General features: G+C 36.4%; 2 protein-coding genes, 1 long non-coding RNA gene, 2 other non-coding genes and 1 pseudogene across 5 annotated transcripts; 4 read left to right on the top strand and 2 right to left on the bottom strand.

The window, feature by feature from the left end:
• Positions 1 to 574: 574 nt before the first annotated feature.
• Positions 575 to 1,863, bottom strand: LOC113288407. Its single transcript, XR_003330611.1, has 3 exons — positions 1,565 to 1,863; positions 1,328 to 1,462; positions 575 to 1,202 (listed from the first exon to the last, which is right to left on the bottom strand). It is a non-coding gene; the product is annotated as an uncharacterized LOC113288407 (long non-coding RNA).
• Positions 1,864 to 21,714: 19,851 nt separating this feature from the next.
• LOC113288405 lies at positions 21,715 to 25,192 on the top strand (annotated as a pseudogene).
• Positions 25,193 to 26,498: 1,306 nt separating this feature from the next.
• On the top strand, positions 26,499 to 26,570 carry TRNAT-UGU. The gene has a single exon. It is a non-coding gene; the product is annotated as a tRNA-Thr (tRNA).
• Positions 26,571 to 27,738: 1,168 nt separating this feature from the next.
• On the top strand, positions 27,739 to 27,811 carry TRNAK-CUU. Its single transcript has one exon. It is a non-coding gene; the product is annotated as a tRNA-Lys (tRNA).
• Positions 27,812 to 31,443: 3,632 nt separating this feature from the next.
• LOC113291075 (extensin-like) lies at positions 31,444 to 32,496 on the top strand. The gene has a single exon (XM_026540650.1). The coding sequence runs from the start codon at positions 31,444 to 31,446 to the stop codon at positions 32,494 to 32,496; it is 1,053 nt and encodes a 350-aa protein (XP_026396435.1).
• A 743-nt stretch (positions 32,497 to 33,239) lies between these two features.
• LOC113288404 (deoxyhypusine hydroxylase-B-like) lies at positions 33,240 to 36,922 on the bottom strand. Its single transcript, XM_026537431.1, has 7 exons — positions 36,659 to 36,922; positions 35,204 to 35,337; positions 34,864 to 35,099; positions 34,637 to 34,775; positions 34,148 to 34,274; positions 33,803 to 33,921; positions 33,240 to 33,701 (listed from the first exon to the last, which is right to left on the bottom strand). Exons 1-7 carry the CDS (start codon positions 36,801 to 36,803, stop codon positions 33,663 to 33,665), a joined length of 939 nt encoding a protein of 312 aa, XP_026393216.1. The 5' UTR covers positions 36,804 to 36,922; the 3' UTR covers positions 33,240 to 33,662.
• Positions 36,923 to 72,089: the final 35,167 nt, after the last annotated feature.

The raw sequence follows: 72,089 nt of genomic DNA, 5'->3' as shown, positions 1-72,089 counted from the left end.
AAAAGCCATAATAAATATAAAATCGAGCACTAATAATATATACAATTGAGATTATATAAGACACAAAAATGTGCCTATCAACTCATCACATACACATATTTTTCCCAGTCACAAAGATATGGAAAAATTAGCATCATGTGCAGGAATTCATCACTTAATATCATTTAAAAATTATTAGCATATGAAAGTCAATTGTCAACATAAGGAAGTCAAATGTACGCATACACATAACAACTTAAATATGTGCAGGAATTCGTCACACAATATCATGTGCAGGAATTCATCACATATTTATCCCAGTCACAAAGATATGGAAAAAATTATTAGCATCATCTGCAGGAATTCATCACTCAGGAAACTCATTGCATATACATATTTTATCCCAGTCATAAAGATATGGACAAATTTATTAGCATCATGTGCAGGAATTCATCACTCAATATCATGTGCAGGAATTCATCACTCAAGGAATTCAGCACATATTTATCTCAGTCAAAAAGATAAAACCCAACACTGATAAACAAGATCTTAAACATAGTATTAGTAGTACTGAGTAATAATAAGTGATGAATAAACTAACTCTATCTTACTGATAAATAATATCTTAAACATGATCTTAGTAGTACAAGTAGGTTTTGAAGGGGAAAAAAAATACGAAAATTATTCTAAATCGTTTGCTTTTTTCCAACTTTCTTCAGGGCTAGTCGCAGTGAGTAGCTGGAAATCAATTTTTGCCCGTTTCTTGTTCAACTTTTCTCTCAAAATTGTTTGACCTTCCATGCTGCTCTGAATCCCATCACAGTATTTATTCTGCCATTGTTTCTTCATAAAATAGTATACATACATTAAACAGTCATTAGACTGTCCTTGTTGCGGTGCTGAGCTTCATACACCATAGCTTCTGAAACCTTTTTGAAGCCTTGTTTTTCCATGAAATTGTTGGTTGGTCACAAGCATTCATCTGCCATAATTTTTGCATTTGCACAACATTGGTTTCTTGACTGGTCAGACCACGAGTTGTAGTGGAAGAAACATTTTTGGTAGACATAGTAGACTAGTAATGTCCAATGTTCTGCATTATTCACTTCTTCGTGGCACAGTGGTATCATGATCTTCTTCACGCTGGATTTCGTGCTTGTTATTGGTAATATAACATTACGTTTCAATGACGCTTGCATGGTATCTTTGTGTTTGACAAAAAACTGAAAAGGAAACCTTAAATAAGATAAAATGTAATAAATTATGCAATCAATTTCTTGTGTGCAAAATTTAATTGTATAGTACTTCCATATATATTGTATATGTATTGAAATCAATTATTACGTACCCAAGAATTTGCATCCAGGTATAGTACTTTCATGTACTTATTGATTGTATCTTTCTCGAAAGCTTTTTTCCTAATATGCTGACAAGATATTCATCTTCGTCTTTGAATTTTGCAGTTACTTTAAAAACAATTGACCTGCAAGTTCATAATAGATAACAGTTTTTTACTTCCCATTTTTTTTTTGATACCCTTATGTTTGTATACTTGAAAAATAAAAAGCTTTAAACCAGATCTTACATTGTTGTTGTTTTTTTGAAGAACCTGACTATAACATCTTGGCGTTGCTGCTCCATCTCCAAAAACAGTGATGTTTTGCTTACATTTTTCTTCGATTGCCGAACAGTTGAACTCATCTTAAATGATTGGTGCTTGGGTGAACAGATAACAGTTTATTTCATCTAATTAATTTTGTCCTTCTCAGCCAACCTAATTGAAACACAAGAGCCAACAAGATTTGGTTTCTCCTTTTTGAGTTTATTTTTGTTCTCTTGGTCTTCATTTTTTCGTTTCAAAGACAGTTTTTTAACCTGCATTTATTTTCATGACAAATATAAGCAAGCAACACAAAAATATAACGGGGGAAATTATTTCTAGCCCATTTTACTTTTTTTTATAGTATATGATAAATCCACCATTAATGAAAGATACATAGAACCCATAATTAGTTACAGTATTATTAAACTTACATAAATAACCTTTATCTAAAAATGGAAATAATACCGAATTTAGAAAAAAATAGATAATTGCGGTTTTGAAAAGTTAAAAAATCTTAAGGAAATCCCTAAATTAACGTTCATTTCCTAAATTTGAAAACTAATTCAAATTAATATATTTATTTCAAAAACAGTTACTATTATTTAATGTGATTAAGGATAATCCCTAAAATATCTCCTCATAATCCCTAAAAATATAATTTTCCTCTTTTCTCATTTTTCGTTTTCTGTTATAAATAACCACCCTTAAAGACATCTTCTTAATTTTCTTAGCGAAAAAAAAAAACCTATTCTTAATTATTTCCTTAAAAAAACTCAAATTATCATCGGTATATATAGAAATAAAAACTCCAATTATCACCCATAAAATAACTCCAATTATCCCCTATGAAACTGGTTACATTTTTCACAAATTGGTAAAAAAGAAATAACTTAATTATCAAAATTGGTTAGGATTCCAGGTTAGAATTCCAACGATGAAAACTCAAGTTTTCTCCCCGTGAGATTGGTGAAATTCCAAAATTTTCATAAGTTAAATTAGGGTGAAAAGTGACATTTTCATTCAAAGCCTTAGTGAAAAAAGGTGACAATTAAATTTTTCACCTTAAAGTACACATGGAAAATACGAATTTTCACAATTTCTTTTATAAGATCCTTAATGTATTGTGAAAAACAAATTTGTTGTTCGCAAGCCTCGATGAAAATTAAACTTTAAGAGCAAGTCTTATGGTGGAATTCATCCATCTTCCATCTTCCACGTCACCTCAGCATTTGAAACTGTGGATGGAAGCGCAAGTATAATGGTGGAATAGTAGAAACGCTATTCTTAATGTAGCTAAAAAAAGCAATTAAGAATGGAGTTAAAAAAACGCAATTAAGAATTGAGCTTTTTTTTCAGCCGTTCAATTTCAATAACTCATTTTAAATCTACGGATAAAAAAAAACGCTATCCTTAATGGAGCTAAAAAACGCAATTAAGAATGGAGCTTTTTTTCAGCCGTTAGATTTCAACAACTCATTTTAAATCTACGGATAAAAAAAACACAATTAAGAATAGAGCTAAAAAAACGCAATTAAGAATGAAGCTTTTCTTCAGCCGTTAGATTTGAACAACTCATTTTAAATCTACGGATAAAAAAAACGCAATTAAGAATTGCATTTTTTCAGCTCCATTCTTAATTGCATTTAACGCTATTCTTATTGGCGTTCAGATGAATTCCACGAAATCATGGAACCTTGCTTGGATTTTCTGTGGAAGATCCCAACTTGGAAGCCAATAGACTTGACATTCCGTGGTTTTTCCACACTTAGAATAGTTTGGATTCCACCATAAAACTTGGTCTAAAAATGTGCTTATCTGAGAACTTTACAAACTAAAGGCTAAACAGAATCAAGATAAAGCTTCTTCTTAGCACGTTCCAGTGCCTCACGCCTTCGTTGTTTACAAGCCTAATGATATGTAATTAACAAGCTAAGCCTTCTTCACTGCACGTTCCATTTTCTTTGTATACTACTCGACCATACTCCACCTCTTGGAATGGTATAGTTATCGCTACTGATGGTCAAAGTTTGTAACTTTCATTAACAAATTAAGCCTTGTTTCCCATAGGCGTCCACCATCTTGCTTCAAATTGATTAAGGCTTCAAATGTTTGATTTGGGACAAAAAAAATCTAAATCTGATAATGAAGAATAATACAGAAAAATTATTTTCAGAGAGAAACGTGGAAAAGCTTTAAAGAGGCCGAGTAAAATGAGGAATTTTTAGTTATTGACTTCCTAAGTAATGTAAATATCTTTTCACCTGTTACCGAAAATTATGGTAACAAATTAAATGGACGGTAAATATATTCTAATTACGTTAATAAATAGAGAGGATAAAGGTTAACTTAGTCTAGCAAAAAATCTGAAATTTTTGAATGTAATCTACAACTGTTAATCTCAACCGTACATTTTGTATTTTGGGATACATATATATACTATCTTATTGATGGGTTTTTAAAAGAGACAGGAACCAAACGTGGGTTCCTCGTAAATTTCTTTCACCTAATTTATAAATAAACATTATTTTCCAATTCATGACAAATACGATCTTCGCTTCAGTGGATTCTTTTGGGTTTGTGCGTCGAACAATAACAGCAGTAACAAGCCTATTACTCAGCGGCATATGGTCTAATAAATCATCAAGAGAATTTTCTGGGCTTTCAACATCAATTGGTTTCTTCATCTTCTTCAATATATCAACAAAACGAGAAAAAAAAATTATTTTAATTTTCTTTAATATAAGCAACAAAATGCACCTATTATTACCTACTCAGGGAATTGTTTGAGAGCAAAAAATGATTCTGCTGTTTTTGGTAATTTAGGGCGTCTTGATGAGAAACGAATTCAAACCCTAAACAAATGCACTGCACGGTAATGCTTTTAGGTTCGAGAAATCAATCTGTAAGATTCTGGCCTAAACCAAAAAATCGTCGTTCCAGATTCAATTCGGTCACAAGGTGAAGGAGAAGGGTTGATCTTAGGGAGGGAAACGGAGAAGGTGTTTGAGATCAGAGTGTTGAATTATGAAGGTGTGGCTGTTTATGACTTGTATCAGAATGTAGAACTGGCTTGCAGAATGTAAGCTATCAGTTCTTGGTGTTTTCTGGATACTTGTGTTGATAACACTTGTGCCTGCTGTCGAAATAGGTTGAAAACCTATTTATACAAGTCATTTGAGCGCAACCCTGATCTCGTAGGAAGTGGAGGAGGTTAAGTAATGGATTAATGGAGTCGTGTAAGTGGTGGTGATCATTGCGTCGTCACACCTTCACCCACTACTCCATCATTGTTAACCGTCCGTCCTTTCCTGACACGTTCTCGTAATGGGCACGCTGTAAACCGCCAGACCAGTACCCCAGTAAGTATCCCCTAGTTTGTGACATGTTTGATGTCTCGAGTAGGTGGGCCAAGTCGTGGGACTTTCCGCAAAGAATAACATACTGTGCTATTAGGTGAAACAACTAAGTTGTTTATGGAGTCGATATTCATAAAATATCGCATGTGTTCGACGCATGTAATGCATCGCTTTTAAGCAAGAAGCTCAAGACAATCGATATGCATGAAGCATCGTTGTTTTTGAGAATGATCGAATCAGTCACGGATTGAGTAGCACGGCCGACCGTCTTTGGGTGATCGTTTAAGGACCCTATGAATGTGCTATGACTTGGTCGATCACCCTTGTGTAGGATTAGTGGCTGGTGATCTCAATGCTGCTTTGTTGGAGTTTGAAAAATAAATCTATGTCATCCAACTAGGCTGGCGAAGTTGGATGGCTGTGATCAATCTGCGACAGTTGTCCACTGTCATTGACGCAATTTTTAGGGTTTTAGGGGCCGCGTGGCTAACCCCCTGTTGGGCGAGCGAATCGAGGTGCTTGTGTTAGTTCGAGCAGGTCGATCGACCTTGTGCAAAGGTGGGTTACAGGTGAGCGTGCTGGTATCTCCCGGGCTACCCAAAATTAGATCTAAGCCACTCGATTTGGCTGGCGAAGATGGATGGCCGTGATCGATTTGCGGCGATAACATATTCCCACAAACACCAATTAGGTTTTAAAACGGCCGCGTCTTCCCTAGTTCGATCGAACGACTTGATGCGTTAAGGGCTTGTCGCGAGTAGGTCGATCGACCAAGGAAGTAGTTGGGCCACCAATGAATACTTTGGTGCTTCTTCGATCGTTCGAGATGCGATCTACTCCGTCCAATTAGGCTAGCCAAGTTGTACGGACACGATCGATTTGCGACAGTTGTATACTGCCGCGACCCAGTTTAGGGTTTTGAATGTGGCGTGCTTGCTAGAGTTTGGGAAAACGGTTAAATGCCTTATAGGCTTGCCACAGGCATGTCGATTGACAAAGGGGAGAATTGGGCCGCCAATGAACATGCTGACACTTCCTTAATCGTTTGTAGAAAGATATAAGCCGTCCAACTAGGCTGGCAAAGTTGGACGGTTGTGATGCGTTTTGAGACTCTTTTTAACGGTTTCAGCTCGTTCGAGATATTTTTATACAGCGCGATCACCCATGTTTGGAGTCGGTGTTCGAAGCACTTGTGGCTCAGGGAATGAGACTCGATCTACTAGGGATCTAGTGGACCCGCCGGTGGTCACTACGGTGATTTCCTAGTTCTGTTAGGAGTAATCCACGCTTGTTAAATCGTGCGGCCCAGTTGTGTGGCCGTGATCGTTTCTGAGACTGATATTAATAGTCTAGATTTTCTTTATGAATAAATACGCGTTCGATCACGCTAACTTTAAAATGTGTGTGAACGCGTTGATCTCTTTGTCAGAGAGAGATGTAGCATGTATGAGTATTTTTGTGCAGATCTCAATACTGGCACTTCGGGAGATTCATGCTACTCTGCTGAGAGTGAACACTTCATCGTCATGTCATGTCAATCATGAGAGTTCGGTTGAGAACATAGCATGGAAAATACTAGGAAAATCATGCATTAATTAACAATACTGGTATAGAATAGAAATCACATTTGGGATTGCTACTATGCGCACCATTCTGAGTGAATTTTATATACATTGAATTGCTCAATGAGCGAGGAGGTTATTTGCACTCGTCACTTTTCAAATGGCTTTATCCCTTGCAGGGTGACAACACATTAAATACTGGTTTTACAATTTTAGCCTTGAACTAAAAACCACCATCAACATTAAGTCCCCTGCTTAGCACGTAATAGTTACACTATTGCGGGGTAAGCACTAGATGGTGACAAATAAAGATAAAACTTATGAGACATAGTTAGATGTTACCAGGAGAGATGGGTCGTCCTGTCTTTGGAACATGTCACGTTCAAGGGGCGTCCAGGTGAGCGTTCCCCTAGCATGATGTCAGTTGGACCCAGGTAGATTAGGCATATGGTTGGTTGGGATCTCAAATTATTCATGACGGTGTCGTAATCCCCGACTCTGATGTGGACGAGCCCTATCATGAGGAATATCCTTAAAAGGATGCTGAAGCAATTTCTGAAAGAGATGTTGAAGCAGCTCCCAAAGAGAACGTTGATGCATCTTTCCGAGAAGGGTGTCGAAGCGGCTTCCGGAGAGGATGTTAAAGCAACTCCTGGAGAGGACTCTAGTGAAGGCACCATTGGCCCTGGCGTTGACGACGCTTCTTTGATGTCTAGTAGTCTTTGTTTCATGCGGCTGGAGCCAGGGCTTGATCGAATAATAATACCTCATTCATACTGTAACTGTTAGAGCATTGCTCGGTCGAACTCGCATGCGTTTTTATCTCAAGCATGTTTGTCAATGTTAGTGATCAAAACTATAAGTCTTGATTTCTAGTCTACTATATCTAAGGTCTCGGACTAGGATAGAAAGTGTAGTTGAACTCAAGAACTCCATGGCAATCATCATACAAGACGAAGAACTACTCAAGGAACTGGTGGATCTCCATCGACTAAAAGGTATGTGGAGACTTGAACTTATCTATCACTCAAAAGTCTATTTATCTCCTATCTTGAGACAAAAGTCGTTTTGCTATATAGACTTAGATTATATACATTTGGTATTTCGAGCCGAGTTTACCTCGCCTATCTATTTCACGAAATATGTGTTGGTAAAGCTTTCGCTTTAGCCAAGTTCATCTTTACCTAGTGACGAAATTCATATTATGTTTCAATAACTTTGAAAATTGCTCTGACGAAAAATGATTTGTGAATAACAACTATATAACGTTCTCTGAGAATGTTTCAATGATTGAAATGAGAGTATAGACTATATAACCATTTGGAGGATATAAGCATTGTTGTGGACACACATATATGTATAAGTCCTTATTTCTTGAACCGAAGTTTGCGAACTTTGTTGATCAAGTGAACCGGAAAAGTGTGTGTGCTAAGTCCGCGAACTGACGAAGTTCTCAAACCCGAGAATTTCTACTGGAGTTTGTGAACTCCATCCGGGAACTTAAGTCCGCGAACCCAGTCCGCCAACTTGAGTAGGTTATGTCTAAAAACGATGTTTAGTGAACTTACCTTTATAAACTAAGGAATGCAATTGCAAACCGTGGCTATAGAGTTCATGAACCGATTCATGTCAATTGTGTATTGTGTAGTACATAAGATTTCCTTGCAATTGAACAACTCTCTAACTAGTTTATTTGAGTCATTTGAACTACTTATGGTGAAGAAGAATATGGTTGATATGACAGTGATCATATGGCTAACCATTTGGTTAACTATTGTTGAACCAAATAATGTACAAGTTTGGGTACGGTTACACAAGCCCGGGAACGTGCATTCATTTTTGTATAACAAGCTATGTTTTCGATCTAACGGTTGATAAATATTAGCTTGAATCTAAATCAGGTTTTCATCTAACGGTGAATATTGAATGCTTTGTTACAAATCTAACACTGATTGCAAACCATGATTTGAAAGACTGTATAAGGGAGAACTCTAGGAACTGGGAAACCTAATCCCCACACATTTTGTGTGATACTAGTTGTGCTAAGCTAGAGTCGATTCTCCTTTAACCTTTGGTTTCTTCTAAACCAGGTTAACGACTTAAAGACTTCATTGGGATTGTGAAGCCAGACCGATACTACTTTTCTTGTAGTTGTGTGATCTGATCTTGTTGTTTCTATCGTACGAGTACAATTGTAATAATTGGCTTGAGATTTATATCTCCGATAGGCAAGATAAAAAGTAATCAAAAACATCTTTGTCTCATCGTTTTTTATTCCACAATATCTTTTATCGCTGCGTCGATTAAGACTATTGTGAGGGGATTGATAATACTAGGTTGTTCTTCGGGAATATAAGTCCGGATTATCAATTGGTTCCTGTTCACCTTGATTTATCAAAATACGGAACAAAACTCGTAGGTATATTCGTGGGAGACGTATTTATCTATTACCATAGACTTTTATGTGTGGTACAGATTTGTTTATTAAAGTCTTCGACTCTGGTCATAGCAACTCTTAGTTGTGGGTAAGATCAGCTAAAGGAATCAAGTACGTAGCATCCTACTAGTATCAGAGACGTAGGAGCATAACTCTACTTTGGATCAGTGTGAGATTGGTTGGGGTTCAACTACAGTCCACACCGAAGTTAGTTAGGAGTAGGCAAGTGTCTGTAGCGGCTTAATACAGTGTGTGTTCAATCTAGACTAGGTATCGGGGTTTTTCTGCATTTGCTGTTTCCTCGTTAACAAAATTCTGGTGTCTGTGTTATTTCTTTTCCTCATTATATTTTGTTAGATAATTGAAATAATACAGGTTGTGCGTTGTTCAATAAATTAGAATATCCGATGTTTTGGTTATTGATTTAAATTGATTGACACTTGGATATTGGTCTTTGGTACCATCCAAGTTTATCTCTCTTGTATTTAAATTTGGAATCGCAGTTTGCTTGAGTAAGATTTAAATCGAGAGATAGAGATTTAAACTTTTTGATGTACTTTTATCCAAATTGAATCTGACTGTCTAGTTGATTCTCTAGAAAGTATATTGGAGTTTGTCCATACAGATTGCTAAGCGAAATATTGGGTGTGGTTGTTAGACCCCCGGTTTTTCAGTAACTTACATTTGTTATATCACGTTTATTGTGATTGGACACGTCTGAAGAAGTAATTGCAATCTGGGAGTACCGCGTGCACTAGCTCGCTGCTTCCTGATTCCGTGAAGGGATTTTCCAATATATAAAAATTACAGATGACGAAAATTCCTTCAGGGATCTAGGAAAAATGAGATGGTGATTGAGAGGTTGTTTTGTCGTTGAAGCAGCTGCACTTCGGGGTACAAATGACGCTTGCCCTAAGAAGCATGTACTGGTTGCTTGATGATTTCTTTCAGTCATCTTGCTTCTTCTTATTGCGATGATGATATATTGGGGATGCGTGTATGGGCACAATCCTCCAGAGCCTTTGAGTGAAGTAGACAAGCTGAGAGGTGTTCTGTTGTCGACGTGCCTCTATCAAGTCTTAAAGGACTTCGTTTCAAGCAACATCATTTGAACCTTCTTCTGAATCTTGGATGGTTGTATGGAATGAGATGCGATGAGCAGTCCCAGTTACACTTCATAATCGATAGTGTGGCTGGACACGTGAAAACATCTCTGATTTGTACTTTGGAGTCTTTGATGCACATGTACGTCTTCGTGTTGAGAATTTTCTGTGGCTCGTAAAGCTTCAACAGTGATGATTGCTGATATTAGAAATAAAATGGTTGAGGGACGTGAAGGCATCCTGTGCTGGCAGTCCCCAGGTGTAATTATCCCAAGCTTATTTTATATTGAAAGTCGTACTTCCATTGCATTTGCTGGTAAGGTGTTGAAGCGGATTCAGCCTTTGAAGAAACCGCTGAAGTGGCTTCGGGAAAGAGTGATGATGCGGCTTCGGGAGAGAAAGCGTTGAAATGGCTTCTTATGGAGAGAGCATTGAAGCGGCTTCAGGAGAGAGTGTGCGTTGAAGCGGCTTCTGGAGAGAGTGTGCGTTGAAGCGGCTTATGGAGTGTGCGTTGAAGCGGCTTCTGGAGCATGCGTTGAAACGGCTTCTAGAGCGTGCGTTGAAGCGGCTTCTGGAGAGAACTCTAGTGAGGGCGCCCTTAACTCTTGATTTCGAAAAATGAGTTCTTCCCGTTCTTCTGAGGAGATACGATATGGCAGATGGGAAAATGACACACAAATAGTGCTAGCCGGCAAGTCGTGTTTTCTCCTCATGGGAAAGAATATCGTTTCCATTGTAACATCTACACGCACGCAACGTTCTCTTCCAGTAATTAGAAATATGGTAGATAACAATAATGGTCAAGGATTCGACCAACCTTCAGTTTGACTTTCCTTTGCAAATTACATGCTTCTTGATTGACCGTATCTCTTCTGTTGAAGAAGTCCTTGAAAGTGAATGGATTCTGTGTCGAGCCTCAGTCCCCAAGCATGAGTTACTTGGATCTCTGTTCGTAGTGGTTGTTTCTATGGTGAATCTCTAGCTAGCAACAACGATTCTTGGCAACAGCTGTGATCAGAAGAGACCGGCAAGGAGAGGCGTGCTATCTACTTGCACGAACTTGGCGGTTTTAATATAATGGTAGAGATCGTCTCGTTATTAGAAGGAGAAGCTGATGTGGAATAGATAGCTTCCTTGATGTTTACTCATGGAATGGAGAAGAGGGAGACAGTCCCCTGCCTACGAGTATCTATTGAGCTTTCAACTGGATAGATGCGCTGGGTTTCTGAAGAAATAATTTGGAAGAGAGTTGGAGTTGAGCCCAATGCTGATGAAGATCGTGAGTTGCTGATCATGAGACCATATTTTCCTTTACGTTGTGTTTCATAGATGTCCAGGCATATCGCTGGTCTTTGACAATACGTCTGCTCTCTTGAGTATGTCGTCATTTTTGGACATCTTGGAATCATAATGATAGATTGCTTGTATATTTGAGATGCGTAGTGTTGAGCAGTCCCCAACCACACTCCTTTGCTTTTATCATCTTTGGATCGTGTCTTTGAGGAGTTGGGAAGTTCCCTCATGCGGATGATTTAACTAACATGTTGTGCAAATATGAAGAAGCTCTTGACATGGAGAGTTCGTATGTACCTCTTAAGTCCCGGGTGCGACCTCCTTCGGTAATGCAACTACTTCTTCTACGGGAGACGAAATTTTGAAAGCGTCTCTCACCAACTTTGTTGTTATCAAGTCAGATATGGTATATCTCGGACGTTGTTTTATCATTGTGATAGTCGTGCATGTGGTACTGAGGTTGGGGTTGGCGGTTTTGGACGGCAGGATGTTGTATGTTGGTGGTTTTCCTCTTGCTGCTTTAGTGAAGCTGCTTACAGAAGGTTGAAGGTTGTATTTCCTGTTGGTGAGATGTATGCTTCCACGAATATCATGAGGCTCTTCATTCCTGGCAGGCCTGGTTCTTTCTAGCAGGGCAAGTGTTGTTGTATCCGAGCATTTAACAGCTTCACGAAGTTCAGAGGATGTATGAAATTGAAAATTCTCCAGCATAACACGATAGATGGGTATCATCCTATTAATGCATAATTCCACCAATCGTTTTTCAATCATATTTGGATCGTGACAATCCAGTTCCTGGATTTTGAACCTCTTGACATAATCACTTGGATGCTCATTGTTTCGTTGGAACATCCTCCCCAAATCTGAAAAGGTGATTTTCTCGGATACAAAGAAACATTTCTTGTAGAAAGCGGTTACCATCTCACACAAGTTGGATACGTTGTTTGGTGCAATGTCGTTGTACCAGGTGACTTTGAGAACTCTTTCAAGCGGAGGATATGACTGTATTCATGCTCTCCTAATGACTTCAGAAAATGAGAGATGTGTTCACGAGCATTGCCAATTCCGTCATAAAGGAAAAATTGAGGAGAGTAGTATCCTCTCGGAAGAGAAACTCTTTGCACATCAGGAGGATAAGGAAGATGATGTTGGTGCAGGTCTACCGGGTTTTCCTTGTCTGGATGCTGGAGAAGTCGTTCTAGATCCTCATGCGTGATGAAATTGGATGGATGTTTCCTTTCCCTTGAGTGCTCAGGAGCAACACGAATCTCTTCATCTATGAATGCACGCCCTGTTGAAGTGCTTGTGCCAAAAGTGTTGAAAGTACTCCTCATTGGTTCTATGGGCTGACATGGATCTTGTGGTAGTCGCTCCATTAGAGTATTGAGGAAAGTGAGTACCTCTTTCATCATCCTCTAGCTCTTCCGGTCTCTCGTCCTAATGGGTAAGTGGCAGTAGCTCTAGTAACGACCGGGGCGTTGACATAATAGACGGACCCTTTATGATGATTTGAAGATTGGTCAGGCCTCCTTTGTTGTTGTAGATGTACGAATTCTCGGAATTACGCCATGTTATGGATATACACGTTTTGTTGATGAAGTGGTAGCGGATATTCCTGATTTTAAACTGGTAGCAGTGGTGGAATAGAGATAGACATTTTCTTTTGTGATCTCTACAGGTGTCTCCTTAGGACTCCGATAGTGTTGAGATTTGTTGTCGACTATCTACATACTGGAACAACAGCTACACGAATCTTCACTTTGTCTTTCTGGGTGTGGACCCTTTGAGGCATTTCTGTCTTGCTCCATACAACACTTCTGGTGTTTGCAGAAAAGGCGGTTGCTTCATCCGGATATCCAGAGAAGTTGTTGCGTTCTTTTAAGCAGTAGTCACGTCTTCTTGTGTCTCCACGCGGCTCTCTGGTCCTTTCATCTGGGAGATTTATTGGTGCTCAGCTATCCAAGGCATTTCCAATAGCATTGCTTGAAAAAGAATTTTTATGAAGCTTCTTAGCGAATGAAACACCAGAATTAAAATTGGTTGTTGAACCTAAATTGAATTTAACGATTGAATTGGATCTAAGATCCACCCTTTTGAAATTCAGAAAACTGGAATCAATATTGAAATATTGATTTTGCAACCGAGAGATCAATATCCTATTGTGGTAGCCAATTGTTTGAGGGAAAAAACTGATTCTGTTGTTTTTGGTAATTTGAGGTGTGTTGATGAGAAACGAATTCAAACCCTAAACAAATGCACTGCACGGGAATGCTTTTAGGTTCGAGAAATCAATCTGTTAGAATCTGGCCTAAACCAAGAAATGGTCATTCCAGATTCAATCGGTCACAAGGTGAAGGAGAAGGGTTGATATTAGGGAGGGAAGCAGAGAAGGTGTTTGAGATAAGAGTGTTGAATTATGAAGGTGTGGCTGTTTATGACTTGTATCAGAATGTGGAACTGGCTTGCAGAATGTAAGCTATTAGTTCTTGGTGTTTTCTGGATACTTGTGTTGATAACACTTGTGCCTGCTGTCGAAATAGGTTGAAACCCTATTTATACAAGTCATTTGAGCGCAACCCTGATCTCGTAAGAAGTGGAGGAGGTTAAGTAATGAAGTAATGGAGTCGTGTAAGTGGTGGTGATCATTGCGTCGTCACACCTTCACCCACTACTCCATCATTATTAACCGTCCGTCCTTTCCTGACACGTTCTCATAATGGGCGCGTCGCACGCCGCACGCTGTAAACCGCCATACCAGTACCCCAGTAAGTATCCCCAAGTTTGTGGCATGTTTGATGTCTCGAGTAGGTGGGCCAAGTCGTGGGACTTGCCGCAAAGAATAGCATACAGTGCTATTAGGTGAAACAACTAAGTTGTTTATGGAGTCGATATTCAAAAAATATCACATGTGTTCGATGCATGTAATGCATTGCTTTTAAGCAAGCAGCTCAAGACAATCGATATTCATGAAGCATCGTTGTTTTTGAGCACGATCGAATCAGTCACGGATTGAGTAGCACGACCGGCCATCTTTGGGTGATCGTTTGAGGACCCTATGGATGTGATATGACTTGGTCGATAACCCATGTGGAGAATGAATGGCCGGTGATCTCAATGCTGCTTTCTTAGCGTTTGAAAAATAAATCTATGCCATCCAACTAGGCTGGTGAAGTTGGATGGACGTGATCAATCTGCGACAGTTTTCCACTGTCATTGACGCAATTTTTTAGGGTTTTAGGGACCGCGTGGCTAACCCCTTTTTGGGAGAGCGAATCGAGGTGTCCCGTGTTAGTTCGAGCAGGTCGATCGACCTTGTGTAAAGGGGGGTTGCCGGTGAGCGTGCTGGTATCTCCTGGGCCACCTAAAATTGGATCTAAGCCACTCGATTTGGCTGGCGAAGATGGATGGTCGTGATCGATTTGCGGCGGTAACATATTGCTGTAAACACCAATAAGGTATTAAAACGGTCGCGTCTTCCCTAGTTCAATCGAACGACTTTATGCGTTAAGGGCTTGTCGCGAGTAGGTCGATCGACCAAGGAAGGAGTTGGGCCGCCAATGAATACTTTGGTGGTTCTTCGATCGTTCGAGATGCGATCTACTCCGTACAATTAGGTTATCCAAGTTGGATGGATACGATCGATTTGCGACAGTTGTATACTGCCGCGACCCAATTTAGGGTTTTGAATACGGCGTGCTTGCTCGAGTTTGGGAAAACGGTTGAGCGCTTTATAGGCTTGCCGCAGGCATGTCGATTGAAAATGGGATAATTAGGCCACCAATGAACATGCTGACACTTACTTAATCGTTTGTAGGAAGATCTAAGCCGTCCAACTAGGCTGGCAAAGTTGGACGGTTGTTATGCTTTTTGAGACTCTTTTTGACGGTTTCAGCTCGTTCGAGCTATTTTTATACAACGCGATCACCCATGTTTGGGGTCGGCGTTCGAAGCACTTGTGGATGAGGGAATGGAACTCAATCGACTAAGGCACTAGTGGGCCCGCCGGTGGTCACTACGGTGATTTCCTAGTTCTGTTAGGAGTAAGCTACGCTTGTTAAATCGTGCGGCCCAGTTGTATGGCCGTGATCTTTCTGAGACCGATAACTATCTATATTTTCTTTAAGAATAAATATTCGTTCGATCACGCTAAATTTAAAAAAATGTGTGAACGCGTTGATCTCTTTATCATAGAGAGATGTAGCCTGTACGAGTATTTTTGTGCAGATCTCAATACTGGCACTTCGGGAGAATCACGATACTCTGCTGAGAGTTAACACTTAATCATCATGTCATTTCAATGATGAGAGTTCGGCTGAGATCATAGCATGGAAAATACTAGGCAAATCATCATTAATTAACAATGTTGGTATAGAATAGAAATCACAGAATATTTGGGATTGCTACTACGCGCACCATTTTGCGTGAATTTCATACACATTGAATTGATCAATGAGAGAGGAGATTTTTTGCACTCGTCACTTTTCAAATGGCTTTACTCCTTGCAGGGTGACAGCGCATTAAATACTGGTTTTACAATTTTAGCCTTGAATTAAAAACCACCATCAACAGGAATATACATATGATAGAAATGATAAACCTACGTATATATTTTTATATACCTTTTGTATTTTATAAACTACTTCTTTTGTGAGAGCGCCCCCTATTGGTTGAAATTCTGGTACTATAGCCTTCATTTGATCAGGTTGTTTACTTAGCTCTTCACCATGCTTTAATGTGTGACCCTGAATTTCAGACACGACTTTTAAACTATGTGTATCTTTATATGGTCTCGTAATACCAGCAAGAATTATAATGCTTTTAATCTACGTTTATCTTTATACCTTTTCTATTTGAGCAACTAATTGTTTTGTGAGAGCGCCCCCTGGAGGTTGAAATTCTGGTATTATCGACTTCATTTGATCAGCATGTTTACTTAGCGCTTCACCATGATTTGATATTTGACTTTCTGAAATTTCTTTTCTTGCTTTATCATACCTATGTTTCATCTCCCCATTTTAATTCGTATCCTGAATTTTCAACACATGCTCAGCCATGACTTAAGATCCATTTTCAACACATAATATATTGTAATCCTAGTTAGAGTTGTAGTGCTTTTAAACTACACATATATAAATGTTTTTGGTGTTTATCTATTATACCTTTTCTACTTCAGCAATTACTTCCTTCTTTATATACTTTCTTGGTTGTAATTCTTGCTCTATATATAGTCTTTCTTTTGAATAACATTCTATAAAGTTGCTTACTCAGCTGTCCATCATCAATTGAAGTTTGACTACCTGCATTTACTTCTTCATCCATTGACGTTTGAATAAGTTCATCCTGATTTTTTTTCAAAAATACAACCATTCATGTTTTAGTAATGACAACATAACAAAGTTTAGATTGGAATCAGTATGTGCAGAACTTATCTACACATACATTCTGTGCAGCTGTTACCTACACAATATATTCTGCATACAATATATGTATTGACTAATGAAAAAAAATACATGTTGCACCAATGTTGCATTTTTTCTTATTTTTTTAGTGAACCTAAGTCCTAGCGAAAAGGTGGGGCTATCTTGTTTTGGACTTTCTAAAATTATGTCATGTAAATTTTTAGGAATGAAACAACCTTCGTGTAGTTGGCTCAATGTCAGCGATCGTTCAATTTTTATTGGCTTGTTTGCTTCAATCTCAATAGGATCTTGCTGAACTCATTCTTTCTCAAATACTTGTCTTTCTATTGCGTGTACATCATTTGCAGCAGCATCCACAAAAGTATTATCTACGAGGGCCATGACTGCTCTCCAAGCGGACTCTTTTAGCTCTGAAAACTGTGCTTGCAATATACAAAATAGTTTTTATTAGCAAAACAAACTGAGCATATGCAAAATATTTATAATGCAAAAGGGTTTACATGTTCATTGTTATCATCACTTAAAAAGGTTTTATATTCAGAAGCATAAAATTTGGCGCCTTAAAAGAACTCTTATAGCATCATTTCATTTGTGCTCGTTTCAATTTCATTGAGTTTCTTCAATTCAGAGACCACGAAAGGAACAAACTTCAACTCTTTAAGAACTCTTCTGATAAGAATACCCTACATAAAAATTACAAAAAGTCAAGGTTTTCTAACAATACAAAATATAGAATAATCAATATAAATAATGATAGTTTCACAAACCTTTTTTTTTTGTAAAAAACCCATAGTGTCATTCAGGACACCAATTATCGCTCTTGCAGCATCTTGCTTTAGCTCAGAATATTGTGGCTGTAATTTTGTTATGATAAGTTCTAAGTAGTGATTTATATTAATTCTTAATAAACAGTGTAATGGGAGATATATGTTGGTTCGATGGATAGATAATAAATAGTATGCTATAATAAGTTCTAACTACTGTAATATTATATTAATTCTTATCAGTGTTGGATTTTTTATCCTCCTTTCTTTCTGAAGCATCTCAATCTCTTTTTCTAGATCATCCTCGGCAAATTTCTTTCGTTCGGCAACATTAATTCTTTCAAAATCATTATCTAAATCAACAATTTCATTTCCTCCTATATCCAAGTAAACCTTATCTTCTACCATGTAAGTTTCTTGAAATGCTTCGAAGTATATTTCCTCAATTATCTAATCCATTTTCAAATTAATAGGTTCATTATAAAACTTCATTTTTTGCATCATCTCCCATTTTTTCTTGATCGTTCTTCTTAATTTTTCATACTTGTGGTCTGTACTTTCTTGGATGGGCGCTGTTGTAGGTTTTTGGGGCTCGTATGAGAAACATTTTTCATCCTCTTAATTTTAAAATTCTTTTTTCTGTTGCCTTAGTATTTCATTTCAATAGAACTATTTGAATCAAGGTCTTCTGGTTTTTCTTTGATTTTTTGTTTCAATAAATCATTTTCAAGGATAGTAATTGGATCCAAAAAGAAGGGTGATACTGCAACAACATTAAAAAATAATCAATTATACATGATAAGTTTTAACATATTGTGCACAAATGAACATGAAAACTAACCTGATCTGATGATTCATTCATCCATGTCTTTTTTTTAGAAAAATGATCTGTAAATTTCTTTGATGTTCTATTTATCTGCTTGTAACCGTTTAGGTGGCACTAAAATCTATCACAAAACATAAAATGGATTATTTCAATTGTTGAAACAAAATTTAATTAAATTGAAAATACAAAGTTTATATCTCTCCAAAAGACATAAAATGGATTATTTCAACCACTAACGACCTCTGTGCAGAAACAGTGCATAAAAAGTAATTACTTGAACAAAAGAAAGAGGTAGTTAGATCCTGCAACGAATATAGGCTGCAAATTAGAGATTTTAATCTCAACTACACTACAGACAACAACCTATTAAATTAGAGATTTTAATTTTAGTACCTTTTATATGTTTATGCAGATCTTAATTTTCCCCTTTAATCTCGTAATTCTCATTTTAATTTCTTTATAATCGTTAAAACTAGAAGTTAATAGTGACAACAAATCATTTAACAGTAAGTGACAGCATGCAATTTTTATTTTTAGAAGATGATCGAGAATAGTTATCAAGTGGATTTTGAATGAAGGATTTGAATCTTTTTCTGAATTAAGATTACTGTAAAAATGATGCAGAATTGTTTTGATTTGGTGAAGATGATGGAAATATAGGTGGTTTCACTGGTTTGAGATGAGACAGCTGGTACAACCCCTCTTTTATGGAATGTTAACTTTTTGAGGATAATATGGTCTTTTTCTTTTTATGTGCAGGTTTTGTACACTTGTTTTTTTATGTGTAGGTTTTATACACATGATTTTTATAAGAAAATATGAACTAATTTGTTATACAATGTTTAGCACTTCTTTCTTTGTTATGCATAAGAAAAATCGACAGGGTTCTTTCATGCAGAAGAAAAATCCAAAAGGGAAAATCGACATGTTTCTTTTGTACATTAATATTGTCTTTTTCTTTTTATGCGCAGGTTTAATACACTTGTTTTTCTATGTGTAGGTTTTATACACAGGATTTTTTTAAGCAAATATGAACTAATTTGTTATACAAGGTTATCACTTCTTTCTTTGTTATGCATAAGAAAAATCGACAGGGTTCTTTTATGCAGAAGAAAAATCCAAAAAGGAAAATGGACAGGTTTCTTTTGTACATTATTAGATAATAAGTAGTTCATAATTTCAATGAGTTTGTGAGTTAAAGCTAAAGTTAAGTAGAAACGAGATTACATACATAAAATGAGTTTATGATAATAAAACTAAAGTAACAAGTATTTCATAATGCCAATGAGTTTGAGAGTTAAATCTAAAGTTAAGTACAAACTAGAGATACTAAAGTAACAAGTAATTCTTCATTTTTCTTGTTCATCCGATTCCTTCGACCTTGTTTCTGGAGCTACTGCTGTCAATAACTTGTACACTAAACTTACTCTTTTGTGTTTCATCTTGTTTAGAAGCTCCTCTTCACTTTTAAAATTGACTTCTTTTGAATTTTTGAAGTCGTATCTTGATCTTTTCTTCATGAAATGTCTGACATATAACAAACAGTTCTTTGTAGGTCCCTGCTGAGGTATTTGAACTTCATTAACCTGAATTTTATCTATTATTGTCTTGTTGTTCGCCTGCAAGAAACTGTTTATATGTTCTAAACAGAATTCGGCCATTACATTAGTATTATGTAGACATTTATCTTTTGATACATCCCACGAGTTGTAATGCTCAAAAATTTGATAACTTAAATTCATAAGTTTTAATCTACTTAATTAATTCATTTAAACTCAATGAATTAACCTAATCAGAATTTTTGGTGTTCATTAAATAAAGATATATTAGCCATTTGGTGTTAATTAAATAAAGATAGTGGTAATTAAACATTACCACTGTCACCACCACCAGTACAATCACCACCACCACCACCACCACCAGTACAATCACCACCACTACCACCACCACCACCAGTACAATCACCACCACTATCACCACCACCACTAGTGCAATCACCACCGCTACCACCACCAGTACAATCACTACCGCTACCACCACCACCACCTCCTCCCGTATCCCATCCACCTTGTTATTGCCCACTACCACCACCACCACCACCACCTTGTTATTACCCCCCACCACCATCAGCTCCTCCTCCATTTATCCCACCTGGGTCACCATCCAATTATACATTAGCCATTGCATGTGTTTCACTAGGTGGAGTTTTCTTATTAGCACTCGCTGCCCTTGGTGGTTTCTGTTTTTACAAGAAAACACACGAAGAGGAGTCAGAAACAACCGTTGTTGGTAGATACAATGCTCGCCATGTTGGTGATGTAGTAGCTGCTGGTGGTGGATATGGAGCTCCCCATGCTAGTGATCGTGCAGTAGCTGCTGCTGCTAGATATGTAGCTGCCCATGGTGATGATGATGTAGTAGCTGCTGGTGGTGAATATGGAGCTCGCAATGTTGGTGATCGTGTAGTAGCTGATGGTGGTGGATATGTAGCTCCCCGTGGTGGTGATGTAGTAGCTGCTGCTGCTGGATATGTAGCTGCCCATGGTGATGATGATGTAGTAGCTGCTGGTGGTGAATATGGAGCTCGCCATGTTGGTGATCGTGTAGTAGTTGTTGGTGGTGGATATGTAGCTCCCCGTGGTGGTGATCGTGTAGTAGCTGCTCGTGGTGGATATAAAGCTCCCCGTGCTGCCGATCATGCAGTAGCTTCTGCTGCTGGATATGTAGCTCCCCATGGTGATGCAGCAACTGCTGCTGATCTTTTTGGATATGGAGCTGACTAATAATTTAAGTGATGATTGCTCTCCGTAGCGTGTTGGGTTTTCTGTTACTAAAAATTCTTGTGAAGTTCATGTCTAGATTTTGCTCGAGTGATACGTTCGTTCCCTTTCTGTTTGTTTAATATGTATACTTTGGCGTGATAATAATAAAAAATGTACCTAATTCTTTCATTGATTTTCATGTCACAAATTTATAATAAATGATTTGAGATGCCAAAAGCAGGGATAGAGTCTCCCCTACAGACATTGTCAAAAACTCTGAAAATGCTTCGGATCAATGTAGTCAATATCGGATTTCGTTGAATATCGGTCGAGTACCGAGACACGATATTTTTGTGAATACCAGTGAAATATCGGTCAATATTGAAGAAATATCGGTAACATCAGCATCTCGGTGAACACCGAAATCGATAGTATCGGCGGTATCTCGGCCGAGATTAACTACATTCCTTCAAATACACCAAAATTTCTACTACGTACCAATGGGGTAAAAGAAGTACCAACAAAAAACAGTGTAAGAAGAGTGTAATTAACCGAGACAAATGACCCTGAAAAGACGAACAATAACACGGGACAAAATTATCGCCCCAAATTCCCTCCCCTCCTCCATTTCTCGCTTTCTGTCTGAGCTTGTGACGATTTGGGGCTGGAAGTATCTCTCCAAGATTCAATCTGAAGCCATCACCCAGGTACAGTTTGGGATTAATATCGACAATTTTGTTTATGTTTTTGTCTATTACGATATTAGGGTTTTGTTTCTTTGTTTGGTTGGTGAATTCAATTTGCTCAGTTGATGTATGCTACCTTGTGACAGGATAGCTATCTTGTATCATTCTGAGAGAGATGTCTGGAAACACGGCGATGGACATGTCAGGCAACTGCTTTTGCATATGCAATTCTTGGTTTAAGGGCCATTGCCATTACTTGTCAAATTGAGCCAGGTAAACTTTTTTGTTTCTTCTCATACTCTTTACCATCAAATGTGTACTTCATGACAAAGTTTAACTGCAATTATATGTGAAAATATCAAAATGAAGTCCTAGTTTTGCTATCAATTTGATGGATTTGTTTCAGTCATTATTCATTTTGAATAACAGTTATTTTATTCTCTTCTTGGTGCAACATACACCAATGGAGTTGTCTGGTAATTTTGGCGCTCTTCGAATTAATATTGTGCACCAAGAACTCTAACGATAGGAATCGTGAGGGTTGCTAGTGCTGTCTTCTTTATCTGGCTAATGAACATCCCCATAACATATATTCCCGGAATGTTTCTTAGTTGTGTGTTTCTTTGTTGGTTCCCCAGATTTAAAGAATCTGAATACTTTATAGAGTGTTTGGTAGTTCCTTAAATTTCAGCAGGTGCTGAGATTTTATCTGCGAAAAGTAGAGTCTAATAGGCTGTAGGGGTGTTACTTAATAAATGACAAGAATAGAGTCAAGTGACACTTGGGAAGTTAGAGTAAAATCTTGGTAGTGTAATGAAATTAGCTTGATGTTTCAAGTTTTTCACTTTTTTCTTCTTCTGGGGTGATACAGGTGATCCCATCACAATGGAATTATAGTGACAGATAGTTGTTTCTTTCCTTCACCAGAAAAATAGTTCGTAAAAATAACCTTATTTGTGGTCAATGTTTATGTGTGTATTCATTTTTTGTTTCTTGTTTTCTTACATTCCTATGATCTTGTTGCCTAGCCATTAGTTTCTGCTAAAAAGTTTCCTGCATATTGTTTTGTTTCGTGAAGGAATGAGCATAGATTTTGTGCAGTAAATACATGATAATCACAATGTGGCTTGACTTTTTGCTCATGGTTAAACCTAACAAACTCATCAAGGTTGAGGGGGATTCTAGTTGAACTACTAATTGGATCTCTGGAGTTGCTTCCTTTATTTTGAGCTTGTGTGGTAACATAATGCTATCTGCATTTTGACCTTTATTTTACTTTAGTATTTCTTAATGTAAGGTTGTCTCTGTGTTTGTGTCCTGTCAAATTCCTGAAACTTGAGTTATACTCATTAGTAATCTAATACTTTTGATTCCAGATATTCTTAGTCAGGAAGTTACGTCTTATCGTGGAGAAGAGAAATCGATGTTGCTTCTCCATAATGGCGATGCCTAATCTTATTATCATCCTCATCACCATTTTCATCATCTTTATTCTTCGTATATTGTCCGTCATCCATCAAAGCAAAATACCTCTTCATAACTCACCTCCCAAAGCCGTCAGCTCCCTAATCATTCTAGGTTCAGGTAAATTCATGAATCTACCATCATCTTTTTTGTTTTGTATTAGCTGGAAAGTTACTTTCTTCTGTTTTCCTCATCTCTTATTATCATCCTGAATATATTCACTTTGGGGGTGTGATCATACTGTAGGTGGTCACAGCACGGCTGAGATAATTAATCTTATCCCTGTGCTTCAAAGGGACAGGTTTACACTGCGAGTCTATGTAGTAGCGTCAACTGATAATATGAGTCTTCAGAAAGCTCAAGTATCGGAAGCCTCTATGGTTGATCAGGTTAGTGATTTTTCTTCCTTTTCTGTTTTCCGCTTTCCTCATATTTTATTAGTTGAAAATTGATGGTGTTCATAGTCCACATAATACTTGAGTTCTATCTTGTTCCAAAGCTCGTTTGTATATATTTGTTTTCTTGAAGCGTTTTTGACTTGCAGGACTAGCTAAAGGAAACAGCTCAGGTTATGCAAATTTACCGAAGCCGAGAAGTAGGCCAATCATATTTAACATCAATAGGGACAACATTCATTGTTTTGGTCCATGCTACACATTGTTAATGATAAAAATCAGTCCTCAAGTGGTTTGATCTCAACTTTACAACCAAAATGTTTTTAATTATTTCAACAGCAAGAGAAGTTATGTTACAGTTTTCAGATTTATGCAACTTAGTGAGGCTATACTTGCAGATCCTGTGCAACGGCCCCGGGACTTTTTTCCTCTCTGCGTAATTGTGTTCCTATTTAAGGTCAGCCTGATCAACTTTATTTTCCATGAAGCTTTATATTCTGATCTGTAAAGATGAATATTATTTTAATGAGAGCAGGAAAATGATAAAGTACTTTCATGGACTTTTTCTATCATCATTTTTCAATTTGTGGTTGCTTGTCTTAGAGAATCTTAGGAGAAAATACACAATTTCACTTTAATGTGAGAGTTCCCCGATACTGACCTTGTTTGGGTTTTGGGTGCAGGTTCTTGGGATTAGATGGTCATCCATATTTAATGTTGAGAGTATCGCAAGGGTTAAGAGGTTATCTTTAAGCGGACTTCTTCTTTACAAGCTGCATATTCGCTAATCTCATTTTTGTGCAATGGCCTCACCTACACAAGAAATATCCCCAAACTCTCTACGTTGGTTGTCTTAAGTAACAGTTGAGTGATGCCATTTCAGAAACCGCTGTGTGTCAGTTTTCATATGAAATCTGTTAGGTATATGTGTGACAAGTCTAATAATTATAATCCCCAAAATCATCTCCCTCCATCTCTCGCACTCTCTGAGCTTGTGAGAAATTGGGGCTGGAAGTATCGGTCCAAAATTCAATCTGTAGCCATCACCCATGCTCATGAAGGTACATTTTGGGATTAATTAATATCGAAAATTTTGTTTATGTTTTTCTATTGTGAAACTAGGGTTTTGTTTCTTTGTTTGGTGAAACCAATTTGCTCAGCTGAGAAATTCCAATTTGTGACAGGATTGCTATCTTTTATCTATTCCGAGAGAGATGTCTACAAACATGGAGATGGACATGTGAGGCAACTGCTTTGCGTATGCAATTCTTGGTTTAAGGGGCATCACCATTGCTTGTCATTGATCCAGGTAATCTTTTTGTTTCTTCTCATACCCTTACCATCAAATGTGTACTTCGTGACCAAGTTTAACTGCAATTATTTGTGAAAGTATCAAAATGAAGTCCTTATTCTGCCATCAATCTGATGGATTTGTTCTTAACATTAATCATTTAGAAAAACATTTTATCACTCTTCGAATTGATATTGTGCTCCAAGAACTCTAACGCTAGGAATCGTGAGTGAGAGAACTCATTGTTGTTAGTACTCTCTTCTTTATCTAGCTACAGTTGTACATGTGTTGACTGATGAACATCCCCATAACATATATTTTCAGAACCTTTCTTAGTTGTGTGCTTAAAGATGAATATTTTGTAGAGTGTTTGCTAGTTCCTAAAATTTCAGCAGGAGCTGAGATTTTGTCTTAAGGGTCCAGTGAGCTCTGGGTGTTCTTGCCTAATAAATGATGAAGATAAAGTCAAGTGAACACTTGGGAGGTTAAAACTAAAATCTAGGTAGTGGAATGTAATTAGCTTGATTTTGTAGTTAATAAGTTTTTTTCTTGGGGGTGATACAGCTGACCCCTTAACAATGGAATTATAATGATAAATAATTGTTTCTTTCCTTCATCAGAAAGATAGTTCTTAAAATTACCTTATTCATTTGGCATTTCTTGTTTTCTTACTTTCCTGTGATCTTGTTGCCTGGCCGTCTATTTCTGCTAAAAAGTTTCCTCCATATTATTTTGTTTCTTTACCTGGGTGAAGGATTGAGCATCTGAGTTTGTGAAACAGATGCATGACTACCACAATAAATGGCCTGACTATTTGCTCATGGTTAATTTTTTTTTTTTTTTTTTTTTTTGAGGTAAAAGGTTAAAAAAAATTTGCTCATGGTTAATCCTAATTACCTAGCAAAGGAACAAACTCATCCAGTTTGGAAGGGATTCTAAGCAGAACTACTAATATAATCTCTGGAGTTGCTTCCTTTATTTTGAGCTCATATGGCACATCTGCATTTGAAATTATATTCTACTTGCTTTTGTCAATGTGGTTGTCTCCGAGTTAGTCGGCTGCCAAACCACTTTCATACATATATTTTCAGAACCTTTATGAACTTCCTCTCTATACCCCTAACCAGAAAAAAAATCCTTGTCGGGTCTTTGAGACATAGGCTCTTGAGTTGTGATGCTGTTGAAACCTAACCCTACGTAGCATTTAACAAACCATGTCTACCTATTTAACTTACAAAATGCATGCAAGGTAGCCCATATAACCGCATTTGGTTTTGTCTTACCTAAATCTTTTATTTCCCTACTCGACTACAGAGATCCATCATCCATCCATAATGCCCATTTCGAAGAACAATGTTGATTCTGTTTCAAGTAACAGTTGTTATTTCTGTTATTTAGATATAAAGCCCACAGCTTTCCAACTTAGGTGAAATACTGAAATGTATAAAAGCAGTGTTCCTAACATTTGGGTAACAACAGGGCATTTGGTCTAGTGGTATGATTCTCTCTTAGGGTGCGAGAGCTCCCTAGTTCAATTCTCGGAATGCCCCATTGCTTGCCCTTATAGCTCAGTGGTAGAGCGTCAGTCTTGTAAACTGAAGGTCCGCAGTTCAATCCTGCGTGAGGGCATCTTTTTGGAAAAGAGTTAAGTGTAAGATTTCATGTGCTCAACTCGTTGGGTTTTGTTGTTTGAACGATTGCAGCAGGAGCCAAATGTGTGTGCATTGAACATAATGGAAAAAAAATTCTGGTCTGCTCTGCAAGACAATAATTTTGCTTGTTGTTACTGTTTGAGTGTTCTTTTGCTTGTTTGTTATCCTCGAGTGTTCTTTCTTGAAGGGAGTTGGTCGAGGAACCTTGTAGTTAGGAAGCACATGTCGTTTCAGTCTTTATTTTGAACGAATGAACTCGTTGATGTATTTATTAATTGTGTGGAGACGTTTGTTTAAAACAGTAAGCAATCTGAATGGAGATCTTGTTACTCAAACTTGGGGTACAGAGAGAAATCCGTTAATGATTGCTACAAGTGGGTTGGGACAAAAGGTATATGCACTGTTCTAGTGTTGTGTTTCATTGTTTAATTTAAGATTGCTTTGTTGATTTTTTGGTTTTGCTGTATTCATCGTAATATCTCTCCGTGTTCACAGAAAAAAAAATCAGACCTCTATCATATATGAAAGTGGTTTGAGACATAAGGAATCTGTTAAGTGTGTTTAAGTGAATAGCATGTGCATTTGTATTTTTGTGGAATACAAAGAATCATAAAGCAAAATGTTTCAATTGAATGGAGTTACTAGGGTCTTCATAATAGAACTTTGTCATTACCAGAATGCCATAATTGATTGTGTAGTTAATATTATCTAAAGCTGTTGTCTTTCCACGGATTTCTGCAGCAAAAAAAGATCATATCTTCCTAACTAACTAACTAACTAACTAACTGAGGTGCTTGATTTTGTTTCCTGTCTTCAGCTCCTTAATTTATGATTACTCTTTCAGTCATATAAGCATCTAGTATCTGTTTTGTGATTCATCTTTAGCAGTAAAATTTTCGGCATTTTATATTGTGTGAATTTTTGCTAGCTATTTGCGAACTACATCAAAGTTTCAGTTAAAGCTTTTAACTTATTTTTGTTGTGCAGCTTGATTTAGAATAAGCAAAGAAAACGAGTACTCTTAACCCTCCTCATAAATCTGCTCCATGGGTGACTGTCAATGAAGTGCCTCTCACTCCTATCAAGTTCTGAACTATCTAGTTCAGAATCAGCGAGTTTGTATTAGAAAAATGTTATGGCAATGTGCCCGTCTAGCTCAGTTGGTAGAGCGCAAGGCTCTTAACCTTGTGGTCGTGGGTTCGAGCCCCACGGTGGGCGTTGTTTCTCTATTTTTTTTTTCTCTACATATTGCACTTGCCATGCATGCAGGACATTTTTAGGGCAACCACCAGATCAACCTGTAGGATCTCTTCTTCTATTTGATCATCAGCTGGTTAATCTTCCGCCAACATGGGTAAACCCAGCAAAAGATCAGGAGAAGGATGCTAACAAGAGGGATGCTGAGGAAAAAGAAATCTCGCAAAAGAAAACAGAGTTTGTTCCCTAAAAGCGTTTCATGATATCTCTTACGATGAGTATGTTTATAACACAAACATGGATTGGTGAAGATGCTTCAGCCTAGCCAGTGAAAAGAACAACCGCAGCATCAAAAACACTTATTGCCAGCAACCTACCAGTTTCCATTGATAAATCTCATGTGATTCACTTCTTTAAACAGGTTGGGGATGATATTCTTGATGTCCGTTTCTATTTTTATAAAGGTAAGGATGGAAAGCTCAGGATTAGCTTTTCCCTTGTTAACTGGTCGGCGCTACTGGAGCAGCATCCAAAACACGACTTGTCATGAAGGGCCTACCATATTACACAGAAAAATCTGATGTGATCAAGTTCTTTAAACAGGCCGGAGAAATTGTTGATGTGCATTTATCTTATAATGGGGATGGGAAGTTCAGCGGATCAGGCCATATTGAGTTTGTAACTGAAGAAACTGCAAAGAAGGCAGTAAGGATGAATGGGGTAGAGTTATTGGGCAGTCCTATTGATCTTTGGCGTGAAGCGGAAGGCACTGGAGCATCAAGATTCAAGAACACTTTGTCTCAAGAACGTACCGCGTTCCATTAGTAAATCTCATGTGATGGACTTCTTTGAAAATGTTGGGGATATTGCTGACGTGCGTTTCTCGTATGACGAGTATGGAACTTTCGGGAGAACTGTACATGTTGAGTTTGCAACTGGAGAAGCTGCAAAGCAGGCAGTTAAGCGGAATGGCAGAGACTTAGAGGGCTGGCCTGTTGAACTTGGCATTGTTCGTGAAACCCTTTGTGTCCAAGGTTTTGATACTTCCTGTGGGGTTGACCAGATCCAAATCCTCTTAAAAAAGCATTTCCGGACTTGCAAATCCATCGTTCAGATGGACATTCCAGAGGATCATATTCCCTTGGGGACTGCTTTAATTGAGTTTTCTCTTGATTTGAATGGACAAGAAGTCGACGGTATTTCATTGAGAATTAAGGATTCAGTGCCAGTGTACCTTGATCTTGGAAGAACGGGTACTCGACAAAGTTCTAAAAATTCTTGCTTCAGAGGTTATGGCGGTGCTAGCCTAGGAAAAGGTGGAAGCTACTGCTATCCTCCCGCAGGAAATAAAATAATATTTGACGATATATAAGCTGAATGGGCATGTGCAACAACAGAGTCTTGAGTTTTTTGGCTTGATAACAGTTCTTGCAGTTCTGTAACTGGTATTATTCATCTCTTACAATCAAATTAGACTTCCATTTAAGCAGTAGTACGCCATTGCAGATTTGGTTCTCAAATTCCATTAAAGTCAAATCCCACGTTGGAATACTTTTTTCGCTTCTGTAGGCTGAATCAAGATCTGAAAATGAGTCAGAACATGTCTGATTCGCTAACTCGTTTGACTCACTGGATTTGTGAGTCAAATCAACTGAGTGGCTGCAAGTGTTCATTCGTATATATTAGTATCTTGAACAAGTTTAGTATATCGATTTAACAACCCGGTATTTATTAAAGTAGAGGCTGTAAAGCCAAGGCTAGGCCGACAGGACAAAATTGTTAATGTTTATAGGAAGGTGGTAAAATGAAAAACAAAGGAGCGTGACACAATTACCTTACGCAATATGTGCATAGGTTAGCAGCCAGCTTTATTTATGTCATACCTGCTACTCATGACTTGAGTATTATTATTAGTCCTCCAGAAATATTATGGCAACGAAATTACGGCCAGGGCAATAAAATATATACTGAAGTTTCGTCTTTGCATGATTAATTTATAGACACGTAATTATCAAATGAATTTATCTTAACATCTATGAAGTATCGATAATGAACTCCATGGAACAGAATAAATCCATATCTCCCACAAATCATAGAAGCTCCCCTCCTCCATGGACCACAAGAAAAGGTGCATGTTTTCCTTCCAAAGTGGAAGAGAAGTTAGGAGGAAAAGGAAAACAACCAAGAATTTTTTGAGTGGTGGTGGTGACAAAGTTATCTACACTTGGAAACCGAACATGTTTATCTATACTTACTCCAATGAATGTACAACAGCCAGCCAGCCCCCAGCCAGCCCCCAGCCAGTCTTTTCGAGATTGATTTCAATAATGTACCAACTCCATAAACACACGTAACCTTACACACATATATATATATATATATATATATATATAAGCCTAAAAGTGCTATTGCTTTTTCTGTCCTGAGACTAGAACGGAATATATATTGTTGCCTTGCCAACAAGCAAACATCAATATCATCCCCTGTTGAACCTAGGAAACAAAGCACTAGTAACCATATTCACTATTAGTTTTTGTTTTAAATTTAAGTTGATTTCTTACCATTTCATTAGATATCTCAAATCATGCTACTATAAAAAGAAGAAGGAAATAACCGAGAAATTAACCTATGTATCCCAAAACAGTACGCATTTCCAACATGTGACACCAAAAGGCTAAAGTCAAAGTCCATCTTATATAATGTCAATAAAGGTGGAATCAAATCCCAAAGACTAAAAACCAAAGTGTTTAAATTTATAATCGTATACCATATCCCAAAAGAATATGCATAACAGCCAGACCAGGGAGACCCCTGGATAATGATCATGCATACATCTCCATTAACACGTAACGTCCACTTCATCAGGTTAATAATGTCAAAGTCTTTGAACAACTTTACCTCAAAAGTCCCCCACATGTTAACAATGTTAACCAGGTGTAAGAATAAAGAGTAAGCACATGCTAGAGTGAAATGGTTGAGTGCTCGAGACGTTTTTTCGCGTAAAAACTATCCAAGACGTGGTTTTAAAATGACTGTGAAAATTATTTATCGTTTAGTTTTGGCACAGTTACTCTAGAATTACTGTAGTGTCGAAGTCTTCCGGTGCAACAGTGTTAAATAGGTTTAACAATAATTAAAGAACATTTGAGAAGCACATGCAAGATTAAAGAAAATCATTGAATCCAAAGAATGACCAGCTAGAAATGAATCAAGACAAAGGTACTATTACCTCATAGTAGATAATGGCTGCCTATGAAAAAACACTAAAGAAGTGATGCATAATTACAAAATAGGAAGTCTAGTCCGCTTTTTCGAGTTGTCAATCCTTTAAGTTGAGCCACAGCCATCAGCGACATGTGGGATTTATAACAACTCCTATGAACAAGAGTACACATTTTGCTTGCTCAAGTCTGTTTTTAGGTCCTACAGAGATTAACTCACCATACCTAATCTTGATTTATATATTTGCAAGATTCGATTAAATTATGTTACAGGTTTTGAGGTCTCTCCTTCTTAATTAGTGATTATTTTCTACTTACTACTACTACAAATACTCATTAAACACCTTCATTGTTTTTCACAAATCAATCTCTAGCTTCCTTTTCAACTTCTTCTCTTCATTCATAATTTGGAAGAATTTTCTTACACTAAATATGACTAGAGCTAGGGAGTTGACTGGATACCCATATTTTTCACCACCACCGCCATCACCACCTCCACCATGCCCACCACCACCTCCTCCACCAACACATGGCTACGTATATGCTTCACCACCACCACCTCCTCCACCAACACATGGTTATGTGTATGCTTCACCACCACCACCACCACCACCACACCAAGTACACCCACCAACTTATACTCCTAAGCCTCCTACTCCCGTAGCGAAGCCACCATCATACACTCCAGTACCTCCTACTCCCATCGCAAAACCACCGGGGTACACTCCTAAGCCTCCTACTCCTGTTGCTAAGCCGCCATCATATACTCCAGTACCCCCCACTCCAGTTGCTAAGCCACCATCATACACTCCAGTACCACCAACTCCAGTTGCTAAGCCACCATCATACACTCCTGTAGCTCCAACTCCCGTTGCTGAACCACCAAAGCACACACCTGTACCTCCTACTCCCGTTGCTAAGCCTCCTAGTCCCGTCGCTAAGCCACCTTCATACACTCCTGTACCTCCGACTCCTGTTGCGAAACCACCTGGTGGGTATGTTAAGCCACCGTATCCATCAGTAAAACCACCAACTCCATCTTCAAAACCACCAGGTGGGTACGTTAAGCCACCAACTCCATCTTCAAAACCACCAGGTGGGTACGTTAAGCCACCATATCCATCAGTTAAACCACCAGGTGGGTCATACACACCGGGCGCATCACCACCTGGTTATTACTCCACACCACCAGTAGTTTATGGTGTCCCAGCTCCATCACCTGGTTTCAATGTAATTACAGGTCCTCCTCCAGTTATCACACCTTCACCACCAGGGAAAAATCACACAACAGTTATTGCAGTATGTGCTGCATTAGGTGGAGCTTTCTTGCTATTCCTTGCCCTTGGTGCTTTCTGTTTTGTCAAGAAGAAGAGACTTGCAGCAGCACACCACGAGGGAGGAGCAGCAGCAGCCGGTGGCGGATACGGTGCTGCCCATGGCGGAGCTGCAGCTGGTGGTACCGGTGGTGGATATGGAGCTCATTGATAATTCATCACTTGAATTAGCATGTTGGGTTTTTATGTATGATTCTACCAAATTCTTGTGAAGTTCATTTGTAGTTTTTGTTTCATTCAGTTTGTTTTTTAAGTTTGGGAGTGTTATTTTATTGATTGGAAAGGAATAAGGAAAATTAGTACAACCAAAGCGGAAAATAAAAATATATGTATGTTTTTAATTGGACATTCCAAATTGTAATGCGGTGGGAATAAAAATGTTTTGCCATCTACTGATGATCACTGTTATCTTCTTATGTAAAAGTTTTTCTCAAATTATTACTACATGTCAAAAATTCATGACCCAAAAAATTCAAAATAGACTTCATGTCAAAAACTCATGCACAAAAATTTCAAGATAGCAAAAGCAGAGATAAAATTCAGTGACGGAGGATCAAGTCCCAGCGCTGAAATTATATTAAGATAGAACCCTAGCTGTGAATCGTAACTCTTTGTTTTCGTAGCAGTCTCTAATTCCAAAGACAAGGAGAAGGAAAGATGCATTTGTGAATGGTTAGGATAGCATGAAACGGAACTATTTCTTCCCCTTGAGACAGTGACAGACAGCTTCTAAAAGAACAACCACCATGTGTAAGGGCTGCTGAATTTATATCTACAGTGAGCTACAAACATGCACAAGCCAAGGTGCTAGCCTGTGAATAAGCGTTGCCCTCCCTAATGGAGTTGTTGATACAGATGTAACAGAAAATCAGAAGCATGCTTTTGCTTCCAGCGAGAAAAAAGACATGATACTCTATCGGTTTCTAATTCCATGAAATTCAAAAGGACAATTTCAGTTTCATTTTCACTCTTCCTATTATATTGGGCCTCCATGGAAAAAACAAAGTTATCAGCAAAAGATGGAAAGTTTTAAACTTTTTACAATATATGTTCTGATCCCAACAATATAGCTGCCAACAAATTCTGTGAACAAAGTTCAGGCAGAAATCGAGCCATCAAGTGTCTGTGATGATGAAGATGATAATAGACCTTGAATTTCAATTGGAATCCAGTATCAATTGGAGACTACTCGGTTAACTTATGTTCTCTATTGGTATTCGTTGGGGATGATTTTTATACCAAAGACTGTGTTTTGTCTCCTTCCCCTCGGAGTAGCTCTGAAGATAATAAAGCAATAGCTTAACTTTAGTTTTGACACTACACAGCGTCCACCTGAGGTACCTTCATGAAGAGATACTGCATTGGGGAAAAATTATGTGTTAGTCCTATCTTTCTTAGGAGCGGGTAAAAATAGTCCGAGAAACATTTTTATTCAATTTTGAATTTAGCACAAATACCTCAAAAGACTTTCCAGATCTTTCAAACTCCAGCATGCTGAGCGCAACTTCACAGCTTTGAGAAACAAGAGGTTCAGGATCCTTCACAAACTTTTCCAGAAGCTCTACACTTCGATCATCTAAAAGTGGATGTGCGAAACAACAAACGGGAAAATGAAATGACAATAAATGAGAATCAGAGATTTAGCCCATAAGAACATATCAGCGGTACAACCAACAGATAAAGTATCTACAAACGGCAAGAAAAGTAGAGACCCATGTAAAAAAGAAAATGTATATACCACATACAACAAGCCTCGAATTAATATCCTCTTAGTAAATTTTATTAAGCTTTTCAGATTTTACCTGCAATGGAACCAAGTGCTTCAGCAGCTTCATGTCTGACCATCGGATGCTCATTAACATCCTTAAGTATTACGGCAAGAGCATCACAAGCAGCTTTATTTTGAAGTTGACCTAATACATATGCAACCTGTAATTGGTATGCATGTTAATTTTTCAGAGTGACTAAAAACTTGGAAATAAATATCACGCCAGTGACCTTAAGGTGCCAATTACATTCCCAACAACTACAGTTCACTTGTCTAGAGTATGTTATAGTAGGAGCAAAATGCATCACTCAAAATTATCTTAAGGTGTACCATCTCACCATTTTTTGGTTTTCTACTTTTCTGCATATTTCTATTTTTCTGCATATTTCTAATGTTATAGGGAAGCTTACGTTATAATTTTATATAAGGACAAAAACAAATCTGGTTAGAATCTGAGGGAAAGTAAATAAATAAATAAAACAGACACATGGTTTAAACCATGTAGTACTGTAGAGAACAATACCTCATGCCGCAGGAGAGCACTCCCAGCCCCCAAAGAATCAATAATAGCAGTTACAGCTCCTTCTCCTCCATGGTTCCGAAGTGCAAAAAGAGCTGCATATCGCTCATACATACTTTTCTCTTCATTAAGAAGAACTTCCCTTAAATAAAAAACACACACCATTTTAATGAATTAATACAAAAATATACAGAAAGAAAAATAGATGTCTGTGAATTAGTTGTATAAACCTTAGTTGATCTACAGATGAGCTAGATGAAGCCGGTGCCGCAGGATCAACTGAAAGAAAAGGTGATGCTGGTTCATCGGATGTTTTGTCATTCAGATTAGTACGCTTCTGTTCTTCAATTCGGCTAAGAGCCAATTCACATGTTTCTCGCACTTCTGGAGCAGGATCTGACCTCAAACTCTTTTCTAAAAGCGGTATATTAGCCTCTATGCCAATTGCTCCAAGTGCTTCTGCCGCCTAGTAAAAAGGGGGGGAAACATTACAGACATACACAATGAGCAATAACCCAAATAGCTCACATAACCAACCTACAAAATCAAAAAGTCAGAAGAAAAAAATACCTCGTGACGAACAATAGGATCCAAAGAAAAATCCTCAAGAACCTCCTTCAAAGCAGGAACTGCTTCTGCATCTTGAATTTGACCTAGTGCAAATGCTGCTTCATGAGCAAGCAAATTTGAAGAATCTCTCGTTGCTGCAAGACCATAAAAAAATTCCAATCAAAACATCATGCTACATCTAGCCTCTAACAAATTTCTCAGACGCGCATTCTGAAACTAGCATTCCAGCAAATACTAACAATCCACACCCAATTTACTTTAAACTGAATAAAATCATAATGCTTAAGTTATCCCAGCATACAACATCCTATTTATACTTCTAAAATATAAACAATATGCGTAAGTTTTAGAGGTCCATCAATAAGCAGTAAAGCATAGTTGACGTAAATTACCAAAAAAATTCTCTTCGTATTAGGATCATTAAAGATGAAATACAAGAATCAGGGTCCGAAGGGTTCAAGGTAAACCATAAAGGAACTAGTATATCTCATCTTTTGTTCCCGGATGATACTTGTTCTTTTCAACTGAGCAACTAGTCATGTACAGCACATAAGAGCCCTACTTATTTTGATGTATACTTTATCTCATTATAAACTATGGCATCAACTGTTATTAAACAACTTAATAGACTGATATGAGACTTTTTGTGGAGAAATAAACATCAGAGAGAGTATATATGAACCTTTAGCATGGAGTAAAATGTGTCGAGCTAAGGATCAATGGAGTTTGAGCATAAAGAATTTTAACAAAATGAAATGTAAATGGTTTGGAGGTATTCAATGGACCAAGAATCAGTGTGGAGTAGAATAATTCGCGTGATATATCTAGGAGATTCAAACTGGCGGGACACTAAGGTCGAAAATTATTTCAAGAGGAGTTACAAATCGAATGGAAATATGACAGAAAGAGGTTTGAAGTATGACATTGGTGGAGGTGATAAGACAGGTTTTGGACTGCCCAGGGGATAGAAAATGACAAATTTACAGACAGTGTTCCTAACTCAAATAAATATCTCAAGAAAACAGTCACTAACCACAGACAAGTTTACTCAGGTGGAATTTAGATCTTAGTGGAACTTGTGCAATGATGAATGATTATCCTTAAAATCTTCTTCTAACCACATTACAGGGGCAAGAAGACATAAACTTTGTTTGCATACTACAGGGTTATGAGTAACTAATGGGTACATCACACAGAAGTCAAAAGCTTCTGTCACTAATCAAAATACAAGTGAGTTCTGGGTGATGGGGACTGGAAAATGGACTATCCGGAAGGAGGGATTCTTGAATTACAAAGAAAAAGAAATTCATATGAATACATGGGCAAAACCAACTCAGGATATCACTAGGTAAGCTTTCAATTCTTTCGTATTAAAAATTAAATTACGGTTTTGTTAATTCAAGTAATAATAAACAAATACATGAATCAGAAGTTAAGATTTGAAGAACTTTTTACCTAGAACAAGTGCTTGACGAGGTCCAGGGCCACGGAGATTGCGAAGAGAGAAGAGAGCTCTAAAACGCTCAGAAATTGGTTGGTTTTGATCTAGTAATCGTTCGCACAGAAAATTCTCTGTTTCCTGAGATGATTCAAACGCCATGAATTTTCTTTTTGAAATCTCCCGAATTTTTTCTCGCTGCTAAAGGAATCCAAAGGGAGAAAGATAAACCCTAGAAAGCAAAAGGGGAAATAAAAAAGGGTTGGCGCGAATATATTCTAAGGCAGTGTTTGGGAACTGGGTTTAAGAACGCTGCCACAATTTTTTTTAAGGAAAGTTACCATCACATAATTACCACTCTGGCCCGTAAGGCAATTTGCCGATTTGAGTCCTCCCCGGACTTGCCAAACCAGCAAATTTAGTGGTTTGGGAACGGCTACAAAGAGTCAACCAAGTATGTCGCCTATTAGAATCTACTAGTTTTTCACTCGTGCGATCCACGAGCCTATTTTTCGCTTAGGAATGTTAAGTGCTTCTTATAAAAATGGGTAGTAAATCAGTAACTATAATACATTTCTTACAAACAAAATAAGCTAATACTTTAGTTGGTGCGGCTACGATCTGGTCCGACCACATTGTAGCCACACCGGTGCGCAAGAAAATAAAATGAACATAAAATGGCTAAAGCAAATATAAGTCCCAAGGAAGACAACGAAATGAAAAAGAAATTGTTAGAATTTTTCCACATCCTCTTTATCTTGGTTATTAGTATTTTCTGATAAGAAACGATCGTTTTCTTGGATGTAGAGCAAGTTCCATTTTCTGTTTGTCTTGGTAAATTGCAACTCATATTATTTTTCTAAACGTATACGTACAATGGTTTGGTTGACGGCCCCGAACATTTGCATCCAACACAATATGATCATCCATGCGTACGATTTTCCCGTTATATTTGCATCAGTTCATGTAATACCAATCCTTTCCTTCAACCAACCTAAGTAATTTACAGTGTTTTTCCTGGATTGTTAATAGAACTCGATACAAACTTAACGATTCAAAAATGCGTAAGATACAAAAATAGATTACCTTGTTATTGGTTATATCAAGTTGGAAACAATTGACAATAGCTTGGTATTCTTAAAAATAAGCGAGACATATACCCGAAATTCTTTAAAAATAGCTTGGTATTCTTACGTTTAAGTACATCCAATGAGACGTAGAATCCGAACTAAAAACAGTATTTTCAGCACTCGCTTAGTTAAGTTTTACCAGCAACCAATACAATCCAAAAACACTTTGTCACTTATTATATGCTTATTAATTGAGTTTATCGATTTTCTTTTCAACAAAAGTAAAAAGGCATATTATAACTCTCTCATAAGAGCATCTCCCATAGAGTTTGGATCTCTAAATAAGCTGGTGCCACATAAGATTTTAGATACTCAAATATATAAAATCCTCTCCAATGGTTGTTGGATGGTCAAAAATTAATATGAGTTGGCAGTTTGAGTTTGGATGAGAATATCTAAATTTAGATACTCCCATCCACACCCACGTCATAAATTTTTTCTATTTAAAATTATTTTGGCTCACATTTTAAATTAAGTAACCTATAACTAAATGACAATTGTATTAAAATAGATATAGATACAACTACCACTGGAGATGCTTATCAAAACAGAATTTTGAATATACAAAATATCAACTAAATACCTAATTTTTAGGTTTCCACGTAGGATATATACCCATACACCATTGGAGATGCTCTAAGACAACCAATCTTACAGTAGTAAGTGCTCCCGCTCCAGTCCAGACTCATCATGTAATCGTAAGTCCATCTTGTACCAACCTATATAAGTACCTCATCCTATCCATGCAAATTAGCTTCACGATACGATATGTACAGTAATATCGTTGCCTTGCAGCACAGGGTTTTTGACCTTCCAATCACATGAGGAACACCATTAATCTCCATTTAAATTTCTATCAGTATCATTTCACTTCGTACATGCAAACAATTTTTTCCTAGCATGTAGAAGCCATTCTCAATCTTTTCAGAAGACATTAGCAACTGATGAGACGATTACTTAATTATACCCATATTTTCAGAAATGCAGGAGAGCCTTTTAGCAAATTAAGGAAGTTGAACAACAAAAAATAATATTTAGATTCGACAGATTGCTGCTCCATAATTAGGAAATGTGTCACACAGAAATCCAAGATCACATTTCTTAATATTCAACTCTGCTCAAACAACAAAAAGATATATAAGATATATAACATGCTTAAATACAATTGCATATATAAAAACACAAAAAAGTAAATCACAGACTCCTAATTATCTATGCTCAAAAAAAAAACAAAAAAAAGAGGATACATACCAAGCTTAAATGCAATTGAAACACATAAAGAAGGAAAAAATAACCTCCTACCTTTGCTCGATTATTTTAAGTTCCACGTCCCATCAAACTCCGAAATTCCCTTGAATTCCAAATCAATGTACGATCTCTTTCAGAATCTCCTCCTTGTCCTATAATGAACTTAATTTTTCAACAAATCCATCAGAATCAAATAACAAATATATACAATTCAGCAATTGTGTATACAAATATCAACTTATAAATTGTACATACCATTCAGCAATGCTAAAAACTCAACTTATACTTGAATCAAGGCTTTTGTATCTCCTTGCCATGAATGTATTCCTGCGTAGTCCACGACTTACCTTTGTTTTTTTTTGGATCCACTCTTGGTTGTCTAGGAACTTCTTCTAGCTGTAATCTTCCTACATCTTCCTACATGCAATCAACAAAAGATAAAACCAAAATCCCGCGGCAGTCTTTATTTTTTGTAAACTAATACACGGAGATCGACGTTTGTTGAATCTTGAATGATTTTTTGACCAAAACATGTTATTAAAAATATAAAAGATTTTTTCATTGAGATCTAGTCACGATGGTTGATTGATTGCTTGCAAGGTTAAAAGGGTCTTAGAAACAGAGTGATCATGAGATAAAAAAAATAAGAAAAGAGAAAAGCATGTTTATGTTACCTTATGCGAAGGTCACCGGCAACCTACAAAACAAATTCAACGAAAACTTCGAAGAATACTCAAAAAGCATGCAATTGATTTCACGGTCAAGGTGAAACGAATAAATGAGGTATATCAGTATATGTGTGGATTTAGAATTAATACCCTAAAAAAATAACTAATGTTATCCTCATATTTCACCTCATCTTAGTACTCAAGCTTCCGTTGCCACAACAATTAGAGCCAAAGCCAATTGATTAGACGGTACATGCTTAACAAAAAACCAAAATAGATCATACAACAAATATTAACCTAGAAAATAATTTTAAATCGCAAGAAATAGAAGGAAACAAAAAGAAAAACCAATAAAACCCTCAAGAGAAAAACTTTTTCTTGTAGAACTATATAAAAAGTCATCAAACCCGGGAGTTCTGTATAAACGGAAATAGTACCAATGAAATATTAAAATTTTCCGTAATATTCACAATTTTGGATAGTCTTTGTGCATTTGGATGGTCGCACATTTTTTTGGTTTTCTCATCCAAATATATACATTATGCACATCCTCAATCGTTTAGGAATAGAATTATTTCACTTTATTTTATAAAATTTTCTTTTACTAAAAAAAACTATTTACTGAAAAAAAATCTCCTCGTTTAGAGTTTTCAAAAATAAAACCTCCATTATTATATATTAAAAAAATTAGTGTTTTATTTTTGGGATTTTTTGTGTGAAAATATCTATAATTTTATTTATTTCCGGTCAGTATTTTTTTATGAATCAGTAGTATTAAGAAAAATAACATGAAATTCATTCATATTTTTCTATAGCACTTTTGTATTAATATTTTCTTGCTTCTGTTCAAACACTCCAGGATTTCGTATTAAAGATTTTTTTTTCTTTTTACTATTAGAACAGGTGTAACCACGAATATGCACTATGTATGCAAAACCATATCACACTACCTGCACATATATACGAAGTTGGTACAAAAGAGAATATGTATGGAAAGTCATATTCCAGAGCCATAGCAACTGTGATTTTGGTATATATTCCTGAGTGAAAAAGTTATATGGTCAGCGCGAACTTCTTTACAACAACACTTTCACAATCATAAATATGAATACACTAAGATTTGAAAAGAGACAAAGAGCTTTACCAATTTCTCTATGACACGATAATCATTAGGAATCGCATTGGGAAAACATTTGCAGCTACTTTCCGTACCCGACAACAAAATCCAAAAAAAAACAAAAAAGAAAATCATAAGAAGACAGAGAAAGAGTAGCCATGCCAAAACAACGGAGTTTCAGCTTTCTTCCATAAATTAAGAAGGATCTTTCGGAAATAATGTCTATGGATTCGTAAAGTTTCAATCATGGTTAGCTACTATATTTTTGGATAATCATATTAACTCGTTTTAGTATTTTTTTCCAGAAAATACTGAATCCTCTCTTTTTTCATTTTTATGGAATAAATTTTTTTTTCGATAGCTACCGTTCGCTTGTGAAAATTTTTTTCCAAAAAATACTATTTTTATACTTTTTTTTTCATGGGAAAAAACAAAAAATAATTATGGAATTAAAATAACTTTTTTATTTATGGAATTAAACAATATTAAGCGATATTTTGATTTTTTTTTTCTCATTTAGGTGAAGATTCTTTTTTTCTTTTTGTTATTTTCATGTCTTTCGATATCGTATTCCATTTTTTTTTATTTTCCTTTCTGCAAATGTGAAATCATATTGATCAAAAACAATTGTACAACCTTTGAAACCGTGAAATCACGTACATGGCCATGTGGGTTGTTCTAAATATATTTAAGCGATATAATATATTTAAGTACTTATTCATTCACATAATATTATTGGTTCACCGCCCCGTGTTGAACATTTTTTTCATAATACATACGGTGAACATCGCCGCATCCCTGCAAACAAACTTATGGATAAATGTCGAACTCTGTGCGCTGCCATCTTGTATTCCTTTTATAACATGCAAGTATTTGCAATTTCCAGCAATTATCTTGAAAGGGGGTGAGTTCCTATCTTGTACTCAGTTCATAAACTCAAATCTTAGGATTCTGTTATGTAACAAATTGGCCAGGTGGATAAAATAAGTGCAAGGTCTGTGTGGTTCATTAAGCAAGAAAAAGACTTGATTGCCGGTCTTTGTCAGCTTCAACCTAAATAGCTCAGAACAATCTAACTGCCAAGACACTTTTTAAAAAGCATCTTATAATAATTTTGAACATTGGTACATAACAATATAAAAAATATGCACGTCATAAACATGATAAAAGAGCATCTTGTTATTACTGTCGATTGGAAATGGATATGATAAATTAAATGTCAAATTTCCATGGAAGAAGCCATAGGCCCATAGACATATATATGTGATAAACATGATAAAAAAGCATCTTACCTTTTCAATTGCTTATGGTTTTATGCATGTTGTAAATTAATAATCACATTACAAACCACCAAAATCTATGCTAATCCCGAGTTGTTTCTAAGCTATAAAGATAGAACACAAAAATGGAAGCGCTTCTTACTGTGATTCGTTGAGCACTTAATTGAATTTAAGAGGTATTAGAGAATAAGCTTTTCTATGGATTTTGCTTCAAGCCTATATATAAGTTTCGTTAAATCCAGAAAATTTCATAAGAATAAAAAATTATCTTAAGAAACAGTATCCACCAACGTAGATATTAGGATAGATATAGAACAAAGAAAAAAACTTAAAGATACCAATAAGGACGATTTTTCTACTATATACCTTGTGTGAGTTTTGTATCTTACATCAAAATTCATAAGCTCCTACGGCGGCAGCCATTCATGTGCTCCCGTTGCGCATCCTAGCAACGACCTTCGAGGATATAATATAAAAACAGATCAAACAACAAAATCCTAAATTACACGAATCTAAAAGAATAAATAAATAAATAACGAATGACAAAACCAACCTGCAATTTTGCTTCTATTCAAGTCTTTATATAGATTCTGTTAAATTCAGAAAATTCCATAAGAATAAAAAATTATCTTAGGAAACAATATCCATCAAATTATTTATAAGAACTGGACTTGATTCCACAGTATTATTTAATAAAAAATCTTTCATTTAGTTCTTCCTTTATTTACACTCGGACACCATGTAATAGTCTAACAGATAATATGACTAAGTTCCTATAGATATACTGATGTGCATATCGATTCTAGAGGTTTGGGGAAATTTAAAGATGCCTGGTTATATATATATTCTATATAATCAAAACAATGTCTTTCCCTTAGGACTATATAATATTTCCTTTCATAAAAACAAAAATATCATTTGAAAAATGCTCTACAGTCAAGCACAAGCAAGTAACTACAGGTAGCTCTCCTATTTTTATTTTTATTTTCAAGGTCACATCTTATACTTGTTTCTTCTTGTTTTGCAGATAACATGAGAAATTGTGGAGAGCAGGAAAAATTCACAGAAAATCCACAAGTCGTCAGAACTATATTATTACAAAAATAAAAGAGTTAGGGCTCATCAATTTAGAGTGAAAAAAAATACAAAAACAGGGAATGGAATAACCGAAATAAAAAAGGATATTTACGATGCGAGAATTGCTCCTAGCCAAAAGCGTACCTGCAAAATAAAATCAACAGAACAATAGTAGGAGAAAAAACAATAAGTAGGTCACAACATATACGATGAACGAAAAAGAAATAAAAATATGGGTATAAAATAAATTGGAAGATTAGTCAAAATCAAAGAGAAGGCCAGAGGAAAAGTGAAAAATGATTTGATCACCTCATTCAGGTATTAAGCTCTTATATCGATTGATTTCATAGATCGACAAATAAAAGGGAGGCACAAAACGGAAGTATGAACCGTTAAAATCAAAGAAACCCATAGAAAATGCTCATATCATCCCATGAAGCATCGCCAAGAAGCACCAACAACATCTACAAAACAGAACAATGAAAAAAACTTAAAAATACCAATAAGGACGATTTTGCTATTATATACCTTGTGTGAGTTTTGTATCTTATCATGAAGCTCCAAAATAACCGGTATCGAAAATCATAAGCTCCTAAGGAGACAGCCATTCATGCGCTCCCGCTGCGCAGCCTAGGGTCAATCTTCGAGGATACAAAAATAGATCAAACAACAAAACCCTAAGTTAGACTAACCTAAATTGCAAGAACGAAAAACAAAAAACAAACAAAAAACAAACAAACAAATGACATAACCAACCTGCGATTTTGCTTCTATTCAAGCCTTTATATAGATTTCGTTAAATCCAGAAAATTTCATAAGAATAAAAGAGTATCTTAGGAAACAACATCCACCAACTTAGATATTAGGATAGACACATTTATTCGTTGCAATATATTTGCATAAAAAATATATAACAAATTTTACACGTTTTAAATTTGTTTATTTAGAAATTCTATAAAAATGAAAATTGTCTTAAAGGAAATAATAAATGAAAAATTGTCTTAAGGAAATAATATGCGCCAATATTAGATTTTTGGATTACCATGTTTTCTCGTTATAATATATTGGTATTGGTATAGTATAAAAAATATTGAGCATCATTTTCTAAATGATTTTATTTGGTACGGAATATTACTTTGATTTATATATGGAATGAATAATATTAAGAAAAATTTGACTAAAACCTCAAAAAAGAAATCTTTGTCTAAATAATTTTTCTGTTTTATCCACAATATTTTTTCTCTTTTGCTTAATATTGATGTCTGTGATATGCTACCTAAGATTTGTTTTAACAATTTTTATTTTCATTGTATGACAGGATTGATAAATGCACGTTGATTCGGTAGCGACCATTCACAACTACAAATAATTTTACTTTAAATATAATTTTAATCATTGATTTAATTTTGATAAAAGAAAGTTATTAATTTGATCCCATATTGAAGTGTAATTGTAATTCCTAAGTAAGGTTTCTTTAAGTATTAGTAGATTGGAGTTGTAAATAGGGTTATTATTGTCAGAAAAACTGTAATTGGACATTGGATGTTATTTACTTTTAATTTTTTTATGATCAGTTTAAGTTTATGATGAAATCATGATGAAACAATAGATATTTCGATATGATTTTGTTAAACTTATTTGTTAATTTTAGCCGGTGTATTTTTTTTTGTAATGTTTAAATTTAGTAATGAATTTATTTATGGCTAAATATACTATTCAATTTTATCTTGATGAAATCGTTTTTCTTTTGGTAATGTTGATGTTGTTTATATTTGTTTTGTTACGTTTCCTAGATTAATAAGATTTAGTAATTTTAGGTAATTATTTACAAAAATGTGATTAGATAATAATATTTTGTGGGCCTAAAAGATTCTCCTGAAATTATATTGGCTGAAATTTAGAATGGTGGGGCCAGAATCAACCAAAAGCTCCGGTTAACCACGTCGCTCGAAAAAACTCTGTTTTTATATAAAGAATGTTACGCGATATAGTGTTTGTGGTTGAGAGACTTTGTCTTTGCCTTCTTCCATAGAGTCAAGCCACTAACGGCTAGTTGATTCAACGACGCTAATTCAATTTTCATGTCATATTTCAACTTTAATTTCACTTACAACTTTCCCATCGACCCACAAAATCTCTTATAATCTTAATTATTTTTCATCGTAATTTCACTCAGATCTCCTAAAATATGGTTTAACCTAGAGTTCGTGGTCATAATTTTACTCAAGAAGAAGATTTATCTATTTGTATACTTTATGTATTACAACCACAACATCCTTCAGATGGTACAGATCAACCGGAGTCCGTAAATTTTTGGCAGAGTGTTCATTAAAAGTTCGTCAATGAGTCGGGAAATCCGAGAACGTGTGATTCAGTGTTGTTGGCGGGTTGTTTTCAAACAATCGTCAGATAAGCAATGCAATCTGTAACAAGTATATCGAGTGAAGATAAGGCGTGAAACTGATAATGAAGTGGTAAGAAAAAAATTTAAAATTTAAATTTAGAAAATAATTTTCAACTAGTTGTGATCTTTAACTTATTTTGCTCGTGGAATAATAGGAACGAAAAGCCTACCGGAATGGGCATCATGAATTTTTTTTTTCCAAATCTGAAGGTTGTCCTTTAAGTGTTAAACAAATTCAATCCTTTTTTGTTGGAAGTTTTTTCAATGCCTACATCTCAATGAAAACATAGATCGGATGTTTTTTACTAGTTTAAATTATATGTATTTTATTTTCAAAAACAGATCAGTTTTTATTATATGTGTCTAATTAAATTTAAAATAAATGAAATTGGTTCAGATTTGTATTTTAATTATAAATGTTATTCGTTAATTAGAAATAGAAATACATCTAACGAAGTAATATTAAAGAAATATTACAATTATTCCACCGATCTCCATTCGAGTTCCATCCGTCTAAGCCTATAAGTGCATGAGACATTGGCCTTGTTGAAATCGAAGTACCAGCTTGATTTTTACGACCTTGACAATGTAAAATATCCAGGTCACTCTGTTGCTTGAGGGTGATAAACTCCGGCAGGTGGTATCTTCAAAGATATAAATCCTTATTGGTTTGCATAAAAATATATACATTATTATGATAAATGAGGAAAAAATTGTTAGTGTTGCATTACTTAATTATAGTTCACAAATTCTTGATATACTTATTGTGATTTCCACCAGCAGAGTCTGCAGTTGGACCAATTTGGAATAACGTGGAATCAACACTATTAGGGCATTGCTCGGTTGAACCCACCAAGCGTTGGTATGTCAAGTTTGGTTGTCATATTTTAGTGAATCAAAACTCATGTTAAGAGTCGCTTGATTATGTACTAGACTTAAACTTCGTATAGGTTAGCTTTAAAGTTTTAGGATATGAGACATTACAAGTATTGCGAAGTCTTGAAGATGTGAAGAAGTAAGGAGCTACAATGACAACAATCATCCTTCCACTTGAGGTTAGTGATATTTGACTTGAACTGTTTCATTCCCTAATGTATCTTTCAAGTCATGCATATTGAAAACATAACTGTGAAGCATATTTGAACTCTAGATAGACATAGTATTAAGGAATACAATACGAGGTTTATTTCTTAACCATTAAAATTTGTAGATAAGACATCGCCATAATCATTTGAATGTTATTGTGATTATGTATGGGTATAAGGGTGAGGATTTCATCCTAGGAAACAATGTTTACATGTGTTCTAAGGAAGTAAGTTCATAAACTTGTTTGTGTACCGAAAAGGAAATTTCCGGGAGTTATTGGTTTTGTTATTCATTGCATATCTTATGAACAACCAATATGTGTGATAGAGTATAACCGCTCACAACTTGTTGTGTTTTTGGTAGAACTATTCACAAAGTCCTGACTTTTGTATTGGTATAACTTTTATTAGTAAAACCAATCTTAAGTAATCACCTGGTATGATCGGATTGTATGTGCCTTGGGGAAAGGGAACTGATCCTTGTTAGGGGTAGGGAACCGATCCTAGTGAGGGAAAGGGAACCGAACCTAAAGGGTGCAGTGCAATAGGGAACCGGTCCTTGTATGTGGTGCAACAAGGTTTATAACAGAAAGGGGAACCGAACCTATGGACATGTGCAACACATATGAGTTTAATACCATATATATGTGGGGAACCAATCCTAGTACCTAGTCAACCGAATCTTTGGGAAGCTAGTGTGACTATGCGTAGTACTCACATGGAGGTAGAACCGAAACTTGTTTTGGTAGAACCTTAAACCCATGATTGCGATTCAATGTTGGTTTGATCAATCACATAGTTCTTAAAAGTCAGATGAACCAATTCTAAACTTGGTTGGAAGTGTGGCAAATCGGTTTCAAGGTTGTAAGTGTGAAAGAGAACTTACAAAGTAAAGATGTCGACAAACTTTGAAAACGTGCTGTGAATGTTTAATTCTATAATTGTTCAAAGATATTCCTCAAAGGCTAAGGGAAGAGAATCCCAGGATCGAAACATAAGTAAGTTAAGAATCTTTTAATTAAGGTTATTAATTTAACTTTGTAGGGAAATTATGGAATTAGTAATGTGCATTTACTAATTATATTTTCCGAGAGATTTCGATTGTATTTTTGGACAGAGCATTTCCAGGAATTATGAAAACCGAATCTGTGTATTTATGAATATCTTGATAATATTTTCAGTTTTGGAAATTCCTTGGTGTCCAAACTTCCTTGTCTATAAATACACGAAGTTTGCCTTTCTAGCAAACTAATCCTTCATAACAACAGACTTCCTCTTTTGTCTTTGTTACTAGTGTAGCTGCCTACCGGAGAGGAGAGTAATCTAATTAGGTGAAATCTATTACGGCCACTCGTTTTAAAGTCTTCTTTGGGATTGAGAAGCTCTAGCGCGACCCGTTGTTGGGAAACTAGATAATTGCGGTTTATCTTTGTTTTCGATTGATTTGATTGACTAACGGTGGTTGAAATCTTATTGCACCTAGTTTTTTTATTCTTGAGAATCTTCTCTTCTGATATAAGATTCACTCAAACTAGTTCAGAGTTTCGACAGGGATCTTTAGACTGTTGTTAGTTCTAAAGACGATCTTGTGATAATCCATTGTTAACAGACTCTGTTCTGTGTGTGATTGATCACAAGAGATTCAAATGATTGTGTGCAGGTGTTTATTGAAGATTTAAGAAGATTTGAACACAAAGAAGATATTGAAGATCTGACTTGGGTTTTATAATCTTTGGTGTGCACAATACTTGTTTGGGAAAAGAGGATCCAATTAATAATCAGTTTATCTTTATGGTAGATTGGATTGATTAATTGAGTAGATCGGCATCAACACGATTCTTCGGATTAAAGGTGTTGTTGGCTTAATCTTAACCGATTACCTTTGGCTGATTTAACATAAGATAGATCTAGACCCGACGAAGGAGTTTATGTTGAGATAAACGGAAGAGCCTTTGTCTGACTCATATCACTTGGTTGAATAGAGTTGATACCAAACAGATTTCTTGTTCCTTTACTGTTTGGAATACGAACCAAAGGGAATATTCCAAGCACGTGACTTATTCACAAGTCGGAGGCGTGGGAATACAGACGTAACTAGGTGTACTATAGAGTTAGGTACTTGGTCTCAACTATACGAAGTTAGGTGTAATTTTGTGTAACGGCTTAATCCTGAGAGTATTCAATTCTGGACTAGGTCCCGGGGTTTTTCTGCATTTGCGGTTTCCACGTTAACAAAATCTTGTTGTGTCATTTACTTTTATTTTCCGCATTATAATTATTTATTATAATTAAAGTAAATTAAACAAACATTAATTCATATTTACTTGATAAGCAATCCTATTGTGTTTGGTTAAGTCCGAACCTTTATATCAAGTAAACATACTTTGTTGTTGTATTGTCTCAATCTCGTATCCATAGACGATCACACGAAGTGTGAACCGATTAGTTGTAGTCTCGACTCAGTCCATACAATCACTTTTGGGGAAAGGACTTATAGGTAGGAAAAGTTTTAGCTTAAAGTATATTTGGGTACCCTCGCCTTTTCAATTGGTATCAGAGCAGGCAAACACGAAAAGATCTAACAATCTGTGTTTGGTGCGATCCAACCTATAAGAATTGAATATAATGAATGATTCAGTTAACGTAAAGCAAGACATCAAGAGTTCTGAATTAACACTTGATGATGGTATCTACGAATCAATATCTGAAGATATCATCACTAGAGGCTCTACTAGACAAGTCAATCTTGTTAATAATGTAGAAAACAATGACGACTGGAAAATAAGTCTACAAGAAAGGCTAGATGAAATTTCCGATGATAATGACTCATATTTTGAACAAGAAGTAGAAGAGGATATCTCAGAATACTCTAAACTGCTGGAACCTTTAAAAAATGAAAAGCTGAGAACTTCGGATTTTCTTGGTTTTATGACTCCTCTTTGTCGCGAGAACAAGAAATTGAAGAAGGTTTTTCAAGGTTATTATATGGGTTTCCAAAACCGTGAATATATTCTTAAAGATCGTACGAAAGATCTAAATTCTAAGAAATTAGAATGTGAAAATCTTCAAAGAAAACTATTTTTGTCGTAAAAGAAACGTGCTGAATCGGAAGCTATGTTTAATTCTCGACAACTACAGGGTCTTGAAGAAAAAGCCAGTGCTAGTCTCTCTCAAACAAAATTGTTAGATAAAGAGCATGAAGTTGCTCTTGAAAAATATCACTTGTTGGAAGAGAAACTTGTTGAATCTGATGCAAGGATTAACTCTCAACAAAAGAGTTTTGAAGAGAAAGAAGGTGTATATCTCTCACGAGAAAAACGCCTTGAGGCTGATCTAGACGGTGCTCTTGATAAAGTCAAGACATTGGAAGAAGAAAATTTGGAACCGAAAAAATCCAATGAAAGCTCCAACAAGTTAACCTCAATTTTAGAAGCAAGTAGAAATCATCGTGATACACGAAAATTGGGATATAAGGGAATAAATGCTTCAAATATTAGCAAAGAGGTAAAATTTGTTAAAGCTACAAATTCTTCTTAATCAGAGGCTTCCACTGATGACAAAGATGCTCGTATTTCTTGTAAAGAAGATAAGTCTGTTAAGAAGGCAACAATGTTGAACAGGGATCAGAAGAAGAAGAAGAAGAAGAAGAAGAAAACTCATCAAGCTCCAATGGAAGAGGATCCACAAAAAGGTAACATTAAAACTCATACTTCGTATATTTATACTAAGCATTGTTATTATTATGGTAATATAGGACACTTGCAATGGGGATGCAAAGTTCGTAAGATGCAAGATGCACTTTCTTTTGTATCAAATGAATTGGCTAAGTTTGATCCTCATAAGAACTTAGATCATTATTGTCCTAAGTTTAGGCAAAATAATTATTATGATGATAGTTCAAATTTTGCATATCACTCGACAAGGTCATCTCATAAAATACCCAATTATAGAAAGAGAGATGACGTTTCAAATGCAAAGACAAGATCTGATGTTCCAAATTGGAGAAAGGATGTTTCGCAAAAGGAAAATCGTCCTAATGGTATTATAAAGGAGAAAGATGCTCCTGCGAAACCCAACTCTAAATGGGTCCCTAAGTCCTCCATAGCCAATAAGGGACCAAAAGTTAGTCACAAGAATGACTCTCAGCTGTTAATTGTTGGTGACAATAATTACAAGAGTCTTCTTGAAAGATAAAGAAAGACATTATGTCTGAAATCTCTTGTACTAGTAAAGGTTATGATAATGACACTCTTCATCACAAGTCAAAGAAGAAAAAAAGAGATGGAACAAGAGAAAAAAAACCAAGAAAGAAGTCAAGAATGATTATTCGGTGTTAGTCACTTGTGACGAACAAGACAAGGATCAACTTAACACAACCTGGTTGTGTTAGAATATGCATACTCACCTTAGTGCTCAATCTTTTTAAAGGTGAGGAAGCACATGAAAAACTGATCACATGATCTCTGGATTATTATATGACTAATTAACATCTTTAGGGAGATTTATCTTCTATACTCATACCTTATTTATCTATATTTGAGCTTTTGATATAAACGGTAATTTTGAGTTTTTGATGTTGATATCAACTGATCATATATGTGTAGATCTTGCTTTTGTGGTCAAAACGATCCAAAAATCACTGAATTCAGACATCGTATGCAAAAGTTATGTCGAAAACAGTTGAGTGTTGTGATCTATCACAAGTACCCTCATGGGAACCGATCCTAGCACCCTCATGGGAACCGATCCTAGTACCATGTCATGGAAGGGAACCGATCCTAGTGAGAGGTCCCCTTACAAAGAAGTGTAAAACTGTTTTTCCCATAACTTCTTCGTCCGAACTCGACCTCATTCTTTTTGTGTTGTTTTGATAATTCAATTTCCTACAAGATTGAGGTAATTGCAATACTTGATTTTATGTTGAATATTTATGGTGTATTGCAAAGTGATTTATGGGATGTTTGTTTTCGGTTTTACTAACTTAATATTCGATCTCATATATTGTGAACCCTCATGGTTTGGGTGACTTTTTGATTTAACGGGATTAAGTTCTAGCCCTAGTAGGTAGGCTTTATCAAAGGATTATGAGGGGTTCTAATGGAAACAATATGTGAATCGTTTTTGGTTTAGCATAAAAGCATATGTGTTTCAACGGTTTTCAACTTTTGCTTGCAATAGTTAAAACCGGTTTTCAACCTTTCTCTGGTAAAGGTTGAGGTATGTTGTTATTATTTTGTTTAATCATAAGGATGACAACGTGGGGATATTTCGATATCAATTCTCCCTGGACGAAGATGCTATCATATTGGAGAAGTGGATGCGAAATTTGAGGTAACAATCTTGTTAGTTAATTGTTTTCCTGTTTAAGAAAAGCCTGAGTTTATATTATATATTTGTTGATTTTTTTTAACGAAATTTAGGTTCAATTGATATTTATTCCATGATGTGTGTGGATGTGTGTTTCAATTGGTTCCTGTTAAGAAAAACTATTATTATCTTGCTTTATTGTGTGGTATCAATCGTTTAGGCTTACAAAACTTCGGTACAATTGATGTGTGTGTGTGATTCAATTGGTTACGGTTAAGAAAAACTATTGTTAGCTTTCTTTTGTATAGTTTCAATGGTTTAGGCCTACAAAATTTCGGTACAATTGATGTGTGTGATTCAATTGGTTCCGGTTAAGAAAAACCTTTGGTATTTTGCTTTGGTATAGTATCAATGGTTTAGGCTTACAAAATTACGGTGCAATTGAGGTGCTTTTAATGTCCATGTTGATTCAATTGCTTCCGGTTGAGGTGAATAATTTTGCAAGTTGGTTTATATTGGTTTGTATGAATTATTTATGGCTTAATGAAATAATATGTGTACATGATGATTTGTTTAGTCCAATTAGATTCCGGATAAGAAACTAAGTTAATTATGATCTTAGTTTGTCTTATCAAAGTGAGGTTTCGGTTATTCAAGTCTAATTGAATGCCTAAACAAAGAAATGCTAGTTAACTAACCTAGTATTTGGTTTGTTTGAAATTGAAAGGTCTAAGTTTATGGATAATTAGAACCTGATGAGAAAATAGAGTTTACCTTTATTTTGGTCTTATCGAATTAAGCGGTTGTTCTTGAAAAATCGTTTTAGCAAAGGGACTAATGTGATTAGTTGTTTTTGGTTTTCTAAACTAAATGGGAAAAATTGTTTCGGGCAATTGTTTCCTTGGTAACATATCAAAACAAGATTACTTTTAGTTTAGCTTTTGATGTTGGTTATCAGAACGTGATGTGTGGAACCCTCGTGCCTAACTCTACAGGTTTGCAAGTCTATTCTGAGATTTGTAAGATTCTTTTCGTGTTGTCCTTTATTTTTTTCATTTCTTTGTCATTTTTGTGACAAAAGGGGGAGAAATATATGGAGTAAACAAGTGATACTGATGTAGTTTTTTAAGTGGTAAATAAAGTTCGTTCAACTCGGACTTGTGTAGACTCAATTTCAGACTTAATATAGAAAATAATAAAAATAAAGAAAATATATACACAAGGTTTGTCACAATGTCGAGAGATTACTGAGACTCAGGATTCCACCAAACCTCATACCATGTGGTTCAAAAATCAATTCTTAGACAATTATAGCTCTTGTTTATTGACTCTAATTCTTTGCCAGGGTAGATTTTAAAAAATATTAACTGTAAATCACTAGCACGATGCATCAAAAGCACTTATACCAAGCATACATCATCATACGACTTCACAACTAATTAAGAAAAATCATAAAACGATTAAATTAATGCAAAAAGTCATAAAAAGAATTAAATATAATTACCACACGTATGAAATATGGCTTCCCCCGTCATCCCAGTGTTGGGGTTTAGCTCCTCATATTAATCATGATCTCAAAATATGTGTTTGTTGCTCAAAAGATGATTAAAAGAGTGAAAAGTAATAACACAAACTGTTTGCAACAGTGTATTGGTGTTGCAAAACAGCTGTTACAATGGAACTGTTACAGAAAAACTGTTGCTTTGTCGCTGATTTTAAAACCCTAGAATAAGACTGCCCTGAACAGCTTAATGTTCTTCATATGTTAAACAACAACACTTTTCTGCGACTGTCCGCCGAGGGTCAATGTTCTTCAGCTGTTCTTCTTCTTCAACAACAGCAGCAGCAGCAGAAACAGAGTTTGGTAAAGCTCTGATTTCTTATTCTCTAGCTCTCCTTAGGTTCCCAAACTCTCGACACCTCTTCTATATGACCCAAGACATCTATTTATATCAAAAATACTGATTAAATCTCTCCCAAATCTTCCAAAATCTCTTTCCTTCTCTTCACGGCCAAGTTGTGACAATTTCTTGTTTTAGGATTTCTACGCGTTTCTGAGCTTTCCTTTTTATTCTAAACTCTTCCTTAGATAGATACAAATCTTTGGGAAGGTTTACAGCGTTAATCACTCTAAAATTCCCTAAAACAAGTCACACACGTGACTTTCCATATTTTCTTGTTGTGATAAAAATTCGTCGTTTGAGCCAATTCTAATCGATTTAAACACCCATATCAGATTCCTAGACCCATAAGGAGTCTATCCTATGAAAATCAGAGGTTTAATCGACCTCAAACTCCTTCAAATCACGATTGCCAAAACTGCTCTTTAACTGCATTTTTTTTCCCGCCATAATCTTTTTTCTTGAATGTTGAAGATGGTTGCCCCTTATCCAGAGTAGGGGTGCAATTAGAAACTGCCTGGAAATGGAATGCCCCTTAGTAATTAGGTTACCCCTTATCCAAAGTGAGAGTCTGAATAGCAAATGTCCTCCGAGTGCTTTCCGACAACTTTTCGAGCCAATTTTTTCCAAAAATGTTTATTAGCCAAAAATACCTACAAATAAATAAAACACCATAATAAGTACAAAAATGAACCCTAACAATATATAGAATCGAGACAAATCGTACACAAAAATGTGTCTATCAGATACTGGCATTGATTTTGTATTAATTGGTATCGCTAAGGAAAAGAACATTGGTGCTTGAACGTTATATCTAACGAAAGAGTGAAAGCACAGACTAAGGGGGAGTAACATGTCATATTGATTGGTATAACAAAGACGTGCGGATTGAATATCTACCTATCTTCTTTAGGGGGAGTAATAGCTTTGTTATTATAATGTCAACAACGACATTTTCAAGGATTGAATGTAAGCAGTTTTACTGTGCTGTTGAATCGGGAATCAAGCGGAGTTTATGAATTCTTGTAATTTGTTTATCCATATGATGTAAGAGTTTTGTCACTAAAATAGACAAAGGGGGAGATTGTTAGAGCATTGCTCGGTTGAACCCACCAAGCGTTGGTATGTCAAGTTTGGTTGTCATATTTTAGTGAATCAAAACTCATGTTAAGAGTCGCTTGATTATGTACTAGAGTTAAACTTCGTATAGGTTAGCTTGAAAGTTTTAGGATATGAGACATTACAAGTATTGCAATGTCTTGAAGATGTGAAGAAGCAAGAAGCTACAACGACAACAGTCATCCTTCCACTTGAGGTTAGTGATATTTGACTTGAACTGTTTCATTCCCTAACGTATCTTTCAAGTCGTGCATATTGAAAACATAACTGTGAAGCATATTTGAACTCTAGATAGACATAGTATTAAGGAATACAATACAAGGTTTATTGCTTAAATATTAAACTTTGTAGATAAGACATCGACATAATCATTTGAATACTATTGTGATTATGTATGGGTATAAGGGTGAGGATTTCATCCTAGGAAACAATGTTTACATGTGTTCTAAGGAAGTAAGTTCATAAACTTATTTGTGGACCGAAAAGGAAATTGCCGGGAGTTATTGGTTTTGTTATTCATTGCATATCTTATGAACAACCAATATGTGTGATAGAGTATAGCCGCTCACGACTTGTTGTGTTCTTGGTAGAACTATTCACAAAGTCCTGACTTTTGTATTGGTATAACTTTTATTAGTAAAACCAATCTTAAGTAATCACCTGGTATAATCAGATTGTATGTGCCTTGGGGAAAGGGAACCGATCCTTTTTGGGGAAAGGGAACCGATCCTAGTGAGGGAAAGGGAACCGAACCTAAGGGGTGCAATGTAATAGGGAACCGATCCTTTTATGGGGTGCAACAAGGTTTATAGAAGAAAGGGGAACCGATCCTATGGACATGTGCAATGTTAGACACATTTATGTGTCTAATTTGTCCTCAATGTTTCGTAGTGTTGGTACTCGTTTTCGTCCTTATTATGGTGTTTTGTGTATTTTTAGGTATTTTTGGAAAATAAATATTGTTGGAAAAATCGGCTCGAAAAATCACTCGGAACACCCCCGGAGGACACTTGCTATATGGAGCCCAGATTTGGTTAAGGGGCACCTCAATTACTAAGGGGCACCCCAAAAGGCAGCTGCTATTCGCACCCCACAACTGGTTAGGGGGACACCATCTTCTTCATTTGAAACTTAAAAATTGGCGGGAAAAATGTGGCAGCTCTCTAAGAATGTTTCGATCGAAATTTGAAGATGTTCTAGGTGGACTAAAGGGCTGAAACTTCATGGGTAGTTGTGATATGTCATAAAAGAGCTGGTACGGGTGTTTGTTTCGATCAAATTTGGCTGGAAAATCCGTGACAATGGATCAGGGCAGCCAGTGCATGAGAAGAATAGTTCACGGGTTTTGGAAGATTTATGCGTGTTCTGCTCGTGTATGATGACTCTAGCAACACTCTGGACCGTGAAGAAGATAAATGAGGAGATTTTGCAGTTGTAGAAACACGTGAGAAGCTAAAACAGGGAAGAAAATATTCCTAGAATATTTTTCTTCACTGCCGAGTTTAATGAAAATTTGTGAGAGTTATGGCGTGATATTTTGCTGTTGTTGAGTATATATAGGGTGAGGGGATCATAGAGAAGGGAGACGGAGAGATTGGGAGAGAAAAAGAGCACCACAGAGCGAAAAATCAAATTTGCAGAGCTGCCATTTCTGCTGCTGCAAAACTGAAGAACACGAAGAACGGACCTGCACCAGCAGTCGTTTTTGAACAGTGACAGCAACTCATTCTGTGGGTCGCAGTTTACAGGCAGACTTAAAAACGCAACACAACAGTAGGCTCTTTGTAACGGTTTTTGCAACAGTTATAAGCGTTGCAAACCCGATTTTTATTATAATTCTCCCTTATTCATCATTTGTAACCCTTTGAGCATAAATGAAATCAACTTTTGAGCGTGTTTCCAACATGATGAGCGGCTAATTCTCTCGTAACCAAGGCAATGGATGAAGCTATTCACACATGAACAATGGGTAACTATTTCATTTTCTCTAATATTTAATTATAATTCACTCAATCACTGCTTTTGCAGAGTTCTTAAAAGTTTACATAATTTTCTTCATTAGTTGTGATTCAATTAGATAGGTTATGCTTTGGTTAGATAATCTATGCTTAGGGGATACAATTAATTTTTGAGAATATGTTTGATTATTTGTGGATTAAGAAATAAAGGATTAAAAGGATAATTAGAGTTATGAAATATTTGACATCATTCATGTGTAATAGTGGATTCTAGTGTCTTGGTTATTTTCCAATCACTTGAAATCAATTTTGAGTTAAGTTTTCTATATTTTTAAGTTCTATTAAGTCTAGAATTCATTGCCTTCACAAGCCTCAACGAACTCTTTACTACAACATCATTGAAAATACCATCAATTTTTGGCGCCGCCGACGCGGGCTTGTCTTTAGGATAGAGTTTTTAGATTTATTTTTTTTAGTTTTTTTTGTTCTTCTTTACGTTTTTGGGTTTTTGTCTTTTCCTTTCAGATTTTGGGAATTTGGAGCGAAAGAAATTTTTGCCAAAGCTTTTGGCGAATATTTAAAGACTTGAAGTAAAAGGCAAAGCGAAAGGAGCTAAAGAAGAAGAATTTTTTTTATTTTATAGAAAGAGAGAAAAAAAGAGTGTTATTTTATTAGATTGTATTAGGAATTCTTTTTATTTTGTATTTTTCTTTTTCTTTTTGCACTTTATTTTTTGGACCTTTCTTTTGGACTTTGGACATTTGGACATTTTTTTTTAAACCCTACGGAAGGGTAGATTAAATATTAAACTGTTTGCAGAGAAGGACGGTGATTACGATATCACCTCGGCCCCTCGGGTTCGTACACAACATAGGAGTTGTGGCCCGAGTCGACGACAACGGTTCATCCCCCGTCTGGAACGGGAGGTAAGTTTGTCGAAACACTCGCGAATCCCCTGTCAGCGAGTTACTGTATTCCTTCGTTTGCATATATGCTGAGGAACTGAAAACGGCTGTTTTAAATTCCTAGTAAAGGGCAAGGACTGGCCATACAAGATAAGGGTTCGGATTTCATCACCGTTCTCTTCTTGCCCGCCTTAGGAAAACGAAACCAAACGCGAACCTAAGCTTTAAAATTTGGAATAGAACGAGACCTATAGGATAACGAGCTTAGTAGGAAAGTCGTTCGAAAAATATTGGTTACTCTTTTAGCATACTTCGAAGTTCATGATGGTTTCTGTGAGTTGAATGCGTGACTGCGCCGCCTTGTGATAGCGGTGAGGCCTTGGGTATCAAAGCTCCACTGAGCTTCCCTCGCCTCAATTCAACTTACTTTGACTCGGATTGATTCCAGAGGGGTTTGCTTAAATTGTAACGAATTCCCTTTCGAAGGATTAGAAGCTGGTCTAGAAACAATCTAAGTGGAGCCATCATGCTTTTTGTTTGCTAGAATTCAGTAGGTTTGCTGTGGTGGAGTCAGCCTTGTTTGTGTTTGCATAGAACTTCCCTTCCCTTTTAGGGCTTTTCGTTTTAGTTTTGTTTTTCTAGTGTATGCCCGAGGTCATTAGAGAACGGGCTTGGAAAAGAAACACTCTAGGTCGTCTGATTAGTGATAAACCTAGTAGTTCTTCTTGTGAAGGCGGGGAGCTCGAAGACTCTTCTTTAGAGAGCCCCGTTTTTGGAAACTTCAGTTTTGAGAATCTGCTTCTTTGTGAAGAAAGTACTCCTAGTCCTTTGGTAGTGCCAGAAATGGCAACTTTAAAAGCTTTATTGAACCCAACTAGGACCTCTCGTCCGTCTTGTATCAAGTTAGCTGAAACCGAGGCAAATTATGAACTCAAACCTGGGACTTTACAGATGCTCCCAACCTTTTTAGGAAAAGAGAATGAGAACCCCTATTTTCATGTTAGGGAATTTGAGGAAGTATGTAGTACTCTGAAAATTAAAAACCTTAGTGATGCACTGAAACTTAGGTTATTCCCCTTTTCCTTAAAAGATAAAGCCAAATCTTGGCTGTATAGTTTGGATTCTGAGTCAATTGAAACCTATGAACAACTTACATCTGCCTTTATACATAAGTTTTTCCCAAGGCACAAAACATCGTCTATTAGGACACAAATTTGTACTTTTGCTCAACAAGAGGGAGAATCTTTATATAGGTATTTAGAAAGGTTCAATGACTTAATATCTCAATGTCCTCATCATGGTTTAGAGAAGGTTAGGTTAGTTCAGATCCTCTACGAGGGTTTAGATTATTCAACAACAACCATGGTTGAGTCCTTATGCACAGGTGGGTTTGAGAATAAAACTGTTGATGAGGCGATGACATTTTTGAATGAAATCGCCAATAAGACCCAACAATGGGAAAATAATAGGGAACCCCAGAAAAAATTCTTCTAAGTAGAGGAAATGTCAATAGGGTAGAAGGATCCTATGAGTCAGATGCTAAAATAGCAGCCATAGCCAAAAGGTTAGAAGCGTTGGAATTAGGTCATTCTAGTGGTACTAGTGGTAGAATAGAGCCTTTTTGGGAAGACCATACTGTTGAAGAGCAAGCCAATGCTCTTTATAACAACACTAGATTCGATAACCGTCAGAAGTTTGACCCTTATTCAGAAACCTATAACCCTGGCTGGAGAAACCATCCCAACCTTTCTTGGTCTAAGGGCCAGAATCAAGGTCAGTCTAGTAACTCTCAAGCTCCCCCAGGTTTTGGCTATCCTAAGAATCCTTCAGCCCCGGCACAGTTTCAGAACCCTTCGGATAAGAAGATTATGAGTTTAGAAGAGTCTCTTGCTTTGTTAACTCGTAACACTATGCAGTTTCAGCAATCTGTTGCTCAAGGTTTAGAAGAAAATAAGAGAATAGGTCAGGCTAACTCTCAGGCTATTTCCGAGTTGAAAACCCAGGTTAGTCATATAAATGAGTCTTTAAGAGAAAGAGGTAAGTTTCCTAGTCAAACTCAACCAAACCCTAGAGGAATGAAAAGGTGAAAGACCATCCGATCATGTAAATGCTATTAAAACCCTTAGGAGCGGTAGAGAGATAGACAACAAGGTTTCCATGCCTAATAGTGAACATGCTGTAGTTCACCCTTCTGAGCCAGAGAATGAGAAGACTGATAGAGTCTCCAAAGAGACCAATGAGGGTCCTGCTGAGCCCGACTTTGTTCCCAGAGCCCCGTTTCCCCAGCTGCTAGTTCCGACTAAGAGGGAGTCCAACTTTAATGATATATTAGAGGTTTTTAAGCAGGTTACTATCAACCTACCATTGTTGGATGCGATTAAGCAGATTCCGGCTTATGCCAAGTTCCTTAAGGACTTGTGTACACGAAAGCGTAAGCTTAGTGTCCAAAAGAAAGCCTTCCTAGCTAGTCACGTGAGTTCCATTATTCAGAATACCACTACTCCTAAGTATAAAGACCCAGGGTCCCCTACCATTTCTTGCACAATAGGTAAACACCGTGTTGAGAAAGCTTTGCTTGACTTAGGAGCCAGTGTGAATTTACTTCCATACCATGTGTACCTTAAGCTAGGACTTGGTGAGATGAAACCTACCCAGATGACACTCCAGTTAGCTGATAGGTCCGTTAAAATTCCTCGTGGTGTGATCGAGGATGTTCTTATTGAGGTCGACAAGTTTATTTATCCAGTGGATTTTGTTATCCTAGATACCCAACCTGTCCCTGACCCAGAGAACCAGATACCGGTGATTTTAGGTCGCCCATTTTTAGCAACATCCAATGCGATCATTAACTGTCGAACTGGTATTATGAATTTGTCTTTTGGTAATATGACTATTGAGCTGAACATCTTTCACATTAGTAAGCTACCCCAGGAACTGGACGACTCGAGCGTAGAAGAGGTGAACATGATAGGCACCTTAGTAGAGGAGTCATTACCAAACACTTTGATAGAAGATCCATTAGAGAAATGCCTAGCTCACTTTGGGATTGATTTTGATGATGATGATGTGATTAATGAGGTGAATGCTTTGTTAGATTCAACCCCTTTGTTAGACACTAGTAATGGATGGAAACCTAAGTTCGAACCTTTACCCGTTCCCGAGTCTACCCTAGTTCCTTCGTTGGAAAAGCCTCCCAAGTTGGACCTTAAACCATTACCAGATACCCTGAAGTATGTGTTTTTAGGCCCTCTGAAACTTTACCTGTGATTATAGCATCCGACTTGGATAGTGATCAGGAAAGTAGGCTAGTGACTGTCCTTCAGAATAACAAGGAAGCTTTAGGGTGGACCATAGCAGACATTAAGGGTATAAGTCCTATTGATTGTATGCATCATATCTATTTAGAGAGTGACACCAAACCTTCTAGGGAGATGCAACGTCGACTGAACCCTAATATGAAAGAAGTTGTTCGAACCGAGGTTCTGAAGCTGTTAGATGCAGGCATTATCTACCCCATTTCAGACAGTAAGTGGGTCAGCCCCGTTCAGGTTGTTCCCAAGAAATCCGGTATTACTGTAGTCCAGAATGATAACAATGAGTTAATCCCAACCCGAATGACCACGAGTTGGCGTGTCTGTATTGACTATAGAAAATTGAACAAGGTCACTAGGAAGGACCACTTTCCCCTTCCCTTCATCGACCAAATGCTAGAGAGATTAGCTGGACGTAGCCATTATTGCTTTTTAGATGGATACTGCGGTTATAATCAGGTTCCTATTGCCCCAGAAGACCAAGAGAAAACCACTTTTACCTGTCCCTTTGGTACCTTTGCGTATAGACGCATGCCTTTCGGCCTATGTAATGCCCCTGCGACCTTTCAGCGTTGTATGATGAGCATATTTTCTGACATGGTAGAACGGTTCTTAGAGGTATTTATGGATGATTTTTCAGTGTTTGGTTCGTCTTTCGATGAGTGCTTGCATCATTTGTCATTAGTTTTGACTAGGTGTAAGGAAAATAATTTAGTGCTTAATTGGGAGAAATGTCACTTCATGGTTCGTTCAGGAATTGTTCTAGGGCATATCGTATCTTCAAAGGGTATAGAGATAGATAGAGCCAAAGTAGACCTTATTAAAACTTTACCGGTCCCAAAAACCGTAAAAGGTATTAGGTCATTCTTAGGGCATGCTGGTTTTTATCGTCGATTCATTAAGGATTTTAGCTTGATTTCTAGACCTCTTTGCAATTTGCTTGCAAAAGATGTTAAGTTTGTCTTTGATGATGCTTTTTAGAGGCTTTCGAGAAGCTTAAAACTTTACTCACTACCGCCCTCATAGTCCAGGCACCCAACTGGAACCTACCCTTTGAAATCATGTGCGATGCTTCAGATTATGCTATTGGTGTTGTGCTAGGTCAGCGAGAAAAAAAGTTACTTCATGTAATTTACTATGCTAGCAAAACTCTGAATGATGCCCAGTTGAACTATACCACTACGGAGAAGGAACTGTTAGCCATTGTGTTTGCCTTAGACAATTTTAGACCCTATCTCTTAGGTTCTAAGATCGTAATATATACTGATCATGCTGCTTTGAAATATCTTTTGTCTAAGAAGGATACGAAACCTAGATTGATTAGGTGGATCCTGTTGTTACAAGAGTTTTCTCCGGACATTAGAGACAAAAAGGGTGCAGAAAATGTAGTAGCAGACCACTTGTCTAGACTTGTTGTGGATACCCTTAATGATTCCCTTCCTATAAGGGACAACTTTCCTAATGAACAATTGTTCTTTGTTACCCAATTACCTTAGTATGCGAATATAGTGAACTATCGTGTTACTGGTCGAATGCCCCAACATTGGGGTAAACAAGAACGTTCTAGATTTTTAGCTGAGGTTAAGCACTTCTTTTGGGATGATCCTTATTTGTTTAAGTATTGTCCAAACCAGATTATTAGGAGATGTATACCTGAGAGTGACCAGTCCAGTATTATTTCCTTTTGTCATGATCATGCGTGTGGGAGTCACTTTAGTGCTAAGAAGACTGCTGCTAAGATATTGCAGTGTGGATTCTATTGGCCTTCGTTGTTTAAAGACTCCCACAGTTACTGTGTTACTTGTGAACGTTGCCAGAAATTAGGAACCATTTCCCGTAGGAACATGATGCCCTTGAACCCTATTTTAGTTGTCGAGGTCTTTGATGTGTGGGGTATTGACTTTATGGGTCCGTTTCCTAATTCTTTTGGTAACCTATACATACTTGTCGCTGTAGACTATGTCTCTAAGTGGATTGAGGCGGTTGCGTGTAAAACCAATGACCATAGGGTTGTGATTGATTTCTTGAAAAATAATATTCTTACACGTTTTGGTACACCGCGGGCTATAATTAGTGATGGTGGGTCGCACTTTTGTAATGGACCTTTTAGGCTTTTGATGAAGAAACATGGTATTACACATAAGGTAGCTACCCCGTATCATCCACTGACTAATGGTAAGGTTGAGGTTTCCAATAGGGAGATAAAATGTATATTAGAGAAAACAATTAATCCTAATCGGAAAGACTGGTCGTCTAGGCTTACTGATTCCTTATGGGCTTACCGTACTGCGTTTAAGACCCCCATTGGAATGTCTCCTTATCGGCTTGTGTATGGAAAGGCATGTCAGTTACCTTTCGAGTTAGAACATAGAGCTTATTGGGTTGTTAAGCAGCTAAACTTTTCTCTTGACAAGGCAGGAGCCCATAGGAAACTCCTGCTCAATGAGTTGGATGAGATTCGTATTGATGCTTACGATAGTGCGAAGGAGTATAAGAACAAAATGAAACTTGTGCATGATAGAAATATTTTAAGGAAGTCATTTTCTCCAGGTCAAAAAGTTCTTCTGTATGATACCCGCTTGCATCTTTTCCCTGGGAAGTTACGTTCTCGGTGGACGGGTCCTTTTATTGTTCGCACTGTCTTTCCTCATGGAGCTGTTGAGATCGAGACACCGGATGGTAGTAGTTCTTCGAAGGTTAACGGTCAGAGATTGAAACCCATTTTAGATCCCTTTCCAACAGGTGATGTTGAGGAGGTCCCTCTGGAGGACCCTGTTTACCCTTGATTGACCATCGAGGCGATTGTATGTTGTATATTAGTTTTTGATTTCTCTCTTCACCCAGGTACTATCTTTCCGACTTCTCTCTTTACTGATTCCTCATGTTACTTTACTTTTTGGTATTTCTCTTTCATTAGAAACATTGAGGACAATGTTAGATTTAAGTTTGGGGGTGGGGAAGAAACTTTTTGTTAGCTTTTACTTGCAATAAATAAACTCCAGAGCCTAGAAATTTATGTTTATTAAGGTTGGCACTAACCGATCTAAGTGGATGGGAACATTTTGATTGTAGGAATTGAGGAACCAATCTGATTAGATGGAAACATCTAGAAGAGTCTATTCATAAAAGCACAGAGCTCAGGTGTTAGAAAAGAAAACATGGTAGTTTCGCCATATCCTCGTGATGGAAACATCGAAAGAATCCTGATCACTTCTTCTTTTTTCTTCTTCTTCTTCTTTTTACCATTACTAGGGCGAAATAGAGTGACTGAGATGAAAAAAAAATTGAGACCAGACCACCAGACCAACCGGAATAAATACAATAAAGTCGACCACTGGTACCCTTGTATATGCCAGTTGAGTTGACCTAGAGTTAGGATTATAGACCACTGGTTCCCTTGTTTTTTCCAGTGTGTTGATATTATTCCAGACCAGTATCTCAGTCCATTAGGATAGGTTCACCTTAGTCAACATCATCCACATTTTTCTCTACATCCATCTTCTTAATCTATCCATGTGATTGGTTGACTCCGGTTTATGATGTCCAGAAACTATCTGAGTAGAGCTCTGTCACTTTATATGAATTTTAGTATGCTTGAGTGAAAACTCGTGTACAACAATTGGAATTTCGCATCAGGGTACTTCGTCCTGTAGTCAATAAGTATGCCAACCAAGGAGATTCTTTAGTGCCTTCCAAGGTTCTGCATATATAGCTAGGGTCTCGAGTAATGGTTTTGTGGGCACACCTCTGGTAAACCCTCCCGAGATTAACTCGGTTTTATTTATTTTTTATTAGTTTTTCTCGAGGACTAGCAAATAATAAGTTTGGGGGTACTTGATAGACGCATTTATGTGTCTAATTTGTCCTCAATGTTTTGTATTGTTGGTACTCGTTTTCGTCCTTATTATGGTGTTTTGTGTATTTTTAGGTATTTTTGGAAAATAAATATTGTTGGAAAAAACGGCTCGAAAAATCACTTGGAACATCCCCGGAGGACACTTGCTATACGGAGCCCAGATTTGGTTAAGGGGAACCTCAATTACTAAGGGGCATCCCAAAAAGGCAGCTGCTATTCGCACCCCACAGCTGGTTAGGGGGACACCATCTTCTTCATTTGAAACTTAAAAATTGGCGGGAAAAATGTGGCAGCTCTCTGAGGATGTTTCGATCGAAATTTGAAGATGTTCTAGGTGGACTAAAGGGATGAAACTTCATGGGTAGTTGTGATATGTCATAAAAGCTGGTACGGGTGTTTGTTTCGATCAAATTTGGCTGGAAAATCCGTGACAAGGGATCAGGGCAGCCAGTGCATGAGAAGAATATTTCACGGGTTTTGGAAGATTTATGCGTGTTCTGCTCGTGTATGATGACTCTAGCAACACTCTGGACCGTGAAGAAGATAAATGAGGAGATTTTGCAGCTGTAGAAACACGTGAGAAGCTAAAACAGGGAAGAAAATATTCCTAGAATATTTTTCTTCACTGCCGAGTTTAATGAAAATTTGTGAGAATTATGGCGTGATATTTTGCTGTTGTTGAGTATATATAGGGTGAGAGGATCATAGAGAAGGGAGACGGAGAGATTAGGAGAGAAAAAGAGCACCACAGAACGAAAAATCAAATTTGCAGAGCTGCCATTTCTGCTACTGCAAAACTGAAGAACACGAAGAATGGACCTGCACCAGCAGTCGTTTTTGAACAGTGACAACAACTCATTCTGTGGGTCGCAGTTTACTGGCAGACTTAAAAATGCAACAACAACAGTAGGGCTCTTTATAACGGTTTTTGCAACAGTTATAAGCGTTGCAAACCCGATTTTTATTGTAATTCTCCCTTATTCATCATTTGTAACCCTTTGAGCATAAATGAAATCAACTTTTGAGAGTGTTTCCAACATGATGAGCGGCTAATTCTCTCGTAACCAAGGCAATGGATGAAGCTATTCACACATGAACAATGGGTAACTATTTCATTTTCTCTAATATTTAATTATAATTCACTCAATCACTGCTTTTGCAGAGTTCTTAAAAGTTTACATAATTTTCTTCATTAGTTGTGATTTAATTAGATAGGTTATGCTTTGGTTAGATAATCTATGCTTAGGGGATACAATTAATTTTTGAGTATATGTTTGATTATTTGTGGATTAAGAAATAAAGGATTAAAAGGATAATTAGAGTTATGAAATATTTGACATCATTCATGTGTGATAGTGGATTCTAGTGTCTTGGTTATTTTCCAATCACTTGAAATCAATTTTGAGTTAAGTTTTCTATATTTTTAAGTTCTATTAAGTCTAGAATTCATTGCCTTCACAAGCCTCAACGAACTCTTTACTAAAACATCATCATGCAACACATATGATTTTAATACCATATATATGTGGGGAACCGATCCTAGTACCTAGTCAACCGAATCTTTGGGAAGCTAGTGTGACTATGCGTAGTACTCACATGGAGGTAGAACCGAAACTTGTTTTGGTAGAACCTTAAACCCATGATTGCGATTGAATGTTGGTTTGATCAATCACATAGTTCTTGAAAGTCAGATGAACCAATTCTAAACTTGTTTGGAAGTGTGGCAAATCGGTTTCAATGTTGTAAGTGTGAAAGAGAACTTATAAAGTAAAGATGTCGACAAACTTTGAACACGTGCTGTGAATGTTTATTTCTATAATTGTTCAAAGATATTCCTTAAATTCTAAGGAAAGAGAATCCCAGGATCGAACCATAAGTAAGTTAAGAATCTTTTAATTAAGGTTATTAATTTAACTTTGAAGGTAAATTATGGAATTAGTAATGTGCATTTACTAATTAGATTTTTCGAGAGATTTCGATTGACATTTTTGGATAGAGCATTTCCAGGAATTATGAAAACCGAATCTGTGCATTTATGAATATCTTGAGAATATTTTCGGTTTTGGAAATTCCTTGGTGTCCAAACTTCCTTGTCTATAAATACACGAAGTTTTCCTTTCTAGCAAACTAATCCTTCGTAACAACAAACTTCCTCTTTTGTCTTTGTTACTGGTGTAGCCGCCTATCGGAGAGGAGAGTAATCTAATTAGGTGAAATCTCTTACGGCCGCTCGTTTTAAAGTCTTCTTTGGGATTGAGAAGCTCTTGCGCGACCCATTGGTGGAAACTAGATAATTGCGGTTTATCTTTGTTTTCGATTGATTTGATTGACTAACGGTGGTTGAAATCTGATTGCACCTAGTTTGTTTATTCTTGAGAATCTTCTCTTATAATATAAGATTCACTCAAACTAGTTCAGAGTTTCGACAGGGATCTTTAGACTGTTGTTAGTTCTAAATACGATCTTGTGATAATCCCTTGTTAACAGACTCTGTTCTGTGCGTGATTGATCACAAGAGATTCAAGTGATTGTGTGCAGGTGTTTACTGAAGATTTAAGAATATTTGAAGACAAAGAAGATATTGAAGATCTGACTTGGGTTTTATAATCTTTGGTGTGCATAATACTTGTTTGGGAAAAGAGGATCCAATTAATAATCGGTTTATCCTTGTGGTAGATTGGATTGATTAATTGAGTAGATCGGCATCAACACGATTCTTCGGATTACAGGTGTTGTTGGCTTAATCTTAACCGATTATCTTTGGGTGATTGAACATAAAATATATCTAGACCCGATGAAGGAGTTTATGTTGAGATAAACGGAAGATCCTTTGCCTGACTCATATCACTTGGTTGAACAGAGTTGATACCAAACATATTTCTTGTTCCTTTACTGTTTGGAATACGAACCAAAGGAATTTTTCCAAGTACGTGACTTATTCACAAGTCGGAGGCGTGGGAATACATACGGAAATAGGTATACTATAGAGTTAGGTACTTGGTCTCAGCTATACGAAGTTAGGTGTAATTTTGTGTAGCGGCTTAATCCTGAGAGTATTCAATTCTGGACTAGGTCCCGTGGTTTTTCTGCATTTGCGGTTTCCTCGTTAACAAAATCTTGCTGTGTCATTTACTTTTATTTTCCGCATTATAATTGTTTTATTATAATTAAAGTAAATTACACAAACGTTAATTCATATTTACTTGATAAGGAATATTATTGTGTTTGGTTAAGTCCGAACCTTTATATCAAGTAAACATACTTCGTTGTTGTATTGACTCGATCTCGTATCCATAGACGATCGCACGAAGTGTGAACCGATTAGTTGTATTGTCTCGACTCAGTCCACAGACAATCACTTTCGGAGAAAGGATTTATAGGTAGGAAAAGTTTTAACTTGAGGTATATTTGGGTACCCTCGCCTTTTCAAACACTCTACTTAGATGTGTCCTCCAAAAAAATAAATATATGTGACCTCCAAGTAGATAGGTTGCACTTGGTGAGTTAGATACCACAAATCATTACATCAGTCCCTCAGTTATTTTTCAGTAGCATGCACATCACATTATGGATCTGTCTGACCGAGACTTAGGGAAATGATTGAAACTGAAGTAGGATTCTCTTGCAAAGTTATACTTTGCAACTCCTAAAGTATTTAGGGTATAGTCAACGATGAATAACCAACATTTACAGGGTAAATAATAAAATCTGGATATTTAGGCAAAGGTTGGACTGGAAAAATGTCTGGAGCAACACCTATCATGGATAATGTTAGTTAATGTATCCCAAAGTGATGTTGTATATCGATAGCTATTATCGGCTTAGCGATTGAATTGAACCAACTCAAGTAGTCGGTTTTATCTTTAACGAGTTAGACAGTATCTTCATAGACTCTAGCTCTTGTCGTCCTATAGCAATCGTAAGTATTGGCCTTTGCCAATCTGACTTTGAATTAGAGGGCTTATGGTTTTCATTCTTGCATTCTTTGATTATAGTTGGAGAATTTTTTTCCACGTACCAAGCATCTTTCCTTGACACCAGATTGAATAACAAAACTCGATGTAAGCATTTTTTTTAATCATCATTGGTCCTTAGCAAGGTGGTCCTTTGGAAATTATAGATACGATTTAAGAATATATAACATTATGACTAAAGTTAGAGAGATGTTGAATTTTATTTTGGAGGATGGAGTTGAAACCATCGTCAATTTAGTTTAATGCCCAAATTATTCTCGGAGTAATTTTCTATAGTTAGTAAAACATGGTCACAGTCCAAAACTATTGGTTCACCACTATAGAAGTACGTATACCACTAATAGTTCTGTAAAATCATAAAATTATAGAACATAGATGAATTTTGATATTATCTCACTAGTTCCCCGAAAGTGGCTGAAGTTTTCCCTTTCGGGCACATGAATCGAGGGCTCAGCTAGTTCAACTAAAATTGTAGAACCCTAATCAAGATCATATATGGTGTCGTTTCGAATTTTCAAACATCTCGAGCCAACCAAAGTTTCTGACATTAGAAAGAACAAAAACATTGTGAAGTACTCGTAGCAGAAACACTCTCCCGATTTCTTCAAAATGATCTAGGTACGTCCAACATCATTTGCATTTTAAAATATCTTCAATCCTGAGTTGGGTATTCCACAACTTTTTAAATCTAGATAAAATAAAATTCTATTCGGTATCATTCATATATATGCGACTTAAGGAGCTCGATATATTTGTTTCTTAATAACCACTTTGCTTGGTCGAATGAAATTAGACCTTCATCACATGGTATATTCCAGCAAGCATGTATAAGCCTAGTGGTACATATCATATGAAAAATATGGAGAAAGAGGGTATCTCTTGAAAACAATGAGGTATCAAGTACACCACCAACCTTTTCGTTCGGCAAGCTGTATGGACAAAACCTTAATACAATTTCAAGTAAACCAACTTAATGATCTTCAAACAAAATTGTATAAAGAGTTTATATGTCTTTCTCTCACAAGCATAATGTTACAGACAAAGAGTCCGTGAACATAATATAACCGTGTAGTACTTGTTATCTATATTTCAAGATACGAATTCTACAAGAACAAGTTCTTATAATATATCACAATCAAGATGGACATATCTACTACGATTGATTACGTACTACTTATGATAATCATATTATATACATAAATAATATAATACGGAAAAGGAAAAACATAAGATACCAGAAGTTTTGTTAACAAATAAACTGCAACTACAGAAAAACCCCAAGACCTTGTCCATATTTGAACACCGAACTGCATTAAGCCGCTACAGACACTACCATACTATCATAACTTCGGGAAGAAATGTAGTTGTGACTGAATCCACCCTCCAAGCAATTCAGTTACAGTCGCACTCCTTACATCTCTTGAATCTTGCAAGGTTCTACGCAATTGATTTCCTTAGATGACGTCCTTTACAGTCTAAAAATTGCTTCAACCTAAGTGAAGACTTTTGATACCAATCTTCCTTTAAAGATAAGCATATTTTATTTCCATTTAGATCGTGTAATCAAGGTGGATAAATCTGTTTGCATTAGAAAATCTAGCAAACCTCGTAAATCCGGTACTTATGACTCCCAAAGAGCAGCCATGATTATTAACCAAGGTCACAAGAACAATCTTAAACGAGTTCAATTAAGAATAATTATCAGATATCTATCTCTTGGAATCATAAAATATGAGACGAAGAGAACTTTGCGATTTTCATTTATTTCATATGAAATATATTATTGAAAACTCGATAACATAAAAGCAAGATCAGGATACACCAACTGTCAAGGTAAAAGATAGTTAGACTTGGCTTTACGAATCCCTAAGTGAAGTCTTTAACTAGTTATTTGAGTCTTTATATTTAAAGACTTTCAAGATTGAAGGTCGCTTAAGATTCAAGGTAATATAACTTGGGAATCAAGCAAACACTTTCTCTGTTTAGATGAAACATTGATTGGGGTTTCACATAAGCATGTGAAAAATTCGACTTGAAAGCACATAATAGAATATACATTATGGTTAGCTATAACTGAATCGTGTATAATGATAGTTCATGGTTGGTTAACCATCAGCAATAAGCTTACCCATATTCATTAACACTTTAGACTTTAATCTTGATGCACAATCACAAGTTATTGAGTAATCAAATATGTCTTAGAGGTGTTTTTGAGAGTTAATCAAATTACAAACGTATCATAGAAAATAGTTTGAATGCATAAGAAAATATTCATCATGGATGGTATTGATACCGCGTATGTGTACCAACCCAATTCGTGAACTCAGACTACCAAGTGTCTTGGGTATGTGTACCCTTAAGGAAATTTTCCGGACAGACGATTTTGGCACGCATAATGGGTGTGTATATTGTAAGTCAGTTTCGGAACTCAAGCTACTTTGGTATGCGTAATGGGTACGCGTATCGTAAGCCAATTCACCAACTCATGCTATTTTGGTATGCATACTGGGTACTTGTACCATGAAAGCCGTTACTGAACTAGAGATACATTGGTACGCATATTGGGTACCCATACCACTGATCCGGAACTAATACAGTTATGCCAATACGTGTACCTTCCTGTATCCATATTTTCAGTAATTTTGTATCTCTTTTATAATCAATTTGAAACAATCCCAAATGAAATCAATGGCGATTGAAGAATATCATTGCTCGAGCTATTTTCAAATGGTCAACTTCAATCATAACTTAGTTCACAAAAAATAAATTGTTCTTTAATTAAATTCACCAAGTATATGAAGGACTATTGCTTAAATCATATTTCGAGATTTCAACAAGACTAGCTTATTTCGAAACTTTTTCTATGTAATGTTTAAAATCCACTAGTCATATGACTTAGTCTCATAAAGATAGAATGATGATCATGTGAGTAAATATAATGGGTTAGTATTCACATACTTTTTAGTGATGAAGTTCTCCAAATGTCTTCGGTTAATCTCCGTTTTCAATATGTGATTCAGTGATGTCTGATACTTAACTACACACTTATAATCCTAGTTTGAGACTTGACTAAATGTAGACTAGGAATCAAGATATAGTTTTGTGCGA

The sequence above is a fragment of the Papaver somniferum genome, chromosome 6, assembly GCF_003573695.1.
Source record: "Papaver somniferum cultivar HN1 chromosome 6, ASM357369v1, whole genome shotgun sequence".
In the NCBI taxonomy this organism is placed as follows: Eukaryota; Viridiplantae; Streptophyta; class Magnoliopsida; order Ranunculales; family Papaveraceae; genus Papaver; species Papaver somniferum.
The sequence above is the reverse complement of the archived record's forward strand: the minus strand, read 5'-3'. Positions and strand labels throughout refer to the sequence as shown.

What these genes read in the sequence shown, in the direction of transcription:
- LOC113291075 (XM_026540650.1), top strand. Translation starts at nt 31,444, where the DNA reads ATGACTAGAGCTAGGGAGTTGACTGGATACCCATATTTTTCACCACCA.
- LOC113288404 (XM_026537431.1), bottom strand. Translation starts at nt 36,803, where the DNA reads ATGGCGTTTGAATCATCTCAGGAAACAGAGAATTTTCTGTGCGAACGA. An exon ending in TCGTCAAGCACTTGTTCTAG is followed by an intron (nt 35,338 to 36,658) that starts GTAAAAAGTTCT and finishes ATGGTCTTGCAG; the next exon opens with CAACGAGAGATTCTTCAAAT. An exon ending in ATCCTATTGTTCGTCACGAG is followed by an intron (nt 35,100 to 35,203) that starts GTATTTTTTTCT and finishes CCTTTTTACTAG; the next exon opens with GCGGCAGAAGCACTTGGAGC.